General features: G+C 38.8%; 2 protein-coding genes across 24 annotated transcripts in view; one reads left to right on the plus strand and one right to left on the minus strand.

Moving 5' to 3' along the window:
* Positions 1 to 16241: 16241 nt before the first annotated feature.
* Positions 16242 to 60232, minus strand: LOC136851608 (2-oxoglutarate and iron-dependent oxygenase domain-containing protein 2-like). 5 transcript variants are annotated; one of them, XM_067125928.1, is made up of 8 exons: positions 60081 to 60208; positions 54897 to 55074; positions 50259 to 50306; positions 39482 to 39592; positions 36466 to 36687; positions 35004 to 35189; positions 27322 to 27494; positions 16242 to 19986 (listed from the first exon to the last, which is right to left on the minus strand). In XM_067125928.1, exons 2-8 carry the CDS (start codon positions 55014 to 55016, stop codon positions 19839 to 19841), a joined length of 1008 nt encoding a protein of 335 aa, XP_066982029.1. In that variant the 5' UTR covers positions 55017 to 55074; positions 60081 to 60208; the 3' UTR covers positions 16242 to 19838. The 5 variants fall into 5 exon arrangements, with proteins under 5 accessions (XP_066982029.1, XP_066982030.1, XP_066982034.1 ...); XM_067125929.1 differs by lacking the exon at positions 60081 to 60208 and adding an exon at positions 55530 to 55548; XM_067125931.1 differs by lacking the exon at positions 16242 to 19986 and adding an exon at positions 20593 to 20725.
* Positions 60233 to 67608: 7376 nt separating this feature from the next.
* Positions 67609 to 72089, plus strand: part of LOC136851609 (uncharacterized) — a 318348-nt gene continuing 313867 nt past the window's right edge. For 4 of the 19 annotated variants that reach the window (XM_067125945.1, XM_067125950.1, XM_067125981.1 and 1 more), the window contains exon 1: positions 67611 to 67680. The gene's annotated coding sequence lies outside the window, so the exon portion shown is untranslated. Of the gene's footprint in view, positions 67681 to 72089 lie in introns of all 19 variants that reach the window. The other 15 variants (XM_067125952.1, XM_067125947.1, XM_067125956.1 and 12 more) reach the window with 6 other exon arrangements.

The raw sequence follows: 72089 nt of genomic DNA on the forward strand, positions 1-72089 counted from the left end.
ATAACTTGTACCCAAAGAGAATTATAATTGTTAAGTGCTTCTAAACCAAAAACATAGGTTTGAATTTCATATATTTCCATAATTCCATTTGAGGATAGGTTGTTCCTAAGGTATAATGAATTCGATATTAAACAATATTTGTAGCTTAATATATAATATATATATATTGTCACGATGTGTACCAAGTACCTGGTTATTACTCAACTAGTCACATAATCCAAAAATTTACCTCACTTCAGCCAGATACCTGAACTCTCATAACAATAAGATTACGACTGAGCACACTAAAGGTAACAGTGATCTCTTAAAACTTACTTATAACTTGAAAAATCAAACCAAGTTTATCAAGATATGTGTGAGGTATTAAATATACTAGATGAAAAGGGCATCACTCCGTCAAACAACTATAATTGTTTCCCCGGTCTTAATTCACTTCAGCAAAACTAAAGGGAACAAAACATGTTTACCACTTTGCCTTATGCACACAGTTAATCTTACTCACTGGTGGGCAACAAATGGAACAATGTGTTTAAAAACTTTAGGTACAAAAATTTATTTTTAACTTCATAATTTATAAGTAGAATTCAAGATCTGAAACATTTACCATTACTTGAAAACAACACAAGATTTAATTAATTCTTAAACAAGATTAATTTACAAAACTTTAAGAATTACTCAAGATTTGAAAAGAAAATCTTAACAGATGAAAATAAAATCAAGTATGCAATGTTAAATTATCAAAAATATATAAAATGCTAAGCAAATAAATGTTGAATCACCAACACAGAAATTGGGCAAAACTAAGAAATTGCAAACACAAGAACAAACACAAAAAAATGCACAAAACAAGAACACACAAAAAAATGCAGAAAACAAGAAAACACAAAAAATCCACAAAAGATTTATCAACAATAATTTCACTAAGGCAAAATCTTCCTAATATTTCTTATTATACCATGGTAATAATAAGTAAAAATCCACTTTACCTTACACAAACTTGTGAGAACCTTTGTAAAATTCACAAAAACACACTTTCTATGAGGCACCTGTTACACTTCTAATGCACTTTACTTATGATCAGATCTCAAAAAGGGAATAGTCTTACTAGTGACCACAAATATATATAAAATTTTACTTTCTTCTGAAGGAGAGAGAGAGAGAGAGAGAGAGAGACCAACCAAGTAACTCCTACAAGGTCTCTTACAACAATGAAAGCCTCCCAGATTCTACTATGAGAAGTAACCTATGTTGCCACTAAGACATTTTTGGGAAATGCCCTGGGAATTTTCCCTGGAGAGGAAAAAAATAACAAGGGAATTTTCCCAAGACAAAAGGGGTTTTTTCCCTGGGTCAAAAAGGGCTCTTTAGCCTGTCATCATAGCTGACAGGGGATTTCCTGTCTTAACACTTGTTCAAACAACAGGCTACCAGTGTTATCTAAACCTGTCATCCCATAACTCTTTTAAAGACAGCTTAAGTGGGTAAGGCACAATCCTTTGAAAAAGAGGGAGTTACCCTGGTTGAACACCTGACATCTGGGTAAACATCAGTCTGCCAGCTGTGTAAACATGATCCTAACAGCAAAATGTATCTTATCTCTAAAATCACACAGTCAAACTAACCCTTTTAAGATCTGAGGGTTAGCATCCTGGTTCTACAGGGTTGAGGGGCAGTGTAGGGTAGCAAGCCTAACGGACGAGGTGTTGAAGGCGGACATCGCCATCAACGCCTTCCCGAAGGAAATATACAGGAAGGTTGCCCCATGGTTAATGATGACGTCAGGCCCTGCCACCTTCTAAGAACTAAAATCCACTCTCATCGAGACCTGCTCCCAGCCGGTCTCCGAGAGAGCTGCCCATGCCCTCGACCTCACCCTCAATGCACATGTCGATCCGATTATGTCATGTTTTGGCAGGAGGGAAACCTCTTGGAAACGTGGCATGCCCTCCAGGACCTCCTCCTCCTCCCCGAGACTGACAGCAGCGGCAGGCACAAAGAAATCAGCCTGTCGAGGGAGATCTTCCTGTGGCAGCTACTGCCAGAGGTCTGTGGGCAGGTCACAGACTCATATACCCTGCCGGTCGAAGATCTAATCAGGGTGGCGCAGCAGCTGATGGATTCCACGAAGGCAGCCAAGCGGGTGACCATGCCCCACACTCCGCCAACTGCCTCCTGCTGGAGGACCCCACCACGAAGCCTGTCAATGTCGTCGAGCAGAAAAGGCCGTCCCACCCGCAGGAGAGGGAGGGGCCGGGGCTTTGCTATTACCACCAGAGGTTCGGGAGGGCTGCCCGGAGATGCAAAGCCCCCTGCCCTTTCTTCCCTTCAAAAAACGGAGGAGGCAGTGGCCAACCACACAGGCCGCCATGGCAGCAGCAGCAGAAGCACCCAGTGGCCCCTTACCAATAGGTTTCTACGTCCGTGACACCATCTCCGGCAGGATGATGTTGGTTGACACTGGAGCCATGCGTTTGGTGTTTCCGCCTTCAGGAGAAGACAGCAGACGCCCGCCAGACCCAACGGCCTCCCTGACGGCCGCAAATGGGTCCCCATCTCTCCTACGGCACCAAGCCCCTGTCGATCTCCATCCTTGGCTGGAGGTACAGCTAGGGAATTCATCATCGCGATGTCAGGACCCCACTCCTAGGAGCGGACTTCCTCCCCCACTTCAGACTGGCAGTTGACGTCAGCCGCAAGTGCCTGCTGGACACCGAGCCCTGCCAGCCCCTGCCCTTGTCGCCGGGCCCCAGGCAGCCCGCCATCTGTTCCGTCGCACCCCACCAATACGGTTCCCTCCTGAAGGAGCTCCTGGAGGTCTTCAAACCCGAGCTCCGCCAGATGCCAGGGGCTCCTGCCAAACACGGGATATATCACTATATCAAGACGAAGGGCCCCCCGATGCATGCAAAGTTCCGACGGCTTCCCCTGCAGCGCCTTCAAGAGGCAAAAAGGCCTTCACTGAGATGGAGAGGATGGGCACATGCAGAAAGGCTCCCAGTCCGTGGGCCTCCTCCCTTCGCATGGTGCAGAAAGTGGACGGCACCTGGAGGCCCTGCGGCGACTACAGGCAGCTGAACCTTGCAACAGAGCCCGACCACTACCCCCTGCCAAAAATGCAGGACCTGATGGCTTCTTTCCACGGGTCCAACATATTCTCAAAAATGGATCTTTTAAAGTCGTATTTTCAGGTACCAGTAGTGCCAGAAGACATCCCCAAAACCGCCATCGTCACGCCCTTCGGGTCCTACATCTTCGCCTTCTCCACCTTCGGCCTGAAGAACGGGGGCGCGACCTTCCAGAGGTTGATGGACAGCATCCTGGAGGACCTGGACTTCTGTGTCTGCTACGTCGATGATATCTTAATTTTTTCCAGATCCCGGGAGGAACACCTGCGACACATCCGGAAGGTCCTGTAGCGCCTGCAGGAAAGTGGCCTTGTTGTCAGGTTCAACAAGTGCACCTTCGGCATCGAGAAGGTGGAATTCCTGGGCCATGAGATATCACCAGAGGGCTGTACAAGAATTCCTCGGGATGGTCAACTACTACAGAAGATTCATCCCGGGGATTGCTCACACCATGGCCCCCTGACGGAGGTCCTCAAGGGACGTCCAAAGACCTTAGTGTGGGGCCCTGACCAGCAGAAGGCCTTCCTCCTGACGAAGGCCGCCCTCGTCAAAGCAACATCTTTGGCCCGCCAGGACCCCAACGCTCCCCTCCAGCTGACGACGGACACCAGCAACGTCGCCTGCGGAGCTTTCCTGGAGCAAGTCATCAAGGGGACCCCTCAGCCCATCACCTTCTTCAACAGGAGGCTAAGCCCCACCGAGTCCCACTACAGCACCTTCGACCGGGAACTCTTCACAGCATACCAGGTGGTACGGCACTTCAAGTTCCTCCTGGAGGGAATGCCCTTCACAATTTGGACCGACCACCAGCTGCTGGTCAAATCCTTCACGAAGTTGGGGGACACATGGTCCTCTAGGCAGCAGCGGCACCTCGCGGCCATCGTGGAGTTCACCTGCACCATCAAATACCTCCCCGGCAGGAAGAATCCAGTAGCTGACGTCCTCTCGAGGATCGAGATCGACTCAGTACAGCTTGGGATTGACTACGAGGACCTCGCCCGCGAACAGGCTGCTGACCCTGAAACCCCAGCCTACTGTACAGCCGTCACGTCGCTGAAATGGAAGGATGTGCCTTTCAGCTCAGGAGGATCAACATTACTGAGCGACATTAGCACCGATCGCCCCCGGCCCCTGGTGCCCACCTCCAGACGTTGGCTGGTCTTCGATGTCATTCATGGTCTATCCCACCCCTCCGAAAGGACAATAGCCAGGCTGCTGACAGAGAAGTTCGTTTGGCATGGCATACAGAAGGACGTGATGGCCTGGGCAAGGCAGTGTATGCAGTGTCAGGCCAGCAAAGTAGTACGGCATACCTAATCTGGAGTGGGCAAGTTCCCCCATCCAAAGAGATGCTTCGGGCACATCCACGTCGATGCGTTGTGTCCTCTTCCCCCATCAGGAGGAGCCAGATACCTTTTGACAGTCGTCGTCCGCTCCACCAGGTGGCCCGAAGCTACGCCCATGGAAGAAGCCACCTCTAGTGCATACGCGGAAGCCCTCCTCTCCAGCTGGATCAGCTGGTTTGGTGTCCCAGATGAGATAACAACAGACAGAGGACCCGCTTTCCTGTCCGAGCTGAGGACCGCCCTGGCACGCCTAATGGGGACCATTCACCACAGCACCACCGCCTACAACCCCACAGCCAACGGAATGGTGGAAAGGTTCCACAGGTCTCTGAAGGCGTCCCTCATAGCGTGTTGCTCCTCCGAGAATTGGAAATACCAGCTGCCCTGGGTCCTCCTTGGGTTGAGAACCGCCCTCAGGGCCAACGGCGACCCCTACTCAGCGGAAAAAGCCTACGGGGAGACCCTGGTAGTCCCGGGGGAACTCATCTCAGAGGACAGGGACAACATAGGGACGCAGAGGCTCTGAGACAGGGTTGGAAAATTCGCCCCCTGCCAAAGGGTATTCACTGACAGGACATCCCCCTTCATGCCCCCCGGGCTATCCTCCGCCACCCACGTCTTCGTCAGGGACGACACCGTATGCCCACCCTTGACTAGACCCTACAGAGGACCTTTCCTTGTACTGGAAAGGAACAAGAAGGCATTCTGATTAGCCATCCATGGGCCGGAAGACTAGATATCTATAGATCGTCTCAACCTGCATTCCTGGTGGAGGACGATGGAGGCGGACCCCAAAGCCTCCTGCAGGACGTGGCACCCCCATGGACAGCCCCGGGGGCAGGAAGGAGGCGTGGGCGCCCCGGAAAACCCAGAAACCAGACAGGAAGGCACCCCAACAAACCACTCCAGAGGGCACCGAGGAAGGTGACCACCCTCTCCAGTTGACATTGAGGAAGCGAATCCCCCTTCGTCGCCCCAGCAGATACCTGCTTTGATCAGACATTGCCTCCGTCTTTTGGGGGGGAGTATTGTAAAGTCCCCCCTCAATGCGTTCTCTATAGTGAACATCCCGTTTTCTGCGATGTCTTCACATCGACCTAGGGTTGACCAGAACATATGTTTATCACCATAATTGTAAATTGTATATTTATTGTCTTTCCAAATGATCATGCTTTATGTACAAGTAACAAAGTAATTATGTCATATGTCAGACATTATTGATCACTATGTTTTCTGTATGAAACTGTCCTGCTTTTGTAGAGAATTAGTTTGACCTTAGGTCACCTGTAAATCTTTGTACCCACGGTCTCTGCAAAGTACGCAGACGTCCACACCCTGCTTTATAAGCGCTCGCTTCATCAATAAACTTTATAAGCGCTCGCTTCATCAATAAACTAGCAGTACTTGCCTTTCTGCTCATTATTTCGCACCTCTCTCACACACACACACCCCCCCACCTCATCTAAGTTTTTGTTGTCCTTCATAATCTTTACCTGTACCTTTTTCATTTTTACCTCCTATAATTTCTTTAAAAAAAAACGACCCACGACCCACAAGCGATGCGTGTACAGTGTCAGTGATGTTTTGCGCACATACAAAAATATTTTAAAGCACGACCTGGTCGTAAGTCTAAGTGTGCATGCATTGCTTATGGCATGTATGTATTTGTGCTTCGAAAATAGAGAGAAGTAACTGGAGTTGTTTTAGACAAGAAAATGCCATTAAAGCTCAAAATGAAGATTTATAAGACAGTTATCAGGCCCGTACTATCATATGGGGCAGAAACCTGGGCACTTAAGAGGAAAGAGGGGGGACTGTTGGAAAGAACCGAGATGAGGATGGTGAGATGGATTGCTGGAATATCACTACTGGAAAGGAGGGAGAGTCAAGATATAAGAAGAATGTGTGGTATATGTAATGTAAAGGAGAAGGCTAGGGAAGTTCGTTTGAGATACTATGGTCATGTAATAAGAAGAGAGGAGGTGGAACCAATCAAGAGAGCTAAGAACATGCCAGTGATGAGGAGGAGGAGTTTGGGGCGTCAACAGATCAGATGGATGGATGTGATGAGGAGGGGATATGGGTGAGGTGAGACTGGGGAAAGAAGATGCTAGGAATAGAAAAAGATGGATAAAGTTGACTTGAGCGGCCGACCCTACTATACAGTGGGACTAATAACGTCGAAAGAAGAAGAAGAAGAAGTTTTGTTCCTATTGTTTTTATTACGTATGTACTTTTATTATATTTTCATTTTACCTCATGATAATTATCTAGCTTACCTCTAATTTTTTGGTTAGTGTACCGTATATGTAATGTATCCGTTTTCTGTAGTGTATACGTGCTTTAAAGTAATTACGTTACCCAGTGTTTTTCATTTATCTATTCCTTCTTAATATATATATATATATATATATATATATATATATATATATATATATATATATATATATATATATATCACACATTACTACAGGTGAAAAATAAGAAACGGGTGTAGGTCCTGACCGGTTTTGACTTTATTTCCAAGCCATTGACGAAGGACTGATACAGAGTGTGAGAAGTCACAAATATATATACTACAAGAACAATACTGACGAACATACACAACCGTTAGAGGCTCCATATCCCCACTCAGGCCGGTGTCGAGGTAGGAGTGGCCTTTAAAACTCATTTGGCTAAAAATCACAATGGACTCTCAGGGACATTGCTGATAAACAGACCATACCCCACCTCAGATCCACACCTGACAGGTGTCATGGAGGCGGAGTTTGGAAACTCATTAACATTACTACCCTCGTACTGTGTTTACAAATATGATAATCCTATTTTCATATATCTCTACTGCCTACCTTAAAGTTTAAACAATTTACAAATTTCTTTTGATATTAAAGGATCAAGTTTATACATCCCTTGACTGATATTCATATTATGGTTGTAACTTTCTTTTATGAAGCTAGATTCAATGATGTTCCTTTCCAGTGCATTATTAGAATATACAATCCTTTTTGCCCTTCCCAGTTGATAGCATGATTGTTCTCACTAACATGTACAAATATACCACTGTTCCTTGTGCATATCTCACACATTTCTTATGTTGTTCAATTCTTTTTCCAGTGCTTTCCTGGTTTGGCCAATATAAAAGTTGTCACAAGACTTACACGGAATTTTATATACACACCCTTTAATATTGTCTGGGGAGTTCTTGATAAGTACATTTTTCATTGTTGTATTGTTCTTAAATGCGACATTAACACCAAAATTCTTAAGAAGATGAGGAATATCTTTCATACTATTATTATAAGGCAGAACAAGCAAATTTTTTGTGTTGTAAGGTTCTTTCTGGTTTTGATACATAGTCTTTTTTGCCGCTTCAAATGCACTGTTTAATACACTACCAGGATATTTCAATTTTTTGCCTGCATTCCTAATCTTATCTATTTCATCATCAATATATTCAGGCTACATACCCGTAATGCTCTTAAAAACATAGATGAAAACACTGACTTTTTAACCTTATTGCTTTGTCCAGAATAGAATGCACATAGGAAGAAATATTAGTGGGTTTTCTATACACACTATATTTAAACCCACTACTATTTCTTCGTATGAGGACATCCAGAAACGGTAAGCACCCATCATTTTCCATTTCCATCGTGAATTTAATTGATGGTACTAATTGATTTAACTTAGCAAAAAGTTTTTTACATCTTGGTTCCTGGCCATACACAAATTATGTCGTCAACATACCTAAACCATGTTACATTACGTGGGATTATGTTGTTTAATATCTTCTTTTCAAAAATTCCATATATAAGTTACTTAACACTGGGGATAGAGGGTTTCCCATTGCCATACCAAAATTTTGTGAGTAAATTTACCATTAAATTCAAATTTACAATCTTTTACACATAATTTAATCAGTTCAATTAAAGTACTTTTTAGAAAATGGGATATCCAGCTGTGTGTTCTCTAACAATTCAGATAAAACGCCATCAGATCATCTATTGGCACCTTTGTGAATAGTGGTACAACATCAAAACTTACAAGCCTGGATTCACTATTAATCTCTACACTATTTAGTTTATTTATCAAGTCCACATTATTCTTGATATTTGCATTTGAGATGGTACCTACTAATGGGTTGAGAATATCTACTAAGTACTTCGCTAGCTTGTATGATGCGGAACCAACTGAACTGATAATTGGCCTGGCAGGAAAGTTTGCTTTGTGAGTTTTTATTGTACCATACATGTATGGTAGCGATGGAGAGGTCACACACAACTTCTTTATAAGGCTTTCGTTACCTTTTAACAGGTTTTTCACTTTCTTATTGAAACCACTATTCACATTGTCTATCGGGTTCTTATTTAATTCTTTATATGTGTTATCATCACCTAAAAGATTTTGCATTTTTCTATATATTCACTTTTATTTAAAATTACAAGGGCGCCTGATTTATCTGCTTTTGTCATGTGTATATTTTATCTTTTTCAGTTCATTAATAGCAACCATAAATCTTTTGGGGACGTTTGTGGTGTCTGATTTTTTCATACTTCCATAAATCACCCTTAACCATGTTCACTTCTTCATTCGTTAAATCACTATATTTTTCCAAATTACACAGTCCTTTAGTTATTTCCACACTGTTCCTTCCGCCAGGAGATAAAGCAAAGTTTAAACCGTAGCCTAAGGCACTAGTTACATTTCTATCCAGCTGTTTGTTTGATAAGTTGACGACACATTCATGATTGGCGTTGTTGGTCCAAGGGCTTCTTTCAATCAACAGTTTCATTTTATTATCGTGTTTCCGTTTCAGTTTCCGATACACTTGATTCTCATCTTCACATGACAATATTCACGTAGGAATCTCTCCAATCTGGTGGTATTGAGGCTTCAAAATGTCGTCTTTTCCTCGTGAGATCTTCAAAATTCTTTTTTTGGTTTCCAATGTTTTGATGTTGATATGTTTTTCCAATATGGCACGTTGTATTTCACCGAAGGGTTGGTCTTCTAATTTCAGCAAGGAATTGGTTATGAACGATCTTGGTATCACTTGTTCATCCCGACATTCACGTAAAACCGCAGGTGTTCCTTGTTGGCATGAGCTTGAGTGAGGGCGTCGGCAAATTCTCTGACGGCATATTCCAAGATGGGGAAAAGAACACAGAAAGATCGGAAGGAGCGCGTGGTATCCATTGATGATTATTATCACTTTTGTACGTGATTCATTTATCACACATTACCACAGGTGAAAAATAAGAAACGGGGTGTAGGTCCTGACCGGTTTCGACTTTATTTCAAGCCATTGACGAAGGACTGATACAGAGTGTGAGAAGTCACAAATATATATACTACAAGAACAATACTGACGAACATACACAACCGTTAGAGGCTCCATATCCCCACTCAGGCCGGTGTCGAGGTAGGAGTGGCCTTAAAACTCATTTGGCTAAAAATCACAATGGACTCTCAGGGACATTGCTGATAAACAGACCATACCCCACCTCAGATCCACACCTGACAGGTGTCATGGAGGCGGAGTTTGGAAACTCATTAACATTACTACCCTCGTACTGTGTTTACAAATATGATAATCCTATTTTCATATATCTCTACTGCCTACCTTAAAGTTTAAACAATTTACAAATTTCTTTTGATATTAAAGGATCAAGTTTATACATCCCTTGACTGATATTCATATTATGGTTGTAACTTTCTTTATGAAGCTAGATTCAATGATGTTCCTTTCCAGTGCATTATTAGAATATACAATCCTTTTGCCCCTTCCCAGTTGATAGCATGATTGTTCTCACTAACATGTACAAATATACCACTGTTCCCTTTGTGCATATCTCACACATTTCTTATGTTGTTCAATTCTTTTTCCAGTGCTTTCCCGGTTTGGCCAATATAAAAGTTGTCACAAGACTTACACGGAATTTTATATACACACCCTTTAATATTGTCTGGGGAGTTCTTGATAAGTACATTTTTCATTGTTGTATTGTTCTTAAATGCGACATTAACACCAAAATTCTTAAGAAGATGAGGAATATCTTTCATACTATTATTATAAGGCAGAACAAGCAAATTTTTTGTGTTGTAAGGTTCTCTCTGGTTTTGATACATAGTCTTTTTGCCGCTTCAAATGCACTGTAAGTCTTGTGACAACTTTTATATTGGCCAAACCGGGAAAGCACTGGAAAAAGAATTGAACAACATAAGAAATGTGTGAGATATGCACAAGGGAACAGTGGTATATTTGTACATGTTAGTGAGAACAATCATGCTATCAACTGGGAAGGGGCAAAAGGATTGTATATTCTAATAATGCACTGGAAAGGAACATCATTGAATCTAGCTTCATAAAAGAAAGTTACAACCATAATATGAATATCAGTCATGGGATGTATAAACTTGATCCTTTAATATCAAAAGAAATTTGTAAATTGTTTAAACTTTAAGGTAGGCAGTAGAGATATATGAAAAATAGGATTATCATATTTGTAAACACAGTACGAGGGTAGTAATGTTAATGAGTTTCCAAACTCCTCCATGACACCTGTCAGGTGTGGATCTGAGGTGGGTATGGTCTGTTTATCAGCAATGTCCCCTGAGAGTCCATTGTGATTTTTAGCCAAATGAGTTTTAAAGGCCACTCCTACCTCGACACCGGCCTGAGTGGGGATATGGAGCCTCTAACGGTTGTGTATGTTCGTCAGTATTGTTCTTGTAGTATATATATTTGTGACTTCTCACACTCTGTATCAGTCCCTTCAATGGCTTGGAAATAAAGTCGAAACCGGTCAGACCTACACCCTGTTTCTTATTTTTCACCTGTGGTAATGTGTGATAAATGAAATCACGTACAAAAGTGATAATAATATATATAATATATATATATATATATATATATATATATATATATATATATATATATATATATATATATATATATATATATATATATATATATATATATATATATATATATATATATATATATATATATATATATATATATATATATATATATATGAAGTTTTAATCATCACCGTGATTCATATACAAGCATTAAGCTACAAACGTCCTTTAATATCCAATTCGCTCTACCTCGGAAATAATATATTTTCATATATGTTACCAAAGGGGAATTTTTAGTTGATAATAAGTACGCCGTCCGTGGGTCGAACCAGCGAAGGACAGGAACTCAGGACTACAGGGATGACATTGAATCCAGCGGCCAAAAAGAGAGGTATAAGTGGATATCGGCCCCATTTACAAATCACCCGTCAAGCTCAGGTGTTTTGTGTTTGGACGATATCCCACCCCACCTCTGCCATGTTGACCGTGTAATGCGTTTTGTCACACGCCAGCCATATTATGAAGTTTTATCACATCACCGTGATTCATATACAAGCATTAAGCTACAAACGTCCTTTAATATCCAATTCGCTCTACCGGAAATAATATATTTTCATAATGTTACCGGGAATTCTTTTAGTTGATAATAAGTCGCCGTCCCGTGGGGTCGAACCAGCGAAGGACAGGAGCTCAGGACTACAGGGGCGCATTAACCCGTGCGGCCCCTAAGAGAGAGGTATAAGTGGATATCGGGCTCCCATATACAAATCACCCGTCGAACTCAGGTGTTTGTGTTTGGAGACGATATCCACCCACCTCTGCCATGTTGACCGTAATGCCGTTTGTCACGCAGCCATATTATGAAAAGTTTTTATCACATCACCGTGATTCATATACAAGCATTAAGCTACAAAACGCCTTTAATATCCAATTAGCTCTACCTCGGAAATAATATATTTTCTTATATGTTACTGAAGGGGAATTTTTTAGTTGATAATAGAATGCGCCCGTCCGTGGGGTCGAACCAGTGAAGGACAGGAACTCAGGACTACAGGAATGCGATTAACCCCATGCGGCCACAAGAGAGGTATAAGTGGATATCGGCTCCATATACCAAATCTTACGTCGAACTCAGGGTGTTTGTGTTTTGGAGGTTATCCACCTTCTTCCATGTTGACCGTGAGCGTTTGTCTGCGCCCAGCCATATTATGAAGTTTTATCACACCGTGATTCATATGCAAGCATTAAGCTAACGTCTTTAATATCAATTGCTTACCTAGGAAATAATATATTTTCATATATGTTACCAAAGGGGAATTTTTTAGTTGATAATAAATGCGCGTCCGTGGGGTCAAACCAGCGAAGGACAGGAACTCAGGACTACAGGGACGCATTAACCGCTGTGGCCACAAGAGAGGTGTAAGTGGATATCGGCTCCCATATACAAATCACCCGTCGAACTCAGGTGTTTGTGTTTGAGACGATATCCACCCACTCTGCCATGTTGACCGTGGTAATGCGCCGCGTGGTTAATGCGTCCCCTGTAGTCCTGAGTTCTGTCCTTCGCTGGTTCGACCCCACGGACGGCGCATTTATTATCAACTAAAAATTCCTCTTCGTAACATGTATGAAAATATATTATTTCGAGGTAGAGCGAATTGATATTAAAGGACGTTGGTAGCTTTAATGCTTGTATATGAATCACGGTGATGTGATAAAAACTTCATAATATGGCTGCGTGTGACAAACGTGATTACACGGTCAACATGGCAGGTGGGTGGATATCGTCTCCAAACACAAACACCTGAGTTTGACGGGTGATTTGTATATGGAGCCGATATCCACTTATACCTCTCTTGTGGCGCTGGGCGGGTTAATGCGTCCCTGTAGTCCTGAGTTCCTGTCCTTCGCTGGTTCGACCCTACGGACGGCGTGCATTTATTATCAACTAAAAATTCCTTCGGTAACATATATGAAAATATTTTATTTCCGAGGTAGAGCGTAATTGGATATTAAAGGACGTTTGTAGCTTAATGCTTGTATATGAATCACGGGTGATGTGATAAAAACTTCATAATATGGCTGCGCGTGACAAACGACACACGGGTCAACATGGCAGAGGTGGTGGATATCGTCTCCAAACACAAACACCTGAGTTCGACGGGTGATTTGTATATGGGAGCCGATATCCACTTATACCTCTCTTGTGCCCGCAGCTGGTTAATTGCGTCCCTGTAGTCCTGAGTTCCTGTCCTTCGCTGGTTCGACCCCACTGGGACGTGTACTTATTATCAACTAAAAATTACTCTTCGGGTATTATATATGAAAATATATCATTTCCGAGGTAGAGCGAATTGATATTAAAGGATGTTTGTAGCTTAATGCTTGTATATGAATCACAGTGATGTGATAAAACTTCATAATATGGCTGCAGACAAACGCATTACACGGTCAACATGGCAGAGGTGGTGGATATCGTCTCCAAAACACAAACACCTGAGTTCGACGGGTGATTTGTATATGGGAGCCGATATCCACTTATACCTCTTGTGGCCGCTGGGTTAATCACGCCCTTTAGTCCTGAGTTCCTGTCCTTCGCTGGTTCGACCCCACGGACGGGCGTGACTTATTATCAACTAAAAAATTCCCCTTTGGTAACATATATGAAAATATATTATTTCCGAGGTAGAGCGAATTGGATGTTAAAGGGCGTTTGTAGCTTAATGCTTGTATATGAATCACGGTGATGTGATAAAAACTTCATAATATGGCTGCGTGTGACAAACGCATTACACGGTCAACATGGCAGAGGTGGGTGGATATCGTCTCCAAACACAAACACCTGAGTTCGACGGGTGATTTGTATATGAGAGCCGATATCCACTTATACCTCTCTCTTTGTGGCTTGTGGTTAATGCGTCCCTGTAGTCCTGAGTTCTGTCCTTCGCTGGTTCGACTTACACGGAACGCGTGATTTATTATCAACTAAAAACTTCCCCTTCGTAACATATATGAAAATATATTATTTCCAGGTAGAGCGAATTGGATATTAAAGGACGTTTATAGCTTAATGCTTAACTTGCGATGGATAAAAACTCTGGCACCATGGCTGGGCGCAGACAAACGTGACACACGTCAACATGGCAGAGGTGGTGGGATATCGCCTCCAAACACAAACACCTGGAGTTCGGACGGGTGATTTGTATATGGGAGCCGAGTATCCACTATACCTCTTGTGGTCACGGTTAATGCGTCCCTTTAGTCCTGAGTTCCTGTCCTCGCTGGTTCAATTTCACGGACGCAAGCGCACTTATTATCAACTAAAAAATTCCCTTTGGTAAATATATATATGAAAATATATTATCGAGGTAGAGCGAATTGATGTTAAAGACGCTTGTAGCTTAATGCTTGTATATGAATCACGTGTGATGTGATAAAAACTTATAATATGGCTGGCGCGGTGGACAACGATTACACGGGGTCAACATGGCAGAGGTGGGGTGATATCACCAAACACAAACACCTGAGTTCGGACGGTGATTTGTATATGAGAGCCGATATCCACTTATACCTCTCTTGTGGCTTTCGCGCTGTTAATGCGCCCTTGTAGTCCTGAGTTCCTGTCCTTCGCTGGTTCGACTTACGGACGGCGATTTATTATCAATTAAACTTCCTTCGTAACATATAAGGAAAATATATTATTTTGCGGTAGACACTGATATTAAAGGACGTTTTATAGCTTAATGCTTATATATATATATATATATATATATAGAATATATATATATATATATATATAGAGAGAGAGAGAGAGAGAGAGAGAGAGAGAGAGAGGCCTCTACAGGTTTCATTGGTCATATGTTATTAAGTGACATAGGAACATATATGTATACATATAATTTCAGTAAAGTTCAATTTCTTTGAGTATTTTTAAATTTGTAAAAAAAAAATTTCTGAGAAACTGATATCTGGTGTAGAAGCCTTAGGCTCACTTTTTACCAGTTTCTGAAATGGCTAATGATACTTTCTAAAACATGTATGTATAAGTCTCAATCAACTAAATAAAGGTGGAATAATCACTGTAATGCAAAACCCTAAATGGAGAGATAAAAATCTTTCTATCATTAAACCGGATACACGTACGGTTCTTGCAATGAGAGTATGTCTGATTATGATGAAACAGTATAAAGAAGCCAGTTAATTCATACAGCATAAAATTTAACCTGTCAGTTTAATATTGCAAGATGTATTCGTAGGCTAGAGGATAACCTAACAAGGCTTGACCACTAAATTCTTCTTCTACTTATTTTGTAATAAGATACAGCACTCTTAATTCAGTTGTCAGTCATATTTTTGTAATCACATTTCTTCAGAACCTCATTTTGTGCAAGAGCCAATTTTACCACTATAGGAGAGGTACAGGTCTAGCACATGCATTATTAACATTTGCTATGCTTCTTGAATAATTACCATTAGTCCATAATCTCTTCCTACTTTATCCATGCTGTGGCTACTTTTTGCATCCTACACTCATTTTACTGTACTGATCTCATGGTCCAGTATTTCAGCAAGTAATATAATGTACCTGCTTTTCCATGTTCCTCCAGGTTTTAACAAAATCCTTCCCTTCCAGCTCTTGTACATTTTGGGCACAGAAAACCTCATACTTTCTTAAGCTTTACAATTTGCAATGTATGTCGTATTCAACACGTAGTATTGTCCTCATTACTAAATCTTGCCCATTGCCATTTACCTGGCTGGATCTTCTCAAGCGCTGCCTTTAAAACCCTATTTTAATTAACTGGAATTCTATTGTCATAAGTCCATTTTCAATCATTATATTACTAATCCTATCAAATAAAAAACCAATTAATTACACTGTCATAAGAACAAATGAAACTACATCTCATTTGTTACATTTATTGAACAAAAATACACTTTACATGTTACATATCACAGAGGCAATCACAGAGGCAATCACAGTGCATTTTCTGATTGACTGTTAATCATAACAACAATTACAGCACTATACATATTTAGTAGCATCTGTCTAACTTTTCCTATTAAATTACAAAGTTCAGTCAAAATATTTTGTAATTTCCATAACAATGAATATTACTATAAGCATCAAACTATAACCAATAGATACTTTAAGACAATAAAAAGTCTTATCATACTTATATTTCACATTCAATCTTCTTATTTTTACTTGTGTATAAACACTCATTTAGAGCAGTTAGGCTGAGCACTGGAAGATTGATTGTATTCATGAAACATATACCTTTAAATTTTGTGTGTGCATATGAATTACAAACCCACTTATTTTAAATAATCCAAGTAGAGTCATGGTCTCTACTTGGATTATTCACTCTAACTTATGAGCATTATTCAACCTTGACAGTACTGTATTAATAATCTTCAGTAAAAGTCACAACCAAGTCTACTCATCATGAGAATATGGCATCGGACTATAACCGACAGTGTTATCCTTCAGCAGGAAAACTAGTCACAAATACTGCCTGAAATGAGTACAGTTCACATACCTGTGAGTAGCAGATGGCAAAAATATGCTGCAAAGGCTGAATGCCTGGCTACCTTCAAATACACATTGCTATAGCCATACTGAATTTCCAAAAATTAAGATATAACTCAACTTTCTTGTTCACACCTAACTTGACAATGCAATCTTGCTCTGAGACTGACTGTGTTAATATTATAAGCCAAGCTGCAATCCAACTGAAATTCCAAGGGCCTCAATATTTTTTATATTGAGGCCCAGACTAGTACAGAAAGAAAATGAAGAAGTAAAGAATAAACCATGAAAGAGAAATAATAACAAAAAACAAATAAGATAAATTACAAAAGTAAAACAAATACAACAAATTACAAAAAAGATTATGAAGTTAGACGCTTGCCTGCTTGCACCAAATTTTACCTCCTGAAGTTCCAATTATACAACAGTATTAGGAAGATCATTAGACTACTGTATTTAGTCCCAAAGCAGTAATAGGAAGATCATTAGACCACTGTATTTAGTCCTAAAGCATTCATCCTTAATCACAGAGTCAACACTTATCACATTCTATACATCACTTCTGACAAATCTCCCATCAAGCAGGTGTGAAACTTTGACAGATCAAGCAGGTGTGTAAATTTGACAGAAAAATGAACTATTTCAAGAAGTGATCTTGTCCTCATTCCTACACTAGGAGTGTGACATTCCACCATCCATTCTGCTTTCTACATACCTAAAATCAGCATAATAGTTTGATGGAACCCAAAATGTCTGTGAACTAACTTCAATTACAAGTTAATTTAGGTCAGGTGTAGCCAAGCACCGAGCCAAACATAAACTGAACAATGCCCAATGAAATGATAATTACCTTCACTTAACAATCATTGACTCATGCAATGTTCTTCAAGCACATTACTATAAGGCTAAAGGAACTATTCAACAAAGGTGTCTTTTACATTATACTGCCAGTTTCAGCATGATTCACATATTCAGTAGAAAGTACATCACTGTTACAGGAAGACATTAACTTATTGTAATTTTCCCCTCCAAACCATAATAAACACATTGGTACCACCTGGTAGGAATAATATTAATGTATAAGTAAACACTTCAAAATACACAATGCAACATAAATTTATAACCTTTGCTACTTGGAGGAATGATACAAGTAATGGAAGTGCTAAAAGCCACAGATTAAAAGAAATAAATATAACACCTCAACTTAATGGACATCTGTACTTATCAACTACATTATTATTATTAACTTTTGCTGAGCCACCATTTTAGATGCAATACATTTTTAGGTAAATCTCTTGAACTAAATGTTAAGCGTAAAGAATAGGCTAAGCGCAGGCTATAATATAGGGTCTTGTCACTTAACAGACTGTTAGTTATCAGAAAGTCAGACCCATAAAGCATCTGTTAAGTTGAAGTGCTACAGTACATTCACAAAATAAACATAACACACTAAAAATAAGGAAGCTCAAAAATTCACGCTAATAAGTAACAAAGTAGAAAAACAAAAAAGCACAAGCAACAAACTATCATATCCATGAAGACAACCACAGAAACGTAGGTCAATGAGTTTAAAAGGATTTCCCCTTATCAGCCAGGTAGCTACCATTTCCAGCAGATAATAAAACACAGCTACTATTCTTCTTTATTACCATCACAGATCACAGTTACCAGTTCTTGAAAACCAACTATTAATTTTTCATTTGAACAAACACTTTTGCCATTACAATTTCTTCTACCACCACACATTGTACTGTGGTCAAAATTACTTTCATACAACTGACGAATAACAAAATTCTGAGCTAATACACAATATAAAGACCAAACCTATCTCTGATATTTCCATCCAAAATGCATCATTCAATAAAAATGAAAAGTTCCACACCAAAACTATAATGTAGCATAAAATATTCAGAAGAAAAATGCCTACAATATTTACTAAGCAATGTCCAGTGGGCAATGCTAGGGATTCTGTAAAGCATCCATTTGTTTACTGTGATCCCATCCCAACTAGCTGTTCAATTTTTGTAAGTATGTCTTGCTCCAATTTATCCTCTCTCATTTAGAAAAAAGCCCTTTGTGCAAATCCCATGAGTCTAAGCAGCATTTAGTTGTCTGGTTAAGCTACACTATAATGATGATAAAAGTAACAATTACAGTTTTCATCCTATCAAATAATAACAATGAAAAACCAGTATTATGCCAATTATAGTGGGAATTAAAGAAATAAAGTCATTAATGCTCACAAGAGAAAAATTCTCATTTGCTATATATAACATAGCATTCATACACCTTACCCTTGAGACACATTCACATAAATAAAAACTGATGCAAATGATGAGACAAAGTTAACTGTATAAAAGAAATTAAACTTTCAAATGTTTTCAATCCATATATTTATCATCAAGAGGTCAGCATTTTTGTTTTCAGGAGCCATGGCAGGTGGTAGCCTTCTCTTCCTTTGAGGATAGACATGATGAAAGGTGCATCAACTGTCTTTTGTTTTGGTGTAATTAGTCATTCAAACTCCAAAAAACTGAATAAGCTTAATTATGGAGTTGTGTCTGGGAATTACTAAACAAAGAAAATTAAATAATTTCTTCACTGATAGTCTGCACAAATCATCTTTATGTGGGATATACACTATACAATACAATGGTATCTATAGCAATCTTACGCTCAATGTAATTTAAGCAATAATTATTACCTACCCCCTGGTGGAATCTAACCCATGGCCATTGTCTAAATTCCTAAATTCCTAGCAAATTTTAAACTTTAATTTTTTAGTCTTTACTCAAGTTTAATGCTTCAATTCATTATTTTTTTCCTTTTTAATTTTGAACTTATACTCAGCTTACCCCTTCATTTTTGTTTATTGTGAGCTACATAACTTTTTGCTTATCTCTCTTAATATAAAAATATGTACTGTGCATACATCAAGCATTTATACTTGAAATACAGGGGAAAATATTTCTAGCTAGCACAACAAATATCAACTTCATTAACTGTAAATCCATCACCAAACCCATTCTCAACAGGTATAAGTGTTGGTTTCTCATTACACATTGGACAGAGTTCATTTCTGATGGCTGATGACCGCATCCACAGGATAAGGTTGTACCTGAAATTTGAAAAATCATGATAACTCCAAATAACTAACATACTGTATATTGCAGTATACATTATAAGAGTAAGTAAGTGTCTGCTTGAAGCAATTTACATCTAATTATATTCCCATTCCAGCAAACAACACCTATAATAATAATCATAATGATAACATTTACTTCTTTATCATAATTTTCTAATCACAGTCTCCCTGTAGATGTTGGGCAACTGGGATTTCAAAAGTTTAAGCCAAGATACAATGCATTACTACCCTACAACAATTCTCCTTGTATTTTAATACTTTACTTACATTTTTATCTGGTTATTCATTAATTTGTTAACTGATTTTTTCTTTTCTAATAATTGACCTCTTCTCTGTGTATTTCCCATTACCTTCTGTTGCTTCTTTCTAATGAACACCATATTCTTTGGAAGTTTGAATTTCAAGTCAACGGCCCCTGTAGGCTTCTTCCATGTGAATAGGGTTCATGTTCTGAGTAATAATATTAATAATGATTAATAATAATAATTACAGGTATCACACTAAGAGGAAATTGAATTTCCTGATCTTGCCTCACATGAACAAAATACTGGTCTGTTATGACACATATGAAAATCCTACATACCAACTCTGTTTTTATCTTGATGGGCTTATAGTTGGCTGCCCTACTGAAGTGCTCAATTTCATAGGCTCATTTGTCGACTGATTCTTTTCTAACTAATTCCAATACTCCTGATACCCATACTCTGGCCTTCTGTAAGGATGAAAGAGTTTATGTGGCTCTTACATTCTTAAAGACCTCCAATTTAGGCACCTGACCGAAACTGCAATCTGGCACTATATCTTGAAATATTTGCTTTTGATTTAGCTTCTATTTTTCATGTACAGTAATTCTGAATTTCCATGACTTGTCTACCACTTCAAAAAACATACTGGGTATAATCCTTGAAACTAAATCAGTTGTTGTAATTTCTACTATATATAAAATGTTTGAAACTTAATTAAACTTTTAACGTTCTGAAAACCAGTAAGGCTCAACCCTAGAAAAATCCACTCAGAGAATTCATATCTCACAAACATTTATTCAGGCTCTCTCCAGGACTTAAGAAAATGAAAATGTATTGCCACAGTTCTTGATATCTCTATCAGGCAGTGCCTGACATACAAACCTGTTACCACTGCTCCCTGCTTCACTTTACTCCTCTGCAATACATAGTAATTTTAAAGTTTTTATCTAACCCTGCTATATCTGTTAAGCATTAAGCAGTACTTGTCTAACGCTATTCTTATGGGCACTTAAGTATTTTTACTCGTCATCATTTGTGTTTTATGCTATGATTTCCTCATACAAGGATAGATCTGTAAAGTTTTCATGGCTTACTTCTATCTTTATATACATTCTTCATCAATTCTGCAAATTAAATCCATGCCAACCGACTATAACAATTTATGAATATGGCTGGGAATCAAAAACTGAAAGGCAAAATAAACAAAATAAGGCTTAAAAGAATAAAATATAAATATGTACAACTGATGAATCACAATAGGAACTATAAAAATATAAATACCAAGTACATATGAATACAATACCAACATAAATATAAATAATATTACAAAAATAAAATACTGTATAGCACTGATTAACAAAACCTGCTTGTGGACATAAATACAAAAGGCAAAACAAACCACAATATTACAAAAAAAGGAATATGGATAAGTGCAGACTTGCTCTTCAAAACACTAACCTAGAAAATTTGCCTTCATATATGCAAAGCCTAAATTTAGCTGAAAACCTAGAACTAACTTCAGAAAACAAACTTATCTACCTAACTTACACCAAATAAACCAATATACCAGAAACACACAAAAGGCACTGGAAACACTGACATTAGCTGAAGCAAAGGCAGCCTTGTCCTCACGAATAAGTAAGACATAGTACGCACAACAAAACTAACTACCTATCTTCTCGACAGGCAGAAAAAAACTGTACAGCACGCAGAGTTATCACTGATTTCTTTCATCACACTAGCAAAATAAGGAGAAGAATGAATGAAATAAATAAACAAGTGCTCTTAGCTATTTAAGTTTCTAAGCATTCCTAGAAACTCCTGGAAAATCAGCAAAGATCTAGGGAATTCAATGTGCCATGTGAAGTTAAAGCCACATGTCAAGTGTGAGAGTTAATTGATGAATACTCACAAAAATTTAGGGAAATTAGCAGGACTGCCAGCTGTAACAGTTAGCGAATTTTGTACGAACATGTCATAAGCACCGCCTTTCCGCACATGCCTCAACCAATAATGGGGCAGCCCGGGAGTCTGCTAGTATTTTTTAACTGATCATGCACTGGCAGCACCACTGAAAACCAGTAGCTGTAGTCTGTATCCCAAGCAGAAAAACGCTCCTTAACCATCCCATATGGGTCTGTTATTCATCATATCCTACCCCTCATGTGTATAAGCTGTTACGTTTATGGCGTGAACGATCTGTGGAAGTGGTAGGATCAGTGGAATTTATTCAACGTCTTCAAAAGTGATTGCATCATTTGTTACAAGATGTCTGGGATCCTGTCTTTTCCTTCATTGGACAGACGTACATGGTCCAAGATGGCGAAGTACATTGCAAAACTAGAGAATCTGTTTGTAGCCTGCACCATTGACTCAAGAAAAAGGAAAAAAGCCCTATTGTTGCATTATGCAGGTGATGAAGTTTTTGAAATCTACGAAACATTAGGCCTTAGTGGTGATGACCCTAATTATGATGAAGTGAAACAAGGTCTAACAAATTACTTTTAGCCAAAGAAAAACAAGAATTCGAACGTTATGAGTTTCGAGATATGAGGTAGAATTGTGGTGAAACAATTGATCAATTTGCAACATGGCTACGACAAAAGGCTGAAAATTGCGAATTTGTTGATAAGGATGGGGAAATCAAAAGCCGAGGAATTCCAGGTTGTTTGTCAAGCAAACTGAGAGTGAAGTGTTTAGAAGAAGAGAAAACTCTCAGCAATATGTTAACCATGGCCAGAACTATGGAAACTGCAGAGAAACAGTCAAGAGTTATGGATAAGAATACAGATGCAAGTTCAAATGTGTTAGTGAATAAGATGACGCATAAGTATAAACCGTCATAGCAACACTGGAACCTAGGCCCACACAGATCATTCCGATCAGCCCCGCTCAAGAAACAAGCACTGTCATCATCGTCGTCAGCTGCAGCGTCGTCATCGTCATCCAAATACTGGAACTGTGGTGGGAATTATCCACATAACAAGAAACATCCTGCCCTCGGAGCTGAATGCAATTACTTTCAAAAGAAGAATCATTTTAAATCTGTGCTGAAAACGTTTCAAGAATGACACTCATCATCTGAACGAAATAGTGGAAGATGAAGTCAATGAAGAAGTAGACAAAAGTTTTGAAGCAGACGAAAGTTTTGAAGCTGATGTTACCTATGGAGTAAAGTCACAAGTGAAAGCAATTTCTAATAGAAAATTGCCAAAAGTGTATGCTAAAATCAACGATGTACAGGCAAGGGCACTTGTAGATACTGGTTCGACTATGAATACAATTCATCAGTCAGTCATAAGTCAAATGAATCCCAAGCTGCAGATGATAAACACTGAAATTGAAGCATACGCGTTTGCTCAAACGAAACCTCTAAATGTTGTAGGTAAATACAGATGTTCTATTGAGTATGGCTCGAAAATTATGACAACAGACTTTTATGTAGTGAAAGATAGTTCTGAAACACTCATTGGTTACGAGACATCCATTGATTTAGACATAGTACCAGAAATTAAAACCATATCAAATTAACCTTGTGTGAAATTATGTGACAAGTACAAATCTGTTTTCAGTGGTTTAGGTAAACTCAAAAATAAGCAAGTTAAATTTCATATAGATGAAAGTGTAGTGCCTACGGCCAGCCTCCGAGAAGAATACCGTTTCATGTAAGAGAACAAGTAGAGAAAGAGCTAGAAAAGTTAGAGAAACTTGATGTTATTAAGAAGGTCACTGGCCCCACCCCATGGGGTTGCCCCTAAGCCTAAGTCTCCTAACGAAATTAGGATATGTGTCGATATGCGTAAAGCAAATAAAGTTCTCAAACATGAAAGACATGTGACACCAACCATTGATGACATTATTAATGAAATAAATGGTTCAACAGTGTTCTCAAAAGTTGTTCTGTACAAATGTTTTCACCAGTTAGAATTAGATGAAAACAGTCGTAATATGACTGTGTTTGCTACTCATGTTGGCCTACGTCGATATAAACGGTTGAATAATGGTGTTAATGTGGCTCCTGAAGTGTTTCAGAACGAGATTAGATATGTGTTACAAGGACTGAATTGTGTTTTAAATATCAGTGATGATAAATTCATGGCAAAATGCGAGAAGAGCATGATTCAAATTTAGATGCACTTTTTGAAAGACTGCAAGAAAAGAATTTGTTACTTATAAAGATAAATGTGAATCTGGAAAAAATAAAATCAAGTTTTATGGATACATTTTTTCAGAACTCAGTATTTCTCCAGATCAAGAAAAAGTTCAAGCTATCAAATGTCATAAGGCCAGTTAATCAAGGTGAAGTTAGAAGTTTTTTTGGGTATAACAAATTATGTCCCTTGCTTCATTACAAATTATTGAACTATTTCTGAACCTTTGAGAAGACTTACACAACTGGATTTTTCATTCAAGTGGAGGTCGGAACAAGAAGCATCATTCAACAAGTTAAAGGAAGCATTAGTTAGTGATACTGTCATAGACTATTTCGATCCTCAGAAAAATGCAAGTCCCGTGGGAGTTTCAGGAATTTTGGTTCAAGATGACAAAATCATAGCATACGGAAGCAGGTCTCTCACCCCAGTTGAACAACGTTATAGCCGGACAGAACGTGAGGCATTGGCATGTGTTTGGATGCCAGCATTTTCATCTGCGTCTTTTTGGGAAACCATTTACTCTGATTACCGATTATCGTCCCCTTGAATCAATTTTCAACAACACAAAGCAAATTCAATCAGCAAAGCTTGAAAGGTGGAGATTGAATTTGACAACATATAATTTTACAGTTAAATATCATGCCGGGAATTTAATGATATCAGATTATTGCTCAAGATATCCGTTCTGTGAAGGATCAAGTAAAAGCAATGCTGAAAATTTTGTGAAATTCATTGCATACTCCTCAGTACCTGGTTCATTGACTCTTGCAGATGTTGCAAAGGCAACGCTGGAGGATTGTGTTCTTAAATGTGTTACCGATGCCATTCAAAGAAATACATGGTCAATAACAAAAATGTAAAATGGATAAAATTTACCAATGATATCAACGAGTGTGAGATGAATTATCAGTTACATCTATGGACAGTGGGAACATTCTGTTATGTGGTACACAACTTTGCATTCCAGAATCATTAAAACATCATGTTACTGACTTGGCTCATGAAGGACACCAGGGTCAAGTAGAATGCAAGTCATTGTTAGGAGAAATTCTTTGGTTCCCATATATGGACAAATTTTTTCAAGAAAAATGCAAATCATGCATTGCATGCATGTCAGTGTCTCCTCAGTCGGTTCCCGATCCAAATAAACTGAGCCCTTTACCTAAGAAACCGTGGGATGAAATCTCAATGGATTTTTGTGGCCCCTTCCCTACTGGAGAGTACTTCATGGTTGTCATAGATGACTACAGTCGTTATCCTGTCGTCGAGAAATAAACAAACATTAAGGCAGATACAGTGACTGTCAGGCTTGAAAATATTTTTGGCTTATTTGGAATGCCCAGTGTTATTAAAACAGACAATGGCACTCCATTTAATGGTCATGTTTTTTCAGAGTTTGCGCATAACTATGGATTCAGGCATCAAAAAATTGCGCCACTTCACCCCATGTCAGATGCTACTGCTGAAGCTTTTATGGAGCCTATTGTGGAGGCGATTAAAACCTTGAATGTTCAAGGTCAACAGTGGAAGTCAGATATTAGCAAAATTCTTTTGAATTATCATAGCACGCAGCACCCCAGCACAGGTGTCTCCCCAGGAGAACTCAAGTTCAACAGAAAAATGAAAACAAAACTGCCCCAGATTATAATAAAGTCAAGGGATACAAGCATGAAGAAGAGAGATACCAAGGCAAAGGCTAAGAATATGCAGTATGCAGACAGTCACAGAAGAGCTAAACCATGTAGGCTTAAGCCAGGTGACTAAGTACTAATAAAATAGAGTCTCCACAACAAGTTGGATATGCCTTTTTGTCCTATTCCAGGAACAGTATTATATAAAAAAAAGGGTTCAATGATTACTGCACAGCACCAGGATAGAACACTCACCAGGGATGCATCTCATTTTAAATACTGTATGTTGATGAACAAGTTACAACGCAACCAGTTCTTTGTTATCCACATCGTCAACTGAAGAACTCGCCAATATTACGCCGCAGTGAGCGGGAACATTTTAAACCCAAACGTTTCCAAGACTGAGCTGTGTTTGTTCTATCTTAAGATTGATTGAGTTTCATATAATGTGTTCTTTTATTTGTAAAATCAAGAGTTTTTTTCTTTAAATATTGCATTGAATCTTGAGTTTATTTGTTTTGTGGAGGAAACTGTGTGTGTGTTTTCACTGTGCGGTTATGAGTATCATGTTACTATAATTCAATTTGGAATTGTTAATATTTTTGCATTTTCTACTAAATTTTGAATTTTATATGTTAATGTGTAATTCAATAATGAGTTTATTGATTTTATGTTTCACCAAGTTTTATTATGATTATCATTTCTGAGCTGTTGTATCTATGTTTAAAACAAAGAAAAATAATCTATCTAAAAAAAGAAAGGAGGGATGTAACAGTTAGCGAATTTTGTATGAACATGTCATAAGCACCACCTTCCCACACATGCCTCAACCAATAACGGGGAAGCCTGGGAGTCTGCTAGTATTTTTAACTGATCATGCATCGGCAGCACCGTTGAAAGCCAGTAGTTGTAGTCTGTATCTCATGCGGAATAAACTCTCCTTACCCATCCCATATGGGTCTTATTTATCATATCCTACCCCTCATTATGTTTATAAGCTGTTACACCAGCACTCTTAGCTAGCAAAATGGTCCATTTAGTAAGCAAGCTTGGATAAAACCATTAAATTTAATCATGCATGATTTATAAATAGTACTATCAAACAATTTGCATAGGTAAGTAGCTTAACTTGGCTTAAAAATTTGGATCACTGTACAACATTTGTTTGTATTCACAGGCAAGCTTGTAATCCAATCACGTTTCATGTGAATCGTATATCATTACTTGATACATATAGCAAGAAACATATGATTAGCAGAGATAGTATGTAATTCTTACCTTATGCCTTCAGAAATAGGCAAGGCACCATGCATTTGCTGAGCACGGTGCAGCAACCCAACACCAATCTGATGAGCAATTCCTGTAACTTTAGAAGATTCTTCTGTTCTCATGGGCCCAAAATAAATCTCTCCATCATAATAGTCATCATTGAGTGCCACATTCAGAGTAACCTGTAATAAAGTATTGTTTTCAGAATAATTTTTATATAGCATATAAATAAGGGATTTTTTGACAAAGGAAAATCTATTTCTGGAGAGGGACATTTGTCACTTGGTGAAAAAGTCCATTCAGCACTTATTTCTAGGTAATTCTTTGCTAGATACCAGAGAAAGCTAAATGAAATGCTGGAGTTATTACCCCAGAGCGAGCTCCATTAGATGGAGTCTATGGAAAAGGGTGAACTATAAAAACACGGAACCTTATCCTATAGAGATTAAAAAGTCAAAAGTCCCACAGAGTAGTAGCAAACCCATGCACCACTTAGTGGACAGTACACAAATCACCGCTGAATACCCATTCCATGAAAGCATCACCCCACCAGAATGATGTTTACTATGGGGGGACAACAGACACATGACAGAGGTGGGTTGCTCTAGTTATCTGTCCCTCTCCAGAAATAGATTTTTTCCTTTGTCAAAATCCCGTTTTTCTGGATCGGGAGTGTCAGAGAGGTGAAAAATTAACAGAGAAATAAATATCATTCTTAAACTGTAAGAGAACAAAATGTAAGGGGGAACAGAAGACCAAAGGTCCACAAAAAATTTTTAATTTAGGGAATAATAACAATAATGTACAAATGAAACTGATGGGAGCTTAAAATTAACATGACAATATAAAAAATATACTTAAACAAAATAACTATACAAAATTGAAAACATTATAACATAAATGTGTCAATTAGTTGACAAATATACAGATAACACGGTCAGGTTAGAAAGTTTTGGCACGCCTGACTGAAATGACTGTAAGGGGATAACTGAGGCAGTGGAGAAAGAATTGACTAGGAATCAGAAAGGGAACCAGAGGGAGGGACAACGTTTTGCCGCGACTGCTGAGAATTTAAGAGCTTCTAAGGATTTCAAATAGTGACGTTTGAAAACCAAGGGTGACTTCCAACCAGTGTATTTGGTAAGATCCGTGAAATTCATGTAATGGAAGTAGTTAAGGAGGTGGAACAGCTCTAATATCATGAACCCTTGGGACTGAGTCAGGATTAGCCTGCTTGATAAAGTAAAGGATTTGTTGTCTAATAGCAGACATAGAGATATTACCCCCTTCCCTGATAAAGAGAGGCCCAGATGAGATGTGAGAGGACCTGTCTAAATAAGCCCTCAAAGTATGAACTGGACACAGGGACAGGTCTTGAGGAATGGGGGAGAATTTTCCAAGGCGACCACCTATTCTTTGGATCTTCATTTTTGGCCAGGAATTTAGGGTGAGGAATCAGCAAAACTCCCCTGATGGAAGGAAGTCGACATGGTTGGGCTCCTAGAGAGTGCAGACAGCTCTGAAATTCTAGCAAGAAGCTAGGCTAACTAAGAAGAATATTTTCCTCAATAAGGAAAGGTAGGGCAAGACTGATTATCGATATCTGAGGCTAACTTCAACACGTCATTCAAAAACCAGGAAACCGTATGTGGACGGATTACTGGTCTCAGTCGCACAGGCCTTAGGGATGGAAAGAAAGTAAGGATCTGTGAGGTCAATTTTGAAACCATACAAAAATAGTAAAGTGGACTTGACTGTAGTAACAGTACTAGAGGCTAAACCCTTCTCAAATAGTGATCTAAAAAGGAGATTGCCAAATTTATGGTCATTACTGTAGCCTCAGATTCTTTCAAAAAGAGTGCTAGCTTTTAATTGCTGAGTCGTACTGTGAGAAGAGTGGAGACCCGCTTATCTGATTCCAAGAACATGGTATTAACAGGATCAACATTAGCATCCCTTTGAGCCACAAATTTATAAAGTCCACAAAGCCAGGGCATTTTGAATTTTTGAGGAAGCTGACACAGTCTGAGTTTGTACTACTTGTGTTAGTTTTGGACTGGGGATTTGGATGTATGAAGGTTTCAGTTCCAGCAGAAGTGGAAACCAGCTGCTCTTTGGCCAGTGGGAGCCACTAGAGCTACTTGACCCTTTGAATGTCCTGAGTTTGTGAAGGACCTTTAACAACAAGTTTACTGGAGGAACAGATAAATCTTCTTCCACCTGTTCCAATCCAATGACATTGCATCCGTGAAAAGAGCTTGAGGGTCCAGGCTGGGAGCTACGTAATGAGGAAGCTTGTTGTTGAGCTTTGGTTGGAACAAATCTACCTCCAGGATGAACTTGGTTGCAGATCCAATTGAATGAGGCCCTGTCTAGGGACCACTGACCGAGGGGAGTTGTTGATAGAGAATTCGCCACTTAGAGCCCGGACCCCTGCAAGATGAGTGGCAGACAGGTGCCACTTGTTCTTGCACGCCAAGGAGAAAAGTGCAATCATTACCTGGTTGATCAGGCTCGATTTTGAACCTCCCTGTTTATGCAGTGGACTACCATGGCGCTGTCCAGAACCAGCCTTATATGAATCTTCTTGGGGGAAGAAGTTTCTTCAAAGTAAGGAAGACCGCCATGGCCTCCAGAACGTTTATATGGAACTGGCGGAACATGGGGACCAAGTCCCCTGCACTTCTTGGTGTTGAGAATATCCTCCCCATCCGCTTAGGGAGGCGTCTGTGTGGATAACCAACGCTGGAGGAGGAAATTGCAGGGGACTGACTTGGACAGGCTTTGACAGTCGACCAAGGCCGGAGTCTCTTTTTCAAGATGGGAGGAATCAGAGACACCTTGTCTCTGAGGCTGATATTTGCTCGACCCCGCCACACTCTGTTGATATCTTTCAGTTTTACCTTCAGCAACAGATCCGTCACTGAAGCGAACTGAAGGGAGCCCAAAACTCTTTCTTGGGCCCATCGAGAGGCTCGTTTGGACTTGAGAAACTGTCTGGTTGCTCTGGCTATCTCTTTCCTCTTGGGAGGAGGAAGAGAGAGCTTGTGAGAATTCAGATCCCACTGGATTCCTAGCCACTGAAAACAACTGCTCGGAACCAGGAATGGGGACTTCTCCTGTTTACACGAAAGCCCAAAGATTCTAGAAAGTCGATTCACCACGGATGTAACCCTCCGGCATTCCTCGACGCTGGATGCCCAGATGATCCAGTCGCCAGATACGCCGCCAGCGTAATCCCTTTGAGACCGGAGTTGTTGAACGACCGTGTCTGTCAACTTGGTAAAAATCCTTGGGGCTATGTTGAGGCCGAAAGGCATCACCTTGAAGGAATATGCCTGCCTTCCGAGCCTGAACCCCAGAAAGGGGGAGAACCTTCTCGCAACCGGGACGTGATAATAGGCGCCGGAAAGATCTAGAGAGGTGGTTACAGATCCATGGGCAGTAGGGTCCGAACTTGGGAGACAGTAGCATATCCAAACTTGTATAACGAATTGAGGAATTCAGACGGACAAGTCCAGAATTACTCTCCGTTTGTCGGAACCCTTCTTGGGAACACTGAAGAGCCTGCCTTGGAACTTCAGAGTCCTCACTTTCCTTATAGCCTGTTTCTGTAGAAGATCTTCCACAAAGTCCTCGAGATCCTTGGTCGATAGCCTGATAAAACTTGACTGGTGGAGGGGGATTGTCGATCCAACTCCAACCTAGGCCCTTGAAACTATACTCTGAGCCCAGGGACAGAAGGTCCACCGAGTGAAAAATGGTACAGCCTCCCGCCCACAGGATGTATGTCATCGGTCCTGTGTTTGCTTCCCTCCTCTGGAGCCTCTACCTCCTCTGTTCCTGGGAGAGGAGCGGGGGCCTTTTCCCTAACATAGCCACGGGCTTGTTGCCTCTGGTTGACTGCCTAGAGTGAAATTTCCCCTGACTTTCATATGCAGGATTGAAAGCTGGGGAGGAGACATAGGAGGGGGCAGCCAGAGACTGATGCGCCGGGTTTCACCAGGACATACTGAGGCGGAGGTTGGGAGGAAGAGGTTGAAGGCTGACCTTGTAAGGGAACCTGGACCAAGGACTGAGCTGGGAGGCATTTGAAATGTTTAAATTTCTTGCTGGACTTTGGGAAGTCCGGCAAGATCAGACTGAGTTTATAGGGCAGACCCCAACGAGAACGGAGACTCTGATTGTAACTGTATTAACAAGTACATTTTTTACACTTGGCTTAATTTCCATGTGAAAAGTAAACCAAAATCTTTAGGGATTACAGGAAGTAAAATTTTACATTACTTTATTACAGCTACTGTACTTTACTTATACTATACCTCAGTTTTGCAGTCCACTAAATCCCTGGTGCATCTCTCTTTTGTTAAAAAAAACAAAAGCAAAGTAGTAGCTAACAGGTACAGTAGTGCATGTGCCAATGGATCTCTGAATACCCAGTGGTTAACTTATCCCACTTTTTGAGTGTCTTGTATTGTCAACAGCTCACTGAGATCCCAACCTTTGCTCTAGTTATCTTCAAGCACTGCTTTTGCAGTTCATTAAATTTTCATTTTATTTCATAATTTCATTTTCACCACCTCCTTTTTGTTCAATTCAGCCTTAATAATTAATTAAATTTTATATTTTCAACAGTTAATATTTCTGCTACCCCACTGGAGAATATTTAGCATAAGAGATCTTTCATATTGATTTTTTAGCTTTATGGTTTGCAGTATTGTACTCTTTTCATTCTGCTGGTGCAAACAGCTTCTTCATTTATTTTAACTATTGGGTTTTCTTGTCAACTGTGAGAAATCTGACCTAAACTCACTTATAAGGAAAATTTGCTTGAGAACAGATATAAACATAGTATATGCTTTGGCTTGCCCAATGGAAACCCAGTAATGTCGCAAGCCATTCAAATTCCAGCTCCTCATGTCAAGTTATAGCATAGTTGGGGTGGGGGTGGACAAGACCCATGGCTCAAGCCACCTATCAATCACACTAGTGTTGACAAAATGACAGTACCGTAACTGGAATGGCCAACCGGCTCTCTATTATGGTAAATGTCCCCAGTAGTTTGTTGAAATAGCAGACAGAAGTTTCTACATCAGCCACTGGTGCCATGAGAACTTGGGTACATTGGATCTTCATGCATGAAGATATCCAAGTCTCTGAGAGCGAGGAGTTTTGAAAGACATTGCTCCAGCCATCTCCAAACCGTGTATACCTTGACCAACAGTCTCTGCCATTTAATACAAGCCTGGTTCTGTTACCAGTGTGATGAACAAAGCACTGATCAAGTCAGTTCCTCTCCTCCATTCTTAATAGATTTTCTCCTTTTTCCTCAGCACCAGTGGCAGTTCTCAGTCTCAGCAGTAATGGGATATAAGTAAAATCTTTCTCCAGCATTTGAATTTCATGGCCTCGACATGCGGTCCTCTGTCAAATTGAAATGATTATGCCAAAATTCAAAAGGACATTCCCATGTTACCTAACAGGATCTCCTTGATTCTAAGTCTTATTAGGTCTCTCATGTACCTTAATTTGAAGATTGTCTTCTCCAGTCCTTTTGCATCTTCAAGACAAGTCAGTGAGCACCATTTGCTCTCTGAAAAAGTTACACATACACTACTAAGCAGTGGAAGTCTACGAGTCTTTCCTCAGAAAAAAAAAAAGTTTCTAAAATAAAAAAAGAAATCATCAGAGCAGCATTCAAACATTACCTTGCAAGTATAATTAAAATGATCATACAGCAGATTTTGAAGTAAAGACTTGGGTTCCAAGTCACCCATACGATTCTAATGCGTTTATTACCATTTCATTACTCTCATCCAACATCCAGGGAAACAGAAATAATATCATCATCATAAACAATTTAACATCAACCTTTATTTTTTGGGGCTAGACATGGCATGAGTGCTCTCCACTCTGTGACCTGTGCACTTCCTGCCTGAATCACCATTAGGTCAAAGTGCCACACCAAAGATATGGGTAGAGTCATGCAGCAATCAGACTTGCAATACACAACAATTCTAACACCTTTCGAACATGAGAGTAACAACCCACAGAACCAAGGTAAGACTGAAGTGACTGGCATGAATCCACTCTGATCAAAACTCTAGTTTTGGACCTGCTCCATGTACAGTTTCATAGATCAGCCCCATGAATGCCTTTGCTTCATAAATCACAGCAATGGCTGAAAACCAACCCCATAATCAGAGTTGTTATAGGGTCACATGCACAACAATGGTCCTGCTCCATTATCAGATTCATTCCAGGATTGAAGTCAGTGCCATGGACTTCCAGATGACCAGCACCTCAAACTTGGGCCCCCTCCGGCTTCCAATACAGTTTTTGTGCTATCCAAATTCAATCAATTTTGGCACACTGTACCTTTTAAAAATACTTAAGTACAGTCAAATGGTTTGACAGAATGCTGACTTTAAAAGCTTACAGACCCAAGAAGAGCACTTCCATTTTAGGTTAACATGATGTCATTTGAAACAGAGAGGAGTGATTCCCCAAATGAGACTCTAGATGCATTATCACCATTGAAGATCCTTACAAAAGTTTCTGAAAATTTGTAGTCTGAGACATTATTAACCATAACTTATTGGCCTCCAGAGGGAGGAGGATGTGAAAATGGCTTTGAAGGACTAATTCCTCAGTGAGAAGGGATTGGCTGAAAACAGACACAGTCATGTCTTGGTAGAAGGAACTAAATTTGATGAAGTGCAAAATAAGAGGTTTTTCCAGAGAAGAAATGTCCAGGATTGCATTTGAAACATAAAATAGACTATTTTAAGTATTATATACTTGGATTTGCATGAGATAAGTTAATTTTGTTTATAAAAAATGGGATATTGCAATCAAAATACAAGACTTTGATAAGGGAGGGAAAGGATGAGGTGATGAGACCTAAAGGATTAAGGAGTGGGAGATCATGCCCATAGCTCCCAATCAGTCTTTTAACAAGTCTTCTTCCAGGTTATCTTTAGGCTCTGACATTAAGTAGCACAATACATATAGAACAAAAAAGGCTCAGAAAGTTTATGATTGATATGTACAAATCTACTGAACTTGATATTTATACTGCCATCCTTAGCAGAAGTTTAACATCATGTACACACTTCCTGAGCACAGTTACGATGTAATAAATGAGTACGTTAAACATATAAATAAACATAAGGCAAATCAGGGGAGGCTATTAGAATAAAGCACAGGATATATTTTCACTACAGTTATTTATGAAAACAAAGATTTAGCACATGAAAATGCCTAGCAAACTGAAAATGCCAAATGAATTACGCTACCAAGGGGCTCAAAGAGAAAGTGTCTAAACTTACTTCTGGAAGAACACAATAAAGTAAAAGTATGTGAGCACACCTAAGAGTGGTTATAAGAGGATTTTATAGTATTGAAAAGTACACAATTTCTGGGATGGCAAATTATTTGAAAAAAATTCAGTAGCACAAGCAAAACAATAAAAGAATCATGGATAGATGCTTTATACTGAGAAAAAAAAATTTGGGAATTTACCTCAATTGAGAAACATCTCTTAGCTAAAAGGAAAGATTGCCTTTTTGGTAAATTCTTGGTTGGTTACCCACTTGCGCTGGTGAGATAAGCTCTAGTTAGGATATGGTTTGTACTTTGTCAAAATACATGTGTATACCCTTGAAGTGAAATGTCAATTTTACTCTTACCTCTGCATTATCGAAATGATAGTTCAGATCAACATCCTTGCCCACTTCATATTTAACAATAAAGGCCTTATGGGAGTCCAGACAGTCACCACCCCAATCAGGGTAAAGTATTCTTGTTAAAGGAGTGATAAAATCATTTCTTAAAGAAGTGACAAAGTTGTCAAACCCAAGCTCTCCTAAGTTGATCTGCAGGATGAACAAAATTTTCAGCATCTAAAATAATCATTCACCATCAATAATCTAAATAAAATTTTCCCTTTACAAGCTTATATAAAACTTCAAATGAGTTACTTACATATACTTCTTTCTTGTGCAAAAACAAATGCAATAATGAAAACATGTTCAGCATACTACCTCGACACAATTAATTTTCTAAGCAAAGAACATTACAAAATATACAGTTTACATTTCTTGCAAAAGATAAACAAGCTTGGCACAGGTCCATGAAAATTATGAGGTTCAAACTAACAGAGCCCAACCCTAAAAGGTAGTTTAAAGAAATGGTACTGGAAAAGGTTGTCCAGGAGATAAATAACATAAAGGTGGCAGTAAAACTTGCTATGTTATATGGGCTAGAAGTGGCACAACTGAAGAAAATAGAGGAAAATGAGTTAGATGATAGCAGAAATGAAGATGAGCAGATGGATGAGTGGAGTGACAAAAAAAGAAAGCATAAGAAATTAACATATCAGGGTTTCAACAAAAGGCTTGGAGAGTCAAAGAAACCCCAGTCAGATTGAGATGGTTTTGAGTATCTGCTGAGGAGGGGACATGATAAACATGTTGGAAATGATAAACAATATGTTGGAAATGATGAACAACATGCTGCAGGAGAGAACAAGGGAATGGAGGTGCTAGGAATTCAAAGAAGAGGAAGGCCTAACTGAAGATGGAGAGACTGCATTAATGAAATCATGCATGAAAAACAATAAAGAAAGGGAGGGCACAAGGTAAAAACAGTTGGAGAGGGCTCATTGAAAACAGCGAACCCAATTCTGAATTAATATGGGAAGTAAAAATATTACCTGGATAATTATTGATACAAATTAAAGTAAATTTTGAAATCTCACAAATACATTAATACATTTATCTTATAAACTTTATTATAGTTGTTATTACATTATATTCATCTATTACCTATATTATTACATTATGTTTTAGCACTTCTTCAGACCCCTGGATTAATGGAGTTGCATGTATAGATCAGTCCTGACAATTCCACACCCCCACCCCAAAATAACATGGCTATATCTTTGGTTGCAATCACTGTGTTCTCAAACTGAAAATGCAAGAAAAAATCAAGAGTTGAGGGTACTGTACAGTACAGTATTTGAAAAACTGTTGACTCTTGCATTTTGAATGCTCCACACTTTCTTCTCCTTTTCTATCTAACATTAAATTACATGTATGTAACTCAAAGATTCATAAATACACACAAACCTATCCTTTAAAATTAACTTACCCCATAGCGGTTCATGGTGTTTGGACGGCCCTTTGGGAGAGGAGACTCTTCAAAATTTGTCAACTCACTCAGAAATGTCTGGCAAAACTCAGATGTAAATACAGGAAAAGAATACATTCGTTGTTGATGCTGCTTCATAACTTTGGAAAGTTCTTCAACAGTAGTGCCTGGTGTCTTTGCGAGATCAACCAACGAGATGAATTTTGGATCAAGAAATGATCTCTGCAATTAACATAAGGAAATTCAGTTTCTTCTTCATAATTGATTTGATTCATGAAAGTTTGGTCTGAGAACCTGGCAATGGAAGTCTTTACCAAAATGAAATGAAGGCCTTTGTTCATTCATTTGCCATTATCATCTAGCAACCTAGCTGTACATAAACCAAAACTAATAAACTTTTAAAGATTTATCCTCTTGTGTCAACTTCAATTAAAAGCAATACACCTTTTATTTTAATTATTTTTTCAAATAAGAAAGTCTCCTTAATAGTCTTATTAGTACCAAATCTAACATATTAGAAACCAGCCTCTACATTACTTTTCCATAACAGTAAAGTATTTAAAAAATGTAGTTAGGATTATATAATAAATAAAAATTTTAAGGGAATAAAATATATAAAAAATAAAACCCAACAGCTCTAATACTGTATATACAAACAAAGGCCTTTCATTTAGGAGTATCCCTGGTGCAAACTAATATAGTTATTAAAGCCAGGTAACAAAATGGTTATTTGGTGGCAGGTAGGTAAGTGACAGGGTACCACACACTCAACTGGCTTTGGTTTATGTATCTAAGAAAAATAAAAATTACACTCAGGGTTTCACAAGTTCCTGTAAGTATACAAACCATCACCAGTATGGGACACTTACTCATAAGGAGGAAGGACCATCTCACAGACTGACTGGCACTGTTCTGAAACTAAGAAGAAGTTAGGTTGTGAACCTCTGCCACAACTTGTAAGTGCTTATTTTGAAAAACTGAAGGGGTAGTCAACAATCACCTGGAATTGTCAGAATCCCAATCATGTACATGAGCAGGGTAGAGCTGATGTCTGTACCCTCCTATTCAGCCTGGCATTGGGAGGCAGAGTCTGATAATACCCTGTGCCAAAGTTTAATTTATCATTTCATGATAAACTCTAGGATTTGATTTGGTTTACGTAAATTTGGCTACAAAGCCAAGCACTGGGACACTTTCAGCCATTCAGAACTCAAGACATTGAAAAGATGGAGGTGAAGTGGTTAGATGGTAAAATGGAAGAAAGGAAGTGAATGGAGGTACAGTCAAAGGCTAAAATGCAGGTGCAGTTTGGGGGCAAAGGGACACTGCAAACAACCTTTGGTAATTCCTACAGAGCACCACATGAAGTGCACTGATGGTACTAACCCACTACAGGCTCAAACTCTAGGGATAGGTTTAGGGATATCCTGATTTCCCATTCAGACAGCATGAAATAAAGGTCAATAAACAGCAATTTCATCATCCATGGATAAATGATGGCACCTACACCTTGCCTCATTAAAGAAAGGACAGAAAAAATGCATCCTCACAGCCCAGTCTTTGGACAAGTGTTCAGCTGTGTAGATCTGCATCTGCCAAACCAGCAGGAACATGAGCTAGGCTGTTGACAGCTGGGATGGGCACAAAAGAAGGGTAAAACCCAGATTCAAGGTTTTTCTGCCAACCTCAGCCAAACAATGTACCTTAGGCAGGATACAAACTTGTCCAAAAGGAACTAGGAAAACAACCCAGAGGCTGAGCAACCACCATAGGGTGAGGAGGAAAGCATCAAAGGGTTACAGATATTCCCTTGTATATAGGTAACTAAAAGATTCATAAATGCGCACAAACCTATCCTTATACACCCACTTACTTCACAGTGGTTTATGGTATTTGGATAGCCCCTTGGAAGAGGAGACCCTTCAAAATTCCTTAACTCACTCAGGGTTAGGTATAACTCCAAACCCTGTGTGCTACAACAAGCAGAATCCAGGTCACCTTCTGGTTGGCCAGCACCCAAAGGAGGTCTGGCAGAGGTACTGCAACCTCTGAAATGCAAGGCAAAACATGAGTGAGGAAAGAACAATGATTTGCAGAAGGAAGTTGGGGGATGTGTAGAGGCAGGAAAAACAAGTTTTTTGAAGCTAGATGTTTTGATTCCAAGTTTAAGCAATCCAGAGGATGGAGGAGAAGCAAAGAAGAAAAAGCATGCTAGATTAGCAGGTAAGGGCTGAAAGCTCCCACACATACACAATTTCTCTCCTCATTCTCATTCAATCTTTCACTGAATAATTGCTCTTAAAAAGCTAATCACTCTAAGGCAAGCCAGTGTACTTTTTCAGTCACAGACACATTTTGCATGGGTGGCCATCACTATCTGGATATTTCCTAAACTGGGACATGATGTCACAAGACACTCAGATATGTAACACTATAAAAAGTAACAAGAAGCTGGACCGCTTTACAGTTCAAGAAACAAAATACATGTACAGATATACTAAACTTCATAAGACTGCTCACAAGAGAATAAGTACGTGTTGCTTGGAACCAATGGCATGTAAACATGAATAAGGGCCAAATAGCAAGCAACAACCACTTGTATTTTAGAGACACAACAAAACATAGCAAAACGAAACTGCCCATTAAAGAATCATTAGGTACTATGAAAAAAGCAGGAAGGATGAAGGGCACAAACACCTCAGCAAAAAATAAAAAAAATAATAAATACAGAAAGCATGAAAGAATACATAGCTTTATACTGAACAGGGGGTGAGAATCCAGGGGATCTTAACCCTCCCTAGGATAACACAACCTTTTTTTTTATATGTATCAGGTTTCCCACTATGCACCAAAGCACTGGGCTATATCAAACAATGATTTGTCTGTGTATGAATACATATACTGTATCTCTTAACGTGCATAATTCAATACAGTACTTCAGAAAATAAAGACAATACATAGGGCTACTGACACACTTATCTCAAAGTGCATCTTTAACAATACAAGTTTTGCTAACCTGAAGTCTATATAGGTGTGGATGCAGTGGTTCATACTCTTTGGCTATCTGAACCTGGCGACTCCAACTGTCTTTGTGAAAGTTCTTTCGTCTTGTTACCTCAGACTCTAGCTGCAAGAGTAAATTAACATACATTAAACCAATTTGTTAACATAACAACAAAGTCATATGTACTATGTGATATCTGAGATTTTAGCATTACATTTCCAAGGGTACAGCAGCCTGAAGAGCCACAATTGCTCAAATTTATCAATGCTATACAAATCTATCAAACATAGTTACAGCAGTTAAAAGAACATTGCCTTTGAAAAAATGGACTAAATTAAAAAACAAAATTAATGTTCCAATGCAAACCCAATACTGTACACTACTTATAATTATCCTGTTCTTGTATCAAAATGGAAATCCACACCTCAGGCCTCCTCATTAAGTGCATAAGTGAAGTGCACATCGGTCTCAGACAACCAGCTGAGTCATTTTAAAGGTATCTAATCCTGAGCTGTGAGATAGTGGGGTTGGGAAGAGGGAACATTATATTTACATTAACGGGTTCGTGTTATAACTGGATTCGTAAAGGGCCCAGCCATTTACCCCCATTCACTGCTAGGGTAAAAGACATAAACAATCCCACCTGAGAACCTACCAAAAACAGCCTCACTAGGAATTTACAGTACACAATTTCCAAATCCTATCTCCTTCCACCAGTAAGGCAAGCACATCAGTCACCAATATGCAGAAGCAAAAAAGGTAGCAAATATATCAATAAAACTAAAACCTCACATAAAAGACTAAGTGAAGAACTTCAATTGCCAGCAATTTCTCTGCTCAGCAAGAAGTGATGTTCCAATATGGCAAGGCTGTTGCCTTTTCCATCAAGATTTCCTTACTTACATCATCACATAAACTAGATTCTGGGAAGTCATTACTGTACTTTCATCCTGGAGCCACAGAATACTATCCTCTTCATGGGAGGCAAAAATAATTCTCAGTCCCTTCAAGCAACTTGATTATTCATCAAAGAAAGAGCCTCTCAAGACCGAGATAAAAATAATTACATTTTTATGATAAAATTAAGTTTTATATATACTTACCCAGTAATTACTTAGCTAAGAGTTTCTACTCGAATGGCAGTTACAATTCTGAATTCCATGGTAGCAATTCTTTTGTTTTGTGTAGGTGACTATGCCCCACCTACTTTCAGGGTAAGAAAGAGGAACAACATCGCCAACACGACAATTTGTTTATGCAAAAAAAAAAAAAAAAAGAGTCCATGTGCGGGGAGCAGGGTGGGCTCCATCCGTAATTACTGGGTAAGTATATGTGATGATATGCCACCAATGTAATGTTTTGATCACCTTCAAATGTTATGATGTTCCTTTCTTATTATTTATTTTATTCGTGGTATTTTATTCGTTGCCCATGTAAAGAAGTTTATTATTTCCTTTATAGTTGCTTTATCGTTTCTGGCTTTGTTGTTATAGTAACGTTTGAGTCCCAGGAGGCTTGGGAAGACACAGTGTAATTTTCTTACTTCATTATCACACAAGTAAAAATAACACTGTACAGTACATATACATGTTAAATATATATACAAGTTAAGTAGTATAAATACAAATCGAAGTACGAGCCTTGCTTTCTTCTCAACCCACAACTGGTGAGGCTCTCAACTTCACTCCTCTGCTTCTCTCTGTTCTATCTGCTCTGTTCTCTTCTGTTTTCCTTCCTTGCCTTTTGAAGGTTCTTCAAAGGAAATTCCCACAATAGGTGGAACATTGCTTTTGTTATGATGAACATTGTTAGATGTCCTATTTTTGGAACTTATTTAAATGTTTTTTGGGTTATTAATGCCCTATTAGTAGGAGGGACTAATATATAGAGTTGAAAGGTATATTATAGTCACCAATAGGATGTCCCATTAATTAAGTCTCCGCTGAGCTTGTTTTCTTTGGTGTTTTCTTCAAGATAGTCCTAAAACGTGCCAAATTTGATTTTAATCATTTTTAGTTTTGTATTTATAGGAAACATTGTGATGTCTTCATTCACAGGGACTGTCATCTATAAGCTCTGTTATTTTTGAATTTGTGGTTTAACATATTATTGTTTATTGTTTCCTCAGGTCACAGTCAATTCCATTGTCTCATGGAGTCTTCAATAAATAAAAGTCCTGATCTGCAAAACATTAAAGCATCAGTAACCTTTACCTGTGTTTTGACACTTACAGTGGTGACCTTGAGTATCCCCAGAGCCATTGAAAACTTTGATAAGTCTTGGCTCCAGGATTTTCCAAAAGAACAAAACGGGGTTCTTACAACCCAGTAAGGATTAAAGCATGGACGCCGGATATCCTCCTTCATGCATTTCAGCTTTTCTCACATGATGACACCAGCGACACGATTATAGGCAACAAAATGTTGTTTTATTAAAGCTGCCAAAGGGGAAAATCTTGGTGGCTACTGAGGGTGTTCAGAATTTGTAAATGAGCGCTGGGAAGGAAGTGTCCAATCGCCATTCAGTTGCATCAGCATTCCCGGAGGACGCAACATACTGGATTCAAAATTGCGGTACCAACACTCACCCTACATACAGCACCACATGCTTATTTTCCTCTCTTGCTCTCTGCCCATCGTTTTGTTAATGAAGCTTCAATCTTTGGAAAGGTTTTCTTAAAGGTTTAAGTTTTGGTCGAGATTATTTCTCCAAATAAATACCTCAGGAAATGTGAAAAATTCTCCTCGCAACCAATGCTCACCCCTACACCATGCCTAATCGAGGACCCAGAGGCCCAACACCCACTTTTGGCCTCAAGGTTCTCGGCTAAAACAACATCATTTCTTTTTTCTCTCTTATATTTACCTATTCATAATTAATATTCTCCTAGCTATCATTACACATATATAAAACTTAATTTTATCATAAAAATGTCATTTTTATATATGTAACTTACCCGGTAATTACTTAGCTGATTCCACATTGAAAGGTGATGGGGAATCATGGACAAAAGCTAATGTTATAATTGATGAGATAATTGTTGTTCCTTACCTGGTGAGAGAGCTGCTGCAGGTAGATACTGCCTCTGGTGGTGCTCATCTCAACCTGTAGAGACGTGGCGGCATGGCCAGACGAGCCTCTACTTAAGTGGGACACTTCGCAGCGGAGTACTCTGAAGGCTGACGAAGTATAAGATTAAGCTTTGTGACGAAGGTGTACACCGAAGCCCGACAAAGAATAGATAATTGCCCCTGCCCTGGGCACAGTACCACAAAAATAACATACCAGAACAACAAAATCCCTACACCATAATTAAACAATGATTAAACAATAAAAACAAGACCACTACCCAACACTAAAAACTGCTGGGCACTCCAGGTGTGTTGTACCCTCCCAAGCTCCCCAAGAACTCAACACCATTTTCAAGGCAAAGAGAAAAGGAAAGGAAGGGACACTTCCTACACTTCCTCACCCATCACTACACCAGCTATGGACACAAGTCCCAGGGTACTGCATTTATCATAAACTGTCTTGATGTCCTGTGCGAACACCGACTTGCATTTCCAATGAATTGCCTCCAGGATCACAGAGTGAAAGATTGTGTTTGAATGCTACCGAAGTAGCAACTGCTCTTACCTCGTGCGCTATAACTTTCAATAGTGTAAGTCAGTTTCTGCTAACTGAGAGTGTGCCTCAACAATGAGATCCCCCAAGAAAAATGAAAGGGCATTCTTCAATAGGGGTCTAGAGGGGGGGTTTTTACCGAACACCAGAGATTACTAAACTGGCCTCTAATCTTCTCTGTCCGACGTAAGTAATATCTGAGGGCATGTACTGAGCACAGCTCTCTTTCTTCCTCTTCCATACCTAGAATATCCGATAAGCTTGAAATTACAAAGGAATGGGGTCAGGGATGTGAAGGGTTTTCATTTTTCGCTAGAAATCCTAGCAAAAAGGAGCAGACTGTGTTCCCTTGCGAAAAACCAATCCTTTTGCCTGTTGCTTGAAGTTCACTTAATCTCTTAGCTGTTGCTAAGGCAACCAGAAAGAGAGTTTTCCGAGTCAGATCCCTTAGAGAGAAAGAGTGCATAGGTTCAAAGCGAGGATCAGAAAGCCACTTAAGAACTACATCAAGATTCCAAGAGAAGGACTCCTCTTTCTTGGACTTGGAGATATTGAAAGACTTAATTAGATCGGACAAGTCTTGAATGTTCGAGATGTCTCGACCCTTATGCCGAAAAATGGAGCTGAGCATCGCTCTGTAACCCTCTATTGTTGAGAAAGACAACCCTTTAGAAGATTTCAAATAGAGAAGGAAGTCTGCTATCTGAGTGATAGATGTTTTTGAGGAAAAGACTTTGTTTCTTCTACACCAACTCCTAAAGTGTGCTCACTTAGCTTGGTAGACATTATTGGAAGAGATGCATCTGCATTTTGCGATAGTCTCTGATGCCAATTTAGAAAATCCTTTCGCTCTGACGAGTCTGTAGATAGTCGAAATCCTGTTAGGGCCAGAGAGGATAGGCCTTGATGAAACTTCCTGATGTAGGGTTGTCTGAGAAGACTTGGAATCTTGGGAAGGAGTCTCAGAAAGTCTACGAGGAGATTGATCAGGTCCGGGAACCACTCCTTCTGCAGCCAGTAGGGAGCCACAAGAGTCATTCTTACAATGTGATGCGAGCAGAATTTCCTTACTACTTCCCGAATCATCCCGAACAGAGGAAAAGTGTAAAGATCTGGGTTGGACCAGTCTAGGATCATTGCATCCGTCGCCCAAGCTAGAGGGTCTGGAAAGGGGGAACAGAACAGAGGAAGGCAGTAATTCCTGGAAGTTGCAAACAGATCTATGTTTGGTTGACCCCATAATTTCCAAAGGCTGGCACAAACGCGAAGATCTAGTGTCCATTCCGTGGGTAGAATTTGCTTGTGATGGCTCAACTTGTCCGCCAGGACATTGCACTTGCCCTGTATAACTGGGCGACTAATCGAGTCTGATTCCAATCAGCCCAGCATAGCAGGTGTCTCGCTACCTCGCAGAGTGAAAATGAGTGGGTCCCCCCCTTGATGTTTGATGTACGCTAGGGTCATGGTACTGTATTGTGCATGTACCGCTATAGTCTTGTTGCATACCTGCGTCACAAAGTGTTGCAGACCGAGATGTATCACCTTCAATTCTCTCATGTTGATATGAAGCCTTCTCCTGCGAAGACCACGTCTCCGAGACTTCCAGGTTCCCGAGGAGCGCTCTAGGTCCAATGCGTCGGAAAGTCTGTCTGCGGACCTCCACCACTGCAGATCCTCCTTTATTTCCGGGGTTATCGGAAAGACGTGACGGTCCTGATGCACCTTCCGATCCCAGTAAGTTCTTAAATAGAACTGGAGAGGTCTTATGTGAAGTCTCCCCAGTCTTACGAATTGCTCCAGAGAAGCCATCATCCCCAAAAGACTCATCCACTAGGTGGCTGAGCAAGAATGAAGCGAGAGGAGGAGGTCTACCTTCCTCAGACAGTTTTCTACTCTCCTGAGTGATGGAGAAGCCCGAAAACTCAGAGAGTCTATCAGAACTCTCAAATAAAGAAACTTCTGAATGGGAAACATTTGTGATTTCTTGAAGTTCATTACAGGCAGTCCTTGGTTATTGGCAGGGTTCTGTTCTGAGGGTGTGATGATAACCGAAAATCGCCGCTAACTGAAAATTGACGATGTTCGCGCTGTTTTGCAGAATTTCGGGGCTTAGTGCCGAATTTCAGTTGCTGGCACCTCTGTTAGGTATGTATTGGTGCCAATACCCAATTATCGGCGCCGATAAGCGGAAATCGGCGATTTTCGGCGGCGAAAATTGCCGATTTTTGTCGCTAGACAAACGCCGTAAAACCGGATTGCCATTAACCAGGGACTGCCTGTATTAGTCCTAATTCCTGGGTTAAAAGAAGAGTCTTCTGTAAGTCCTCCAAGCAATGTTTCTTCATGGGCAAACGAATTAGCCAATCACCCAGGTATAGAGAGATAATCACTCCTGCTAAATGTAGCCAACCCACCAAAGGAGCCAACACTCGAGTGAAGACTTGTGGGGCCGTCAAGAGACCGAAACAAAGTGCTCGAAATTGATAGATCTGGTCCTCGAAATCGAATCATAGGTATTTCCTTGAGTCCGGGTGAATTGGAATATGGAAATAAGCATCCAATCTCCTTGACAAATGGAGGCAAGAACTAAGTGGATGGTTTCCATGTTGAATTTTGTTTTTTCTACGAAGACGTTCAAAGCACTTACATCAAGCACCGGTCTCCAACCCCTTGAAGCCTTGGGCACTGCAAAAAGGTGATTGTAAAATCCTTTCAAGTCTGCCTTTTTACTACTTCTATTGCCTCTTTGCTCAGAAGAGAGGACACTTCCTTTGATAGGGCCGAATACCTCTCCGATCCTATGGAGTAAGCTGTCAATACGACGGGAATGTTGGTCAATGGCGGATTCTCCTTGAAGGGGATAGAGTATCCCTCCTTTAAAACTTTCACCACCCACTGATCCGCTCCTCTTTTGCTCCATCTCTCCCAGAAGAGATGAAGCCTGGCCCCTACCAGAGCATGAAGGACTAAATTCTCACTTGCGAGAGGATGATTTTGAAGATAATTTCTTGATCGCTCGGGGAGCAAACCTAATTGATCCCCAAGACCTGGAGTGCGATCTCTGATTTCCTCCATGAAATGGCTTTGGTTGCTAGAGAGGAGATGAAGGTTTAGCTTCGTCGATTGGATCAACAAATCTTGCGTTGATTTCTGGTATAGACTCGCTGCAATCACACTTACGGTGGGCTGAGGAAACAAATGATGTTTATCCAGAGAGGAAAAAAGGAGAGCCGATTTCTGTGTGGCCATAATGTCCTTCGATGTGAACGAGACCCAAAGTTCGCGCTTCTTAAGAATGCCCCATGGCATAAACGGCAGCTAATTCCTGTGAGCCATCTCTAATGGCTTTACCTGCGCAGGAGAGAAAATTAAACAGGTCTGCGACTTCATCACACAAAAAAGCTGGCTCTTGAAGTTTCTTGGCAACTGCTCCAAAACACCAGTCAAGAAAACTCAACACCTGGAAGGATTTAAACAAACTCTTCAACAGATGATCCATCTGCTGTGCTGAAAAGAACGATTATGCCAAAGCGAGAGCCGATCTCTGCCCCAAGTCAATGACAGCAGAAAAGTCCCCCTGGGAGGAGGCAGCCACTCCCAGAGAAGGTAGCTTCTCCCATTGCGTACGACAAGTACCGCATATGTGCGAGATGAGAGGGAGGAACACTAAAACAGGTTTTCCCTTGATCCCTCTTATCGGAAAGCCAGTTCTCTACTTGGCGGACAGCTTTCTTCGATGATTTGCAGAGAACCATCTTAGGAAGTCTCGTCAAGTCCATGGGCTGATTGCTCATCAAGAAAGACGAAGCTGGAGAGGTCGGAGTGAAAAATTCCAGGAACTGCTGCAGAAGGAACTTGAGGAGTGTTGCATACAGCGTAGAAGACGCATCCTGCTCCCCTTCTTCATCTTCAGAAGAGATCGGAGACGTAATCGAGTCTAATTCAGGGGCTGTCTGTGCTGCAGGCTTCTGTAAAAGATGAAGGATATTATCCAGTTTATGTTGCAAAGGTTCAAGAGCTGGGTCCAATGCAGGAGAAGGTTTATCCAAAGCTGCAGGACACTTAGAGTCTTGAGGGGGCTCAAGCGCTATGGGAAGATCGGAAGCTTCAGGACGCTCTGACGAAAGAGTGTCTGACCACCTCAGGGCACATGACTGCGTCAGGGCGCCTGAGAGGTGTAGCGAGGTAGAGCCTAGCTCCTGACATTAAGGAGAGGAGAAACACTCCAGACTATCCCACTTGCTACCTTAAGTTTGAGGACTGAAGGAAGGCTCCCTCATTCTCTTGTAAGGGCGATGAGGGGAGTGATCTTTACCCGAGAAACATCTATTAAGTGGGCAAGATTCATCGGGGAAGCGACGAAGACGGCTCTTAAAAGGCGAGGACTCCTCAGAACTAGACTAAAGCTGATGCACTTCCAAGACACCTTTCCAGCGGCTGTCTCTAGTCACAACCTAGGATGCAACAGGCTGGACTGAGGGGATGACTGCCCGTGGGCAGACCCCACTGACCTCCCTTGGGCTACCGGTATGCCTCCTCCCAGGTAGCGGGGAGTATGGCAGGGACCAACGCCTAGGAGAATCAGTGGGATGAGCAGTCGCCTCCTCCGCTGACACTTCACCTTTAGCACTGTTTCCAAACTTGTCCATCAGGACACGCACTGATGCCCCTAACTGGGCCACTGTACTCACTACTAGATTTAAACATTGCTCAGACTTACTCTCAAGGCTGGTGAAGCGATCGGGCTCGGAAGTGATGGAGCCAGGAGAAGGAGTAGGTGGTTTAGGAGAATTAATTAATACAGGTGGGGAAGGGTTAACAGGTGGAGAATTAACAGATATGTCAGCCTTATCCGACCTAGGAGTCAAAGCCTGACTAGCTAATTTCCCGCTGGCTTTAGCGGCTGCTTTCCTCTTCCTATCTCTTTTAGCTTAGCTAAATGAGAATTTAAAGTCTTCCATTTTTGTTCTTCCCAATCCCTGCATTCGTCACACATCAAACTACTAAAGCAAACTTGTCCTCTACAACTGGAACACAAGGTGTGAGAATCGTAAGTTAATTTTGTCATCCGGGTATTGCAGCCTTTACTGCAATACCAGAAACTAGAACTATTAGTATCGGACATATCCTACCTAGTGAAAAAGTCAAAATCGTGGAAGTCATTGTGAAAAAATGTCGAAAAGGCTACAAAAATACTTCACCAAGGAAGAAAATTACGAATCCAAAAAACTCTAAACTGCTGTAACAACATCAGGTGTTGATGCTACAAGCGGCAGAAACAAATTGTCGTGTTGGCGATGTTGTTCCTCTTTTGTACCCCAAAAGTGGGCGGGGCATAGTCACCTACACAAAACAAAGGAAAACAATACCGCGGAATTCAGAATTCTAACTGCTGTTCGGGTAGAAACTCTTAGCTAAGTAATTACTGGGTAAGTTACTTATATAAAAATCACCTGTTCAAGAGACATGCTTCACCTGACAGAACCTGAACATTAATCTGGGAGACTAAAAATTCCACTAATCTAGAAAGTTTCAGTGAAGGATTGTCACATCACTGACATGGTCATTTTTAAATAGAACATCTCATGCAACAGAGACTGTCTTCTTATGGTGCCTTCTAAGCTATTGGCCAATATCTTGATTACTTGAGCAACTTAGATCGTTAGAAGTTTTGATCAAGTAGTTTTCATTCCTAAACAACTTCCTGTTTCATTCAAATCTGAATTGTAAATGCTAGAGATAACAAACTACACTTCATTGCTTAAATATCTCAGAAAAAGCAGACTGAGAAAGGCCATAAGTCATGGCCGTGGTCTTGAAGAAAATTAACAACAAATTATGAAGTTCAAGAGTGGATGACAGGAACAACTGTGGCTCTGGACCTCAGAGCAGTGGAAACAACTTTTGTCAATCAAAAAGCTCTAGTCACAACTCTGGTAAGGATGTGGCTTAGATCAAGAGAGATGCAACTGCTGTTATTGCAGTTCCAGTCACTAAAAGCTGTTAAGATCACAGGTCATTATGTTATAACTGCTAAGCAGTGGTGAGACTGTAGAGAGAGAGCTAGAATGGCTCCTGTCAGTGCTATGGCTACTGGAATGGTTATGTGCGCATATCTATTAGCACAGCTCTAGCTATGGTTCCTAATTTCTACTCCAGTTGGCTTGTGACCCTTGCAGGTGCCTCAATGGAGTGACACAGGTGGTCATTAGAAAGATTTAAAAATTGGATTAGTCACAGCCCAAAATAAGACCAAAAGTGTGATACTGTAGCAATATTTTTGGTTTTGGCAGCAATATCTATTGTCAAAGTAGCTTTCTGCTAAGCAAACAGGTGACAATGCCAATAAGTTGTATAAGATTAACATTAAAAAAAGTCACTGTACAATTTTGTTGACATTTCATAAAATGAGTGCTCAACAGTAAAGGTTGCAGCAAAAATATACCAAAATTAATGAACCCGTGATTCTGAGCACAGATTGCTGAAAAGCATAATAGCTGAGAGTGAAAAGAGTAAAACATGCTCATCTCAAACAACTACTTACCAGTATCAATCTAGCTAAAAAGTAAATGAAAAGCTAGCAGCAAATCAAACAAAAATCAACTTCAATGGGTAAATTAGTATAATACATTGCTCACAAACAGATATAATTACTGTCACCACTTTCAGGGAATACAGCATGTGCAAAATGTGCACCAAACTCGAGATAAAACAGCACTGGCTTTTCTTGACTAGACATGAAATGTATTACCCTACAAAATTTCGGCAAACCACATCAAACAGAGGCAGTCATGCATTATCTGAGCGATAACTGTCAGCTGAAGATCAGTAGTCAATTCACTTCCAATCACCAATTATGTTAATGCATAAACAAAAATATATATACAGTATTTTAAAAATACAAGAAAGAAGAAGAAGGAAGAATCCAAAAGCTCATTACCCACACCAAGTGTACACATTTCATTTGAAGGGGATTACAGGATCTGGGATTCCATTTCAGTGCAAGAAATAGTTTAATGATAAATACAGTAATGGGTTTATTGTGAAACAAATATCAGTTATATAACATCTGATATCAGGAAATACATTCATCTGCTCAATATCTATCCAGATTTAATGTCAACTTCCTTAGTGCACCATAAAAATCCTGCCATACTAAACTCACCTCTGAAATGACAGCCTCAGGATCTGAACATCCTTGAGAGTGTAAAGTCTGCAAAAAGAATAAAAAATACATCAGCAGGGTCAGTAATATACTAGAATCATAAAACACAGTCAAGGGGGCATAAACTACTCTTGCATAACACAGATACTTTCTTTTTTATCTGTTCCCACACATCATGCTCATATAGTTCAATGCCGACATTGGCATCATCTGCATCCATCACTTAATAATCTTTTCAACTAAATCACTTTATATAATATGTATTCACACAAGTAAAAGACTGCCTCTCTTCAGCCAATTAATATAGAATAAGAAAGGAATGATCAAAAACAACATTTTGAAAGATAAGAATCTTACACTTCCCAAGGAATGAAAGATGCCCCTCAAATGGTGTATATGTAATAATTTCTTAGTTTGTGGCCTCAGTGTCCACAGGTCATCCTCCTATGTTGTACTTTTCTTATCAATGTCCTCCCTTAATTATTTAGGTACATGTCCTCTTAAGAGCTTTCCTGGTTATTACCTGGTTAATTCCCTTGATCAAGTTAGCTCAAAATTTCATTAAATTCCTGAGTCTTGGTGAATACACTTGAGCAGTTTTTGCTTGGGCCTAGCATACGCTGAGTATATTGCACTTTTGGGCTAATTTTCCAAGTTATCAGTACAGTACCTGTATTTCACAATAAGCTTAATCTTGCAATATTCATAACAAATGGATAAATTACAGTACATAGTTTGAATACCTAAAATCTAATTACTGGTATCATTCTGGCATTAACAACCCTTGCATCTCAAATACATTCTTTCATTTAGACAAAGATCTTCTTTAAATTTTTTCCAAGTAAGTCACATGCAGTATGTAAATTATGTCAGTTTGAACAGCATTGGGTTTACAAAAGGCTCTCATTTCTTACAAATAAAAAAAATGGTACCAACAACATCATGAAGCAAAGGTCAGTAAAATTAAAAAAAAAAATTAATGACTTGCTAATTTACCCCCAAAAATTTCAACTTGATTACAAACCCAAAACTGATATACAAAAGAAATAATCCTAACTAATATAGAACAGGTGAGCAAAGCCAGCAGCAGTAATAACAGTACAACACTCACCAGGGAGCTCAGAAAAACAGAACTTAATGCACATATTCAGAGCTAAAAGACTCATTGTAAGTAAGACAAAATTATCTCCAAAAAAGGAGCTCAAATAGGAAAAATGACATTTCCAAAATAAAATAAAGTTTTAAATATACTTACCCAGTAATTACATAGCTAATGTTGTCTTTTTGACAAAAACATCTAGAGCACTTACGTCCAAAACAGGTCTCCAGCCCCACGACAACTGGGGCACCAAAAGAGATGGTTGTAGAATCCCAGAGAATGAATGTCCTCTACTAGCTCTATAGCCTCTTTCTGAAGAAGGGACTCCACCTCTAGCAAGAGAGCAGCAAATCTCTCTGAGCCTGGAGAGTAAGCTGTCAATTCAACAGGCTTGCAGATTAGAGGAGGTTTGTTCAAAAAGGGGATAGTGTAGCCCTCCTTCAGGACAGACTCATCCAAGATTCCGCTCCGTTTTGTTCCCACCGTTCCCAAAAGTGAAGGAGTGGCACTCCTACCTGAGTACGGAGGACTATGTTTTCATTTCTTGGAGTCAGACTTGGAAAAGGACTTCTTGATGGAATGCTGTGGGAAACGGGTATAAGTTCTTGTTCTAGTCTGGGATCTAGAACGGGAGCTCCAAAAGAGAGTAGGTTGCAGCAGATACAAAGATCTGGGAGGAAGAGTCAAAGAGTCCTTGGGGCGTCTCGTAGACTGGGAGAGCAGGTCCTGAGTGTTCTTTTTCTGCAGGTCAGAGGCGATGTTCAGTACTGTAGCCTGTGGAAAAAGATACGTCTTGTCCAAGGGGGAGAAGAGGAGGGCCGATCTCTGAGACAGAGTGATGCTTTTCGAAGTACAGGAGCACCAAAGCTCCCTCTTCTTAAGAATACCCATGGCGAACAGACTGGCTAACTCCTGCATACTATCGCGAATGCCCCTGTCAATACAGGAAAGTTACTCCCAAGAGATCCGATGAGATTTCTTGAGGTAGCAAAGAGCACTCTCTAAGTTTGCGTGCCAGAGTGCCCACCGCCCAGTCCAGGAAGCTCATCACTTCGAACACCTTAAAAATATTTTTAAGAAGTTGAGCAAGTTCCGAGGCCGAGAGCATAATTTTGGCTGAGGAGAAAGCTGATCTCCTAGCCGAGTCGATAAGACCGGAGAAGTCTCCCTGAGAGGAGGCAGAGACTCTCAGGGAAGGAGCTTCTCTGGTCGCATAAAACCTGTAGCTCAACCTGGACAATTTGGAAGGAGGGAAACAAAATACTGCTTTGCCTTGTTTCCTCTTCTCAGAAAACCACCCTTCTACTTCATCCAGTGCCTTCTTTGCTGAAGAGGAAAGAACTAATTTCGGAAATTTTGAAGGGCCGACTGAGGGGGCTTCCATAAAGAAGGTCGAAGCAGGAACGGATGGAGTAGCTGGTGAAAAGCTAATATATGTCGCTAGTAAGAATCTCAACAGCGCAGAGTAAGCCGATGAAGGAGCATCTTGTTCTGGAACAACTTCTTCCTCAGAAGAGACATGAGAAAGCGATAAGTCCGCCATCGTCTGAGCCGTAAGAGGAACTTTCTGAAGCAAACTGAGAATATTATCCAGTTTGTTCTGAATTGAGTCAACTGGCGGAGGAAGAATGTCCGAGACGACACTACTAAGAAGTGGTGGAGAAGCAGGCACCTGTTGGAGAATGGGCACCAGCGGGCGCTCAAGCACAAATGGGAGCTTGGGCGCTATGACACTAGTTGCTGGTCGCTCGGGCGCTGATTGTAGAGATGAAGGCACTGGGTGCGCAACTCCTGATGCAGTCGCTTTTTTATTTGACGAAGAACGTCTCCACACCACAAGGCGCTTCAGCGCCAAATTACGATCGTCATTCGAAGAAGATGAAGAGAATTGTTCCAGGGTGTCCCAGTGACTACATGATGGGCATGCTGAATCCTTGCTCTTCTTACAAGGAACAGGGAAAGAAATCTCAAACTCAACTGCACGCCTTTTCAGTGGGCGTGACTTGTCCGCATAGCACCGTGTGTGCTTGGGACTAAAATCTTCAGGGCTGGAGGACATACAATGAGTGCTCACTTGAAGGCCTTTCCAACGGCCTTTGGTTGCAGTCTGGGATTCGTCAGCAGACTGAACGGAGGGGGCAACTGCTCGGGGGCAGACCCCACTGACCTCCCTTAGGCTGCCAGTTTGGCTCCTCCCAGGTGCTGGGGAGTATGTCAGGGACCTTGGCCTAGGAGAATCGGCAGGCCGAACAGCCACCTCCTCCACTATCACTGCACTTGCACAGGGCGCTCTGACTCACTTTTGTCCATTAGCACTTTCACCGACAATGCTAATTTAGTGATCAATTGAACAATCAAATTGAAACAAGTGTCGATTTTTGACTCCAGGCTGGTGATGGTGTTAGGGTCGGAAACGTGAAAGCCAGGTAAAGAAGAGGGTTGCACAGGTGGAGGAGATGCAATGGGAACGGAAGAAATTACAGGAGCAATTGCACCCAACTTAGCGGATAAATCCTGACTAGCAAAAACTCTACTAGATTCCCTAGCCATAGCTTTCCTCTTCCTATCTCTAGCTGGTTTCTTGAGATGTGCATCTAAATATCCCAGTCATTAAACTCCTCACAACATAAATCTACTGAACATGTTTGTCCCCTACATGGAATACAAACAGTGTGCAAGTCGTAAGATTCTTTAGTTAGTCTAGTATTGCAGCCTTTGCTGCAATACCTAACACTAGAACTACTAGTGTCAGACACCCTAGAAAAGTCTAATACAAGTCCAAAAAATGGGCAAAGAGTCGTCACCAATGATCAAAATTCGCCTAACACTATCTTAATTATGCCGAAAGGCCACGAAAATAAATATTTCACCAACAATCAGCAAAATATAAATTCTAAAATTCGAGCTGCTGCCAACCACAGTCCTTCAACCACAGCCGGCAGAAACAAATTGAAACTCTTTGCTATGTTGTACATTCTCTTACACCTGAAAGTGGGCAGGGCACGTCACTATAACCAAAACAAACTAGCGTGACCCACAATTTCAAAATTTTGAGCTGCCGGTTAAAAGAAACTAATAGCTATGTAATTACTGGGTAAGTTACTTATATAAAAAAACTTAATGCATATATTAACAGCTAAAAGACTCATTATAAGTAAGCCAAAACTATCACCAAAAAGCAGACACAGAAGGGTAGTATAGACTTAAACAATGGGAAAATCATGAAAAGTGAGAACTAGTCAAGTTCTGACAGCAATGCCAACAGGTCCGTCTAGACCAAGAGACACACTTGGATTGGCAATTTTCTGCTGAAAGAGGTAGTTGGGAGTCCAAATGTGCAGATACTGAGCTAGATTATTTTGGTTTTTCAAGTGTGTCTGGAATGGGAGCTGAGACACCTGAGCAATCGTAAAGTGATGGGTGTTTAGTGTCAAAAACAAAAAATCAAAATCTCAATCTGGATATTCCTCGTAATTACTTTGAAAAGTACAGTATATACCTTCCTCCTTAATAAAGCATGCAATACAAAATCTACTTACCTCAGAATATTCCTGCAGGAACTGACCTCTATTCAAATAAGTAACATGAAGTTTGTACTGCTTTACAAACAAGTTCTTTGTGAAAAAACATTGGCAGATGCAAAATTTAGTCTTTGACATGGTGCAACTTGTTACAGCTTAAGTGACACAGAAGTGAAAAAATCTTGTTGAACTGCATCTGAAAAAGAAATTTTATTGTTATTTTCACTGAAATTCAGCACGCTAACAAATGAGACCTGCTGAAGTTAAACTAGTTTAGTGAGCATATATCAGTAATTAGCAAAAAAATTTGAGGAACTAGGTTCTGGCTACAAAAAATACCAAGAATTCTTTTTGTAATACTGCCAAAGTGTCTCTGATATCAGTATCAAATAATTATAAAATAATTTCTTGATTTAATTTACATTAAACATATTTTTTACCAACTGCCACATTCCACAAAACAAGCCATGACTTTCCTTACAAATACAATTTCAAATTTAAACAATTTTACCTTCCATAAATACAGACCTTTTGCTTTACTTATGCTACATGTGGAAATGAGGTGTCAGCTAAGCAATGAATCATTAAGGAAAAAAAACTTTTTGGTCTTTTCCCATGTAAAGCCACCCTCAAAAGAAGGAGTTCCCTTACTGTATCACAACTGCCAGTTTGCTAACAAGGCAAACTGAAGAAGATGCAGAAGAAAACAACTGCAGGTCCTAAGAGGGGAAAAATAACAAAAATTAAGAGGTTTGCTTTTATGGAACAAATCTTTTTTCAAAATCAAACAAATATACAATACCTTTCACTTTACTTATGCTAAGTCCATGCATAGATGGGAAGTAATGCTACAGCTTTTCAGTATTTTGTCTAACTGGAAATTTTAAGGAATTCATTGTGCATAAAAGTGAACCGTGAAGATCCCGTAGTGGTAAAAGAGACTAAAGGATTAATGCAACATTGCAATACTTTTTGACACCGCATGCATTAATATAGCCAAAACTCTACAAGCATGAAGAGTCAGAATTTGCAAACTACGACAAAAGCAAAGGAATGATCTAGTCAAAGATTTGACCAAGATAGTAGCACCTGGAGTCTTCAATGCAAGAGACAACCAGCTGGATACTACCTGTGATGCATTAGGGATGATGCCACAAATGACAATGCAGTATTATGGGCAAACATACCCAACAGAACCTTACAAATTCTTCCAGCACTGATTCCTATTGCTCATCTTCCCAGTGAAGAGTTCAGAGGTGGGGCATTAGATGAACTCTGTTCAGGAAGTAGCCTTAAGAGGTCCACAAAACAAAGTGTGTATTATGGTGCTTTCTTCTGATGAAAGCTCTGGTGAATGATGAGAATTCTGGACATTTACATGATTGACAACTAAATAAAAAGTCTACCACCCATCTGGATGTTTGATAGAATCCATTCATGTAAGATAGAATATTGGCAGACTAGTATTTAGGATCTGATTTTCTAACTGCATGCTGTTCGATCAACATGTCATACATACTAAGGAACCTCTAATGTCAAAATCTCCTTTTTTCATGAGCTGAATATAGTCAAACAGTTTGTACTTTGTACTGCAGCCTTTGATGAAGAGAGAGGAGGCTGAATTTCAACAATGCCCAAGACGTTACAATTTTCTCATCCTTCTGAACTTTACCCATAAAGGACTCCAGGTCAAAAGTGTTTAGCATTACTGGTTTCACCCTGAACAGGCCTCAAGCAAGGGTAGAATCCTGACCACAAGAAAAAAAAGGGAGTGAGACATACCATGTAGAACTCTGACCAACCTATTTTCCAAGCCTGTGCACACTTGCTCCTATCTGTCCCAAGTTACCTCAGACCAATTACAGCACCCAACACAAATCTCTCTTGCACAGTTAATTAAAATAAGCTTCTGAATAAACAACCTTCTTCATCTCTCAGCTTAATCCATAGTTGAGGCCACTCTTTTCAATGAATCTTCTCCAGCTACTTCCATTCTGAATGGTTCATTTCATAATTGGTTTAACAGATGTTTTACGGACAGATGCCCTCTCCTTCTCCAAACTTCCTTACTTATCTGGGCTTGGGACCGACACTGAGTTGGCTGGTTTGGGCCCCAGTGTCTGGGTACTTCTGAATAAATGATAAAAACAAGAAACAAAAAACAACATACATGTGTGCTCAAGAACAGTTTGGTCAGTAAGCATACATTTAACAATTACTGTAATAAGTGAAGCTAATTACAAATGAATACTTAATAATGAAATGGAACTAACTATATTAAGTTATTAAAAATAAAATCAAACTATTTTGTTAGATATAATCTAACCAAAACAGATAAACCATAATCATCTGGTCTGAGAGGGAAAAGTAAATACCGTACAACTCACAAGGGGCATTACAGTATTATTACTTGCAAAAAATACACTGGCCAGCAATTGTGGTGCTCTACGCTTTCTTGTGTTTAATGTTCTCACCAAATAATACTATTCTATTAAAAAATACTGTTGTACTATTGCCTTTATAAGTCAGTCACCAAAAAACCTAAACTTTATTTGGGTGTAGACCCAAGGGTTAATGTACAAATAAGTATTGCTAACAGTCAAATGATGATGACTGAGGCATTTTTTCTTTTCGACTTTGAGAGGAAATTTATCAATAATCAAGATATTGCCTGGATAAGGAAGGAAAACTTTGTACAGAAATATTTTCTAAGTCGATTTGATCATCTTGTTGATGTACCTTTTCTATCTCCTTGGCAACTTTTCTCATGAATATACCATACGCCTATGTGCAAAATATTTTCCATGCTGCTTTTTTTTTTTTTCACCCATCTCCTGTTTTATATTACTGCTTCATTAATCTTGTTTAGTAAATGAAAACTTTAAATAAAGTATTCTCATTTCAAGGCACATCTTTTCAAACTTCTTCCACCTTTCACTAGTGGCGACTTCCAGGATGAACTATTTAATAAGATGTAGCTTTATAATTTGTTCTACAACTGATTAGTGAGGGTTAATGCACCACATGAACCAATTAGATAAAGCATCCTGTGCTTTTCCTTTTTGTTATATGAAATGGAGCATAGCCTACATATCTGTAATAATTGTTTAATAATAATAATGTTATTACTTGTGGCTTTGTATGTCAACTGTTCTTGACTTTCATTCAGAGGCTGCCATTCATTTTAGGACAATTAGCTCAGACTAGCCTATACATGACAATTCAAACCTGGGCATAGGCTAATACAAGTGTGACACACCAGCCTAGGTTAATAAACCCAGGCCTACTATTAGCTGGAACAGGTACTTGACGTCATAGACGGACAAATCTCCATTTTTGCAGTTAGGGCTGAGGGAAAGCTGACTCTCGCGGTTTGTTTAATGTTTCTTAGTAGGAGGATACTTGGTGTAAACAACTTATTTCTAGTGGATTCCTTCCATAATTGTTAGAACTGGTTCCTAAACTGGTACTTATACTGGTACCCTATACTGGTTCTTACACTGATTTTTATACTGGTTCCCTGTAATACAAAAAAGTTCATTTAAGACAGCAATCTTGTGCCAGACAGCATGCAGTCCTTAGCCTAGGCTATACTGTACTCATGCCTAACTTAACTGTTCCATCACACAGTTAGCCTGGCTTTATATGCATAACAGGTGGAATTTAACTCAAGAACTGACATATTCATAGAGTTATAGAAGAATATCACACATCTTAGCCTACAGACACAAGCCAGCTTAACGTGGTGCAACTTACGTAACATTACCATAACAACTCATGGCAATTTCCTGTTACACCAAGGTAAAAATACTAAAGAACACTATTAAGTGTTATGGCAACATGTACACTGTAAACTAAGATAAGTGCATACCTTTTACAAGGGAGAAATATGGCATTTAAAATGAAAATAAGGGGAGCTACATTCCTTTCCCCTCTCAAGTTGTCATACACATCTCAAATGGTATGATTTGAGCTTACGCAACTACACACTTAGTTACATTTACGCACTTATGTGAGCACACTTGATCATAGAAAACCTCAAACTTCGAGTGGTTAATTTAACATATTGATAAGATGAAAACCAATTTGTTTTTCCAGTCCACCAATTATGAAGGGTACTGTTATTAAATTGAATGAAGGATTTCCATCATTACATATCGTCCACATATTTCTCTTGTCTTCTGGGTGTATTTCACCAGTGCTATCAGAGATGTTCACTTTTTTTTATGCCAGAAAACCCGGGTTTTCCCACTGTAGGCTCCATACATAACAGTCACGACTAATGCAGGTTGGTATGGACATAAAGGAGTGCTTTAGGCTTACCTAAAGTAGCAATAGAAGTTAGAATTAGAGTAAAGTAGGCTACGCTACTTAGGCTAAATTTATAATATTCACTAAAACAGGAACCTCCCAAGCAGCCTAGCCTATTCCACTAATTAACTTCCAGTGATTTTTGTATAGATAAAAATGTCTTTTATTTGGGTAATCAGAATAAATAAAGGTAGATCTAAGCCGGCATTCCGTGGTGAGCCCCACTCCCTCCAGAGCTAATACAGCAAAACTGTAACCAGTAAACACCCCTAGGGTATGTTAGGTTGGTATTTTTTAGGGGTGTTTACTGGTTACAAATTTGCCATGTTAGCTATGGAGGGGGTTGGGGGCTCTCTCTGGAATGCCGGCTTAGATCTACCCCGTTGGTAGTGTAGTCTTCAAAGGTCAATTACAGTTTAGTTACAGCCAGCCTGTAAATTCTTGTAAAGCAAGTAAAATAACATAGGAAAACGTCAATTCCCATAGTCTAGCTCACTGTGGAATTACAGCTTAGAATTACCAAAATAAATGCCATGTACAGCCTATGTTAGAATGTAGACTGGGGTTATGGACAGGGGTTTTCACCTGTAAGCAATCATGGCCTAGGTGATTCATGCACAGCCTACTTGGTGTCCACATCAGTTCACATACACCATAGCCTACAGTCATATATTTATGTTTTGGACCAACATAAAAGACACTGGGATGGAGGTTCGCCTAACATTGGCATAGCCTAGTTCTAGGAACATACCTATCCTATCTCACTGAGTAAGCCTTCCGATAGGCTAGCCTACAAATTACAACGTAACATAACTTGTGCCTATTTTTCTCTAACCTTGCGATTGCTGTGGTATGCACGAACGTTAACTTGGCGATAAAACTAATACTTACTCGTTCGAAAATTAAACCCAAGTCACCTTGTCACAAAGCTAACTGAAATCTTGCTTATTTTGTAACGTCATCATTACAAGAAGAAGAAGAGGCGAACGAGTTTGTTTACTTGCGTCCGAATCCTACGAGTCAGTTACTAATAAAGAAAACAACAAGTACAGGATTACGGTTTATCTTTTCTATAAGAAGACAGGTCTGAGTTACTATTATACTAAAGGTACCTAATCAAGATCAAATCTTGAAAAATTCCGAAAAAATACATTTTATTAATATCACAAGCCAACTGCACTATCGAAATCGGAGGATCACGAACATTGCTGCATATTTTCATTTTTAAAGTTTAGATATATTATGCCTTTTTTGTCAGGATTAAAAGCAAGTATTGTTAGAAAAACAGAAAATACCATGTATTATAAGCAGGAATGAAGAGGATTTAGTGGAAAAACAGAACATATAGTGTCATGCAACTCTCTTCTACAACGCACCGGAAAAATTCCACCGAAAAAAAGTGTAAACAAACAAATGGAAGTGGATTGGAGGGTAAATTTAATTGACAAAAACTAAATACATCTCACACAAACAAGCAAGAAGGAGGACCAGCAGTACAATGGTAAAATTTACTGAATTTTACTAAAATTTTGCTGGAGTTGTGACTTGTTTTGAGAAGGCTAAAAATTACAAGGAGCTTTCGACCCGATGAAAGGGAAAGAGTGAATAGAACGAGGTTGACAATTTAGTAGTGGGCAAAAACTTGATAAAAGGAGAAGACAGAATGGTATGCAAAACACGGAGTGCAAACGGAAACCTTTGAAATAATTAAACTACATACACTTAAATAATAATAATTGAGAAACCCGTAGGTAAACAGAAAAGACAAGTCTACATACTTCAAAGGAAAAAGCTATTTTCTGACAAGCTTCAAAATAAACAAAAATAAAAAAATCATAACAACGGAAGTAAAACAGGTGATCAAAGAACAGTATGTTGTGTGTTCAGGACCTCAGATGTTATACATCACCAACTTCGTTAAAAATATCTTCCGTAAAATAACATAAAAAAAAAAAACAATGAGAGAGGACCTTATGATATGTTATGAAACCAATGAAGGGAACTTAACTTGTGGTGAGAATAAAGTATGATAACTCAATTAATACTGACATATAAAAGTTTGAATATTTCCAATACACAGTTCAATAAGCTGAAAATCATCTGATATATCAGGTTATTGATGTTGCAAAGAAAAAGAAAAATTATAAAACGTATTGAATAGTAAAAGAAGGAAAACATATAGCTACGAGAATTTTTGATATATTTGAGATAAAAAGTAAAAAAAAAAATGTGGGACAAATTGCTGTTATGAAAGCAAGCACACGAGAGGCTGCTGAAAACTCCCGAAGTACAAAAAAGTAACGAAATGAAATGATGGAATAGGAGAGCCTATGTGGGTGAAAGAAAATGCAAGGGAAAGAATAGGATAAAGAGAGATGTGGATTAGAAGTAAATGGATTGTTGCTTATGATGTAGAGACAGAGAGAGAATTAATACTCACGCATGTACAAGGCACGAAAACAAGAAAACTGTGAACTTTAATTCACTTTGATGAAACATATACCTTTTAACAGAAATACAAAGAAAAAAAAAGTTGGAGCAAAAACTAGGGCAATAAGTACTAGGATGACATTGCGGAAAAAATCTTGGAACTTCATAAAAAGGAAGGGAAAAACGAGACCAAGGAGAAATAAGACCAAGTTAGTTATTGATAGTTAACCTTGACATTCTTTCAGTTCTTGAATTGGAAACTTAAGAACAACGTCTTTGTTATATGGGTTTTTTTCCAAATACAGACCCTATAATGCTAATTAATTTTATAGTTTGTTTGAACCAGTGTTATAAGGAAGATATATTCTTGTGAAATTATGTTAGACCAAAAATGCTAGATTTATCATTGAATTTTAGCATTATTCAGATTTTCTGCCTTCTTGAATCGTGGTTAATTAAACAACAATAAACGTCTTTGCATTTGTATTGATCAATTTATATTGTAGAACAACTGCAAGCTTCAGAGCCTCAAAATAAAAAAAATATATAATTTTTCTTAAATTCAGTCTCAGACTTTATTATTTCTCAAAACTATAATGGCTGTGAGCCTGGGGTAATTGATTGAAGCATACACAGGTGAGATATTCTGAGCTTGAGTCTATGCGACTCCGACAGAAGTTCAAACTTCGAAACCTAATGTCCAACACTCTTATATTTGACTGATGCATTCATTGAATGAATGCATCTAAATATTTTTTAAAATCAAACAAATTATGAAAAAGAGATAAAGATTTGATAGAATTTGTTTATTGTTATTATTTGCTAAAAAAATAATTATGCTAGAAAAGATTTTATTTTTTTTATTTAGTTATTTATTTTTTAGCCTTCTGATAACTGGTTAAAATTAAACAAATTATAAAAAAAACTTGTTTATTTGTTTAGTTATTATTTCACTTTATTTTTTTTATTTAGTGATTTATCTTCCCATTCCCTTGAAAAATGATGTGGTCTGTTCTGCTTTAAAAGGAAATACTCACCTTCTGACATATTCATCCATTCTTCACTTCCCAGCTCATTCGTGCAAAATAAGTTGGCTGCTCAGTCAAGTGAAATGAGATTTATAAGAGATAAAAATCCCGTGCATGTTGACTTATTGCATAGTGTGTGTCGACTGCTCCATGTGACAATCTTTTCCGAGTTTCTGAATTCCATTTACTTTATCGTAAGTACGTAATTTTACGTTACTAGTTATTTTTAAGTTTATATTTTATCTGGATACGTGGACTAACAGAACTTCAGCTTTTGATATTGAGGCGGAATTTTTTTAATATTGCCGCTGTAAAATTTTATACTTTGGTGAGTCAGTTGCGTCTGCATGCTGGAGGTTAAACATTGTTGTCGGTCAGATTGCATTTATACTGTAATCTGTGAGGTAATTAATAGAATAAGCGTCTGCTTCAAGTATCAGTGACCTTAAACATTTTCTCTGACAACATAGGTAAATAGTCTTGAAGCCTGGGTCTTGTAAATTTATTTTATATTATTATGATGAAGTCCTGGATAACAACATATATCCTCGCCATAAAGGCTTACTGAGAAGCCTTGCAAATTAATTTGATCGTCATTTATGGCGTTATCTAAATGTGATCACTTCAAAAGCGGACATTCTTTTTGTTTTTCTTCTGACGCGGCGCTGAATGAAATTCTTGGCTCAGCCGTCTTAGATTTAGCCCTTTACACTTTCGTGGCACAAAGTTAACCAGGTCATTTCATTTTCATCTCTCAAACCTCTCCAAAATCTCGAGCAGATTAGAGCGGTATTCAGAGAATGCCGTCGAATTTTTACAAGCTTTTTACATAGCTGAACGAACAGTGATGTTGACAGGTGCGCGTGTTTGAGGCTTTCCGGGGTTAAATAAAACTACATTCCGGTCGAGGAGTTTGATGTTCCTATATGGGCCATGAGTCTTGTAACTTCATATCATGTGTGAATAACTGTCATATAATCATCGAATTTAGACAGATAGCCACCCTCCGATTTTAAGCCTGGTCAGTTGCCTGTTACTTGTTTCTAGAAAAATCGATAAAAAGGAGTCGTAATTAACTTTTCATTGTGTCTTATTCCGCAAACGGATTTCGATCAATTTCTGTTTAAGTTGTAATGATTATTTTATCCCTGGTTTGCAGTTTCAGACCCTTAAAGCTAATAGTTGTCTCGGTGACAAGATTAATCTTGTTAATTACGAAGTTTTATTTTCAAATTGGCAAAAATTAGCCTGAATCGCATAGATACTTAGTATCTGCGAGATCCTAAACGATACTGTTGATGGACAGATAAGTAAATATTTTGAGAAATACGGATGAGTTAACTCAGAGTTTTTGTATTCATATCCCGTTAGCAAGATGCGCTCAGTTTCAGTAAAGAAGCTTAACGCTTCTCCAAATGATACCAGTCTGTATTCGTTTGTTTAACCTAGACAATAACGATTACATTAGAGAAAATAACCTTACATGAATCAGAGACCTGATACAAGCTAACAGTCCAGTATCTTGTGTTTTAAGAAGTTGACGCTACAGTTTGGTCCCTTACCTATGAAGGCTAGGTATTAATCCTCATTATTATTATTATTATTATTATTATTATTATTATTATTATTATTATTATTATTATTATTATTATTATTATTATTATTATTCAGAAGATGAATCCTATTCATATGGAACAAGCCCACAGGGGCCATTGACTTGAAATTCAAGCTTCCAAAGAATATGGTGCTTATTAGGAAGTAAGAGCAAATAAAAGGAAATACAGAAAGAAGAGATCTCACTTATTAAAAAAAAAAATTAATGCATAGACAAAAATCCATTAAAATGCAAGGAGAATAGTATTAGGGTAGTTATAAAAGTTAAGCATACCTTATAGTTTAACCAGACCACTGAGCTGATTAACAGCTCTCCTAGAGCTGGCCCGAAGGATTAGATTTATTTTACGTGGCTAAGAACCAATTGGTAGTAATGCATCAGATGCTTGATATCCCTAGATTTGCTGCTGTTGATGTAATACCTCACACTAATAAGTATATTAGTATGTAAAAAGTCCAATGCTCTGTTTAAAAAGTTTCTGTTCACAGACCGTACTGGAACACAGCTGGCTTACTCTGTAACCCGCAATAACTCCGTCTCTGTCTACTGGGCAGCGTCAGGAGGTCCATACCAGGCCTCCTATTATCTTTGGAGACTTATGAGGTCATTCAGAGCTGAAACGGAAATTGACAGTAAAGAGGCTTGAAAGGTGCAACAGGAGGAAAACCTCGCAGTCGCACTATGCATCAATTTTCAGAAGAGGGTGGAAAGTAAGATGGAAGAATGAGCAAATAAACGGAATTAATGATTACAGTGAACAGCATGAGGTGCACTGACGGCGCTACCCCCTTACTGGTCCTATTATATTAATAACTTTATCTCTGCTGTCAGAGTAAGAGTTAGGAGGTTCATACCAGGACTCCCGCTACTCTTGTTACCTTACCAGTAAACCAACCACCAGCAACAACAACAATATACTTTTTTCAGGCCAACTATTTTATTAAATTCGGTAGATGACTTTATAGGATCGGGATATTAAGGAAATCTGGGTATGTCTGGTAGTAAAATGTTAATGATAACATGCTAGACCTGTATTACAAAAACTTAATAAACCACATCACTTAAAATGAACATGTCCAAGTGTTTTATTTCCATGAGAATTGAAATTACACATTTCCTTTTGAGCTTGTTTTACCATTTTATCTTTGTTAATATTGTTAGATTAAGTTGACAGTATGTCAGCTTACAATAGTTGCTCTGTGATATATATATATATATATATATATATATATATATATATATATATATATATATATATATATATATATATATATATATATATATATCAATGAATGTGTAAATGATTGCAATGAAATCGATTTTATGACTATTAAAATGAAGTAAAATTTCCTAAAATCAGTATGAAATACCAGTCTGCATAGCTCTGAGAGTGTCTGTGTTTAAATTTAAAATGGTAAACACGCTTGACAATATCAGGCGGTAATTTATCATTGTCCTGTGTTTCAAGTGCATTCATATCAACGCAGACATTCCCTATCACCTCCTTGGTCAGGGGAACCTCATTTACGAAAAACAACATTGCAGCGTCGCAGAACACTCCTGACTTCATTCATATTTTTATATTTTTTTTTACCATTTTTAGGGAGATGTGTATTATTATTTTATTTCCGTGAATAATTTAATGTTTCCTTTCGATAATCAGCAGAACTTATTATAGTTCGGTAAAACAGCCATTGTTAAATTAATGAAGATGAAAAGAACCACAGATTAACCAACTTTTCAAAACCATTGCCAACCAATCAGCTTCAAGGAGTGGTCGTGACGTATAAGCAGTGGGCGGGGCTTAGCTGCAAAGAGCAGCGGATTTTGCTGTAGGAGTTTGCTAGCAAAGGACAGTGTGTCGAAAGACCTAGCAACCACTCCATTGTTTCAATTTTCCTTCGTGGCATTTTTTATATATATATATATATATATATATATATATATATATATATATATATATATATATATATATATATATATATATATATATATGTGTGTGTGTGTGTGTGTGTGTGTGTAATTGTAATAGCCACAATGCCCTCTTAACTTCTCGAATTCTTCGTGTTTTTTTGTAACATATATATATATATATATATATATATATATATATATATATATATATATATATATATGTTTGTTTGTGTGTGTGAAACCGGTAAACAAAACAAGCTGGTGTCGTGAGTGTACCCCCGAGGCAGAGGGAGAAAAGTATCGTTACTTACGGGTAACGTACTACAACTGAACGTTTGAGAAGTGGCAGCGGTACATCATACCTATTAACTTTCTTTTGATGTTAACAACACTCCGCCCTAACACAGTAATTTGTAAACATTCTAATCCAGTTAACCTTAAGACGTCTATGAAACGAACTTCACGGAAAATGCATATGGTAAATATATGTATATATATATATATATATAAATATATATATATATATATATATATATATATATATATATATATATATATATATATATATATATATATATAACGATATATATGCAGTTTCCGTTAAGTTCGTTTCTTAGTGGTTTCAAGATTAACTGGTTTAGAATGTTTATAAACCGTCTGTGTTAGGACGGAACTACTACTACTTCTCAAACGTTCCGTTGTATGTTACCCCTAAAGTAATGAATTTAAACTACTCTACTACCACACTGGAAAATTACTAGATGTGTTGCTTTACTTATGAAAAGGTTACTACGGAAGAGCCGATTAAGAAAAAAAAAAAGAAATAAACATTCATGTTTCTTCCCCGTTGGACTAAGAGACTGATGTGTATATTGTTATAATAAAATTTTATAAATGGTATCATGACTCACAACGTTAACAGATCGCTGCCATTTGCCGATAGCGAGTTGCCAAAAATTCTTGTCTCGAATGTCTCGGCTCAGTTAATGTTTTGTGTAAATTTCATCTCACGGAAAATTTGCCAGTTATATACCTGACTCCTAAGTATAAGACGTGAAAATAAAAGTGTTATCTTTCATCTGTGTAAATCAATAAATAAAAAAAAAAAATTATTAGTTTCGACAATCTCCAGGGGACGTTACATCAACAGATAATTCTATCTTCTTACGATTGTCTTAACTATTAAACGTGACTTGATACACCTAAGTTGAATGGTGATGAGATAAGGTTAGCAAAGAAAACACATGCTGAATGATGTACATGGCAGGAAAATGAGATTCTTACTAATATTTTGCAGAATAAATGGAAAGTAAATGGTAGGTAGCAACTTTCCTTTTCTCTCCTTCCCGCCCATGATCTCCCGGGGGTCCTTACGGGAACCGGAGGGAGTCCTCCCCATTCAAACGGACCCAGCACATCCACATGTGTAAGATGTAGTAAGGCGCGTGTATACGCAGTGCGGTGTTTTTGCAGTTGGCGGATAAATTGATTTGGAAATAGCGAGGTAAAATGGCATTAGTGAGTGTTTTTATCGTGCGTGGATGTTCCATTATGGACTGTTGCTTGATTGTGGGTGATTTAACAAAAGAAAGTGTTTCCATTTAGGAAAATCGTGCAAGTTTTGTGTAAAAAGTTCTGGTTCCCATGCGTGACGTCAGGCAATGTAGTCAACGTTTGTGTGCGAGATGGACCAGCATTCCCAGCGGATGAAGTTTTATTTTTTTTTAATTTCTATACTTTTTTAAAACTTCTGCCTTCAGTAGCTAGTTTCAGGTAACTCAACATTGTTTTCAAGATGTATTTTGAAGTTCAAGAAATTGGAAAGGTACAGTGGCAAGAGAACATTGCAAAAATAAGAATATCTTTGATAAGCGGGATGACCTAAATCTGAACAGATGATTTCCCGTAAGTCACGCTTTTCCTTTTGCTCTTTTTGTCTTACTTTTGCCCTTTTTTTTTTCCACCATAGACATTAAAATCTCTCTCTCTCTCAACAGGCTCATCGTTTAGAATCGCATACATGTGATATGTCTATCTGTCTATCTATCTAAGAAGAGCAAGAGTTTGTGCAAGAAATAGGTGAATGAATGGTGCTGTATTCGTAAGGTGCCTCGACTCGATGCTGATGGGCCTTCTGTATAGGCTATTGTTGTGGCAATTTTATGCAAAGAGAGCTCATCCAGGATTCAGCCAACAACTGAATTATAAACGTGAAAATGGCTATAGTATTTGTCTTCTGCAGTCATCCCTGTTGGGGAAAAGGGCTTAATGTTCAATATTATATATATATATATATATATATATATATATATATATATATATATATATATATATATATATATATATATATATATATATATGTGTGTGTGTGTGTGTGTGTGTGTGTGTGTGTATGTGTGTGTATACACAAAGTCACTCTGTACAAAGTTGTTACTTCCACGGAAGACCTCAATAATACGGAAGGTTCAAAGAAGAGATTCTTAATTTCCAAGGTTTTAGAGGTGCGTCTACCTCCATCTTCAAGAACCCAAATGATAAAAGAACATACATGTCAGCACTAGCGGATCCAGGCCGGGAGGGGGGACGACCTTGACACGTGCCCTCCCCCCCAGGAAAAATAATGACAAAATAATAACATTGAAGATTTAGATAATAATAATATAAATGAGAAATATAAAAATGGAAAAATATTTATTACATATTTACATACATATTATTTTTACACATATATAGATATATATATATATATATATATATATATATATATATATATGTATTTATATATATATATATATATATACTGAATCACGAAAATATGGAACGTGATGAATATATAAATAAAGATAAAATCCAAAATTGCTGTGAGGCCTTCCGACGTGCCCGATTTTATCCCCCATTAAATTTTTCTGATATATTATGAAAATTGGTGCCCGCCCCCATTAAATTTTTCTGAATCCGCTAGTGCATGTCAGACATATGTGAGCACAAGATTGTCAACGGTTTACGTCTCCTAATCCTGGCCGGAGCTGGGCATTAGCTCTCGACCAGCGGGTGTCGACTTGTGACGTTCGTTGCTGCATTCTTTCTCCTTCAGAATATTCATTAACTCGGCTGATTTTCCACGTGTTCATTTAGCGTTTTCTGTAAGACTTAGTAAACTATACGACACGTGGTGGAATCCTCAAAGAGTTCTGTTTCCTTCCGTGGTCTTCTTGGAACACGTTATGCGAGCGTTTTCTACTATGAGGAGTGTGGTTTTGTGTTGTCATTGCTGCGAAATACGAAATTCATCTTGTCCCAACTCCCAATCCATTCTATGGTTCTTTAGACCTTGCTTATCCCAGCAATGCTTTGTCATAGGTGAAGCCTAACTGAAATATATGATATTCTGTTTGTGGGTTTTGGCGGTTCACTTGTTTTGCTAGTCTGTCCAAAATACGTCTCGTCACAGTCGTTACATGCAAGGTGCAGCTTATAACGGCTGCCCACCCACCCCCCCCCCGGCTTTCCTTTGGACCTTGCTTTTCCTCTCCGTCCTCTCTAGGCAAGCGGGTTTTTACTATGCTGTTTCTTATAGCATTTTTATCATTCCCTACCAATCTGTAGGCCTACTGTTCGAACGTCCTTTTGAGCGGTTTGATCATGCTGTTGTTTGGAATGAATATAGTTTTCCTGTCCTTCGCTTTTTCCTTCTTTTTTTCCGTAATATTAACTTTTTCTTTTGTTTATGTTTTTTTAGCAGAAAAGCTCCGCATGATGCCATGTTTATTACCAGTCCCTTGGGGATTAACGTAAAAACCTAAACAAAAGATGGTAAATTTTTCACAATGTTTCGGTAAATTTATCAAGTTACCTCACCTGTGCTGCATCATATACACTTTTGTATATTTTTTTTCAGTAAAAATTTCATTAATGAACAACATCTCCGTAAGGAGCTCTTTCTTAAATTACTACTACTACACACAGATACAGTATATATATATATATATATATATATATATATATATATATATATATATATATATATATATATATATATATATATATACACACATAGAGAGAGAGCTAGGAATGAAACTACAGAATATTTACAAACTTTGCGATTTTATTTTGGTGAAAAAGTTTGATTTTCAATATAAGAGGCCAAAATGAAAGTCATATCATTCCATTTCTACACGGTTTAAGCCGAATGGGAGATTACCTACGGATACAGGGTGTAATATATATATATATATATATATATATATATATATATATATATATATATATATATATATATATACATACATACATACATACACATACATACACGAAGTATATAAAATTTAAAAAGAAAATAAATTGAAACTTAACTAAGATTTACATCTGACGTTGTTTGGACGACTAATGGTTTACTTCACTGTCGTCCCAGTGAAGGAAATCTGGTAAATTAATTTCCCATTTGGAAGTCACTGCGCTCGCTTCCCCGACCATGACATTCATGGTACTCTCGCCCTTAAGGCAGAGGACCTTGTTTAAACTTAAATTTTTTTAAAAAATGGTAATTGTTTCCCTTGTGGCTACGCTACCAAGCACGAATAGCCACTGGGATAACTTAGGCCACGGCTGTCATGAATGAAAGTGGGCGTTCCACAAGATGGACAAAATTCCTTCACGATTATCATGTAAAGTCTTTTGCGGCGATCGAGACTGTTGACTAGAGCTTACAATACCAGTTGCATTCACGACTGTAGTGTACGCAATGCAAAAGACCTCTAATGAAGCCACGGAAGTTATGCTAACGATACGGCCTTGTTCAGGGGGGAAAGGTCAAGGTACAGCAGTAAAAGTGGAGAGCCATAAAAGGTGGGAAATCAGAGATAAAATATTCAGTCACTTGATGTATAACAAGGAAATTAACTCACAAAAGCATGTAAGTTTATATAGTCTTGTATTTGGATGTAACTTTTATGTCACTGTGTATATGTATAGGTTCGTGTAGCTAACATTTGTGATTTAAGTTGATGTTAAAAAAGGAAAATAAGAAGTGCAAACTTTTGTTTTCGTTTTGTGTTTTCTGTAGATTAGTTAGTTAATTTAGACTAAGCCGGCCTTATGATAGCACGGGCCCTTGCCCCAAGATGGCCTGATAGTATGGCAAGACGTTAAAGGGAATGAAACGGCTGCCGGCGGCTGTTGTAGACCTCTGGAATTGTCATACCAACCGGAATGAGCTTCGCTAAGAAATAGTTTTATTTTAGTTAGGTTAAGATTTACAGTTGCTATCATTATTCAAAATATGCATTATCATGGGAAGCAAAGAAAAAGTGAAAAAGGATGTTTGGTGTGAAAGAAAGAAAGAGGGCGAAGAAAAGTACAGTCAAATATGACGAACTTCTCGTGAATCTAAAAACTAGTCTGTAATTCGGGAAAGAAAGCTTTCGCTGTTCTTAAGTAGGAAAATAAACTAGGCATAACACAAGCAGGTTGCGTGACTGTGTCCTGACTTTAGTGAAAAAGAAATGGCTAATTATAGCAAGTTACGACCGCCAACGTATTACTACGGCTGTCTGGCTTTTTATTAACTGTGTTTGAACTTAATGTTCTCTTCCCTTTGCGATTTAAGCTTGTGGAACTTATAAAAATTTACTTGGTATTATATGGTTGCTTCTATTTCCATTTTTTCCCTAAATTAACTTCGTCTGTATTTGTACTAATGTAGACCCCTAGTCTTTTTCTCTTCCTCTGATTTCCTTTATAAATTATATAATTTTGATTTGCTTCAAGTCAGAAGGAGTCTATGCATTAAAGATTTCCTGTTTTGTAGTAGCCTACATTACTTAGTGTTCACGGTAGTAATAATGATAAAATTAGTTATGAAGTTATCATCGGCCTTATAGATATTATTATTATTATTATTTCAAAGGATAGCCT

Source organism: Macrobrachium rosenbergii, chromosome 23 (assembly GCF_040412425.1).
Source record: "Macrobrachium rosenbergii isolate ZJJX-2024 chromosome 23, ASM4041242v1, whole genome shotgun sequence".
Taxonomy (NCBI): Eukaryota; Metazoa; Arthropoda; class Malacostraca; order Decapoda; family Palaemonidae; genus Macrobrachium; species Macrobrachium rosenbergii.

Excerpts from the sequence above, each read along its gene's own strand:
- LOC136851608 (XM_067125928.1), bottom strand. The coding sequence starts at position 55,016 with ATGTCAAAGACTAAATTTTGCATCTGCCAATGTTTTTTCACAAAGAAC. Across the intron at positions 50,307-54,896 it reads TCCTGCAGGAATATTCTGAG|ACTTTACACTCTCAAGGATG; the intron begins GTAAGTAGATTT and ends TTCTTTTTGCAG. Across the intron at positions 27,495-35,003 it reads ATCATTTCGATAATGCAGAG|GTTACTCTGAATGTGGCACT; the intron begins GTAAGAGTAAAA and ends ACTTTATTACAG.